This window comes from Benincasa hispida, chromosome 9 (genome assembly GCF_009727055.1).
Source record: "Benincasa hispida cultivar B227 chromosome 9, ASM972705v1, whole genome shotgun sequence".
Lineage (NCBI taxonomy): Eukaryota > Viridiplantae > Streptophyta > Magnoliopsida > Cucurbitales > Cucurbitaceae > Benincasa > Benincasa hispida.
Window position 1 is genome coordinate 77,293,775 of NC_052357.1, and position 60,948 is coordinate 77,354,722.

General features: G+C 31.1%; 3 protein-coding genes across 5 annotated transcripts; 2 read left to right on the plus strand and 1 right to left on the minus strand.

Moving 5' to 3' along the window:
* The first annotated feature begins 14,513 nt into the window (after positions 1–14,513).
* LOC120086829 (ethylene-responsive transcription factor ERF003-like) lies at positions 14,514–15,591 on the plus strand. Its single transcript, XM_039043635.1, has 2 exons — positions 14,514–14,918; positions 14,999–15,591. The coding sequence occupies exons 1-2, from the start codon at positions 14,713–14,715 to the stop codon at positions 15,465–15,467; spliced, it is 675 nt and encodes a 224-aa protein (XP_038899563.1). The 5' UTR covers positions 14,514–14,712; the 3' UTR covers positions 15,468–15,591.
* Positions 15,592–47,885: 32,294 nt separating this feature from the next.
* Positions 47,886–49,531, plus strand: LOC120085067. Its single transcript, XM_039040914.1, has one exon. It carries the CDS (start codon positions 48,012–48,014, stop codon positions 49,074–49,076), a length of 1,065 nt encoding a protein of 354 aa, XP_038896842.1. The 5' UTR covers positions 47,886–48,011; the 3' UTR covers positions 49,077–49,531.
* A 3,069-nt stretch (positions 49,532–52,600) lies between these two features.
* LOC120084712 (deSI-like protein At4g17486) lies at positions 52,601–55,527 on the minus strand. 3 transcript variants are annotated; one of them, XM_039040525.1, is made up of 5 exons: positions 55,252–55,527; positions 54,943–55,149; positions 54,048–54,335; positions 53,382–53,652; positions 52,601–53,078 (listed from the first exon to the last, which is right to left on the minus strand). In XM_039040525.1, exons 2-5 carry the CDS (start codon positions 55,079–55,081, stop codon positions 52,880–52,882), a joined length of 897 nt encoding a protein of 298 aa, XP_038896453.1. In that variant the 5' UTR covers positions 55,082–55,149; positions 55,252–55,527; the 3' UTR covers positions 52,601–52,879. The 3 variants fall into 3 exon arrangements, with proteins under 3 accessions (XP_038896453.1, XP_038896452.1, XP_038896454.1); XM_039040524.1 differs by having other exon boundaries at positions 55,262–55,525; XM_039040526.1 differs by lacking the exon at positions 52,601–53,078 and having other exon boundaries at positions 53,136–53,652; positions 55,262–55,516.
* Between the last annotated feature and the right edge of the window lie 5,421 nt (positions 55,528–60,948).

The window sequence follows — 60,948 nt, forward strand, 5'->3', positions numbered from 1 at the left end:
GAGTACAATACCTTTGAAGAACCATTTCTTCACGTATTTCCTCAATCAACTCGAACACATTGAATAACACGAACGCAACGAGCAAACTCAGCAAATAGCACAAATTGGAAAAACCTCGATCACAACCGAGTAAAACTCGATCCACGACCCTCGAATAAAACTGATACACCACTCGATTACCTTGATATTTTCAGTGTGAGAATCTAGGAGTTGTAGGCTCTATATGGATTTGGATGAAGGGATGGAGGAACTAGACGATCGAGTATGTATCGTATAGACTTGGTACTCGATCGTGTTGTAAGCGAGTAACTATCGTATAGTAAACTCGATGACTTTCGTTTCTCTCTCGAATATGAAAACGATCACTCGATGCGTATGTCGTATGGTTATGAAAAATAAAAACTCTTTTCATCTTTATCCATCAGTTAGCCATAAACCGTGTAGAACCACCCACTAAGTTTGTTATTTGAGAGAAACGAATTATCAATTATGTCATAATTAATATTATAAATAAATACAATAACTAACTTATCATATTATATTTATAACCTATAGTTTTAATATTGCATCATATGAAACATATAAACCATAGTTCTTTTTCTCTTTTATGGCATTTAATATAAATCATATTTATATTAATTCCTCCAATCAAATAATGTATCAAATACATCAAATCAATTATATCATATATAATTGAACTAATTTAATTATATCATATATAATCAAATTCCCTCTTGTTAATTTGAACATTTCAAACTAACCCAAAAATTGATTCTTAACATGAATCCATTGAGCTACCAAGGGGAACTTATGAACCTGTAGCTTGAAGCTCTAACGGTACGTGAATAACTGACTAAATTCTTTACGAAATCCACCATCCATTAACTGTCAAGCACTCCACTAAAGATCGACAGCTGCACTCTTCACACTACAAATATATTTCTGTGTCCATTGGATATAACCAATCAACAGTACGATGATCCTTCACAAATCGCTCGTAAGTACAGTTGGGCCAAATTTCCGTTTTGCCCTTGTAGTTACATCTAACTTCTTAAGTACCATTGATTCCTTTAATGAATAATATATCATAGTCTGACTATGATTAAACCCTTCTCGGGTCAAGAGAAGGTGTGGCGCCACATTGTTCAAGCCCAAAATCAGCCATTAAAGGAGCAATTTATCTACTTACGCCTTCTTGGGGGAAGGAGTGAATTTTGTTTTGTATAGCTGAGTTCCTAGCTCCCCAATCAGAAGAATCCCCAAAGTGGTAGGTTTGAGTCGGTGATCTGACCACTCGCACTCATGCAAATCAAAGGACTGCCCTCATAGGCAGAAGTTCAATACTCACTCAGAATTAAGGTCATGTTACCTATGGTCATCCTAATGAAATGAAAGTCTTTGTCATAAACGGTGTTATATAACGAGACTAAACATTTCGTGGTCTGGTCTTATACAAACTCCTATGTATAGAGCATCCCTCTCACATGTCTAATACATGAATGGTCAGGATCAGACCATTTGTAGCACTTTATAACATTTGTAACACCTACAAAGCGGGTTACACTTATAGTGTCACCAGAATAAGGTATCCTTCATTTATCCATATACTACAGACTATTTAGGTTATTACTTAAAGCACGATCTACTTGTATGTCTCCACATACATGCTTAAGTTACAACGACAACCAGGGATCTTAGTTTATTGGTTTGTGGTTAATGCAACTAAAATATCTCATATTTCATAGACTGGAGTGAATAAAATATCTCATATTATATATTACAAAGAGTTTGCATACAAGTATTTACAAACAATAGGACCCTACGAGATTTAGGGCATCAACCCCAAAAGGCCTGACATCCTCAGGCCTTAAGAAAAAGTTTCTGTATCGGAAGAACAATAGGAGATCATCCAATCAGGAAAATTTGATTACCATGTAAAGGCAACTCTAGAAGAACCATGTTTAACAAGTATGTGAGCAACACTATTCCAGTTTTGATGGATAAAACGAAAAGACATTGTAACAAAAGAAGCTGTCAAATGCCAGATTTCCAATATCAGATCTTGAACCACCAGACCTAGCTCCTGAAAGCGATTAATTGTGTTGATTAACACTTGACAATAAGAAAAAAAAAATGGTACAAGTAGCAAGTCCATTCTGTTGAGACAAACAAAACCTTCACAAATTGTCATTGCCTCCACACAAAGAGGTGTATAGTTGGAAATGTGAATCATACGATGCATAAGAAATATGTGCAAAAGCATCCAGAAGCACATAACCATAACCTGTAACCTTTTCTCCTTCTTTACATGAAGCATCAACAAACAGAACAGAATAGTTTAAGACTCTCCCAGGCTTCCATCCATGTGAGCGCACACAAGGCTATAGAAGGTTTTCAAATAATCCTTAATCCAGTCATAGCGGAAAGAAACAGACGGAATTGATTCCTTATGAACGATCTTTTTTGGTCATTCCATATAGACCAAGCTCCAACACATGTCAAAGTAAAGTTGCTTGAATTTGAAGGACCAATCTGGTGGGTTCACATCCATTCAAATAAATCTTCATCCAATTGAGACCATGCACGAATAAGAGTCCTCCACATAAAGGTTGGCAATGAGGCCGGGGCAGGACGAGATAGGGGAAAGTTCTTTGTCCCCGACCCCGTGGGGCGAATTCACTCACATCTCTCTCCCTATCCCTACCTAAAAATGGCGGGGATAGGGACGAAGATTCTACGTCAGGGAAATGGTCCCGTTGGGGAGTCCCCTGTTCATTCCCAGCTTGAACGAATGTGAACATGTTGAACAAACAAAACTGGCTTGAACAGATGTCGACGTGACTTGAATAGCTTGAATGGAGTCAACAAACAACAGATTGGGTTGAGCATGAATAACTTGAGAGGAAATGGGGAACGATCGGCTGGAGATTTGAAGAAGAAAAAAAGCAGATTAGGCCTGAGACTGCGAGGCTAGACGTGAACAACGTTATGACTTGAGAGGATCAGGCGTGACGTGAAAGACCCGTTGAAGAGGCAGACCACGCAAAGTTGCGAACTGATTGCAAAGGCTGACTTGCTAAGAGTAAAACTGAGAGGTAGAGGGTATCGCGTGTGAAGTAAAGTTAAGCTTATGCTTTGCTGAAAATCTGGGGAAAAAAAAGTGTTAGGTTATGGTTTTTAGGTTTAAAGCTTGGGAGTTAGGCTTAGATTTTGGGCTTTTGGGTACAATTATTAATTTGGAGTTGGATTTTGGATTTTGGACTTTGGGCTTTTGGCTTTTGGGCAATATTATATATTTCTAAATATATATTTAAAAAACTAAAAAATAATTAATTGAGGTCGGGGTTTAATTGGGGTCGGGGTCGGGTCGGTGTCGAGACGGGATACTGTCCCCATCCCCGGATGGAGACCCAAATAAAATCCCTGGTTTGACCACATCTCTCGGTCAAACAGAGGATTCCCTGATTCCATAGGTTGTTTTTGCCAAACTTACTCCACATTTGAAGGGCCCGAACACAGGTAATAATTGTAACTGTGAATTAATAATTGTATGAATTTAAAATACAAACTTTTGTAAGTGTATCAATTTACACTCTCATTTATATTTCATTTGAAAAATATAATGTAAGACTTATAATTTTTTCAATTGAACTCTTAAATTATAATGAATCAATTTATATCAATTATCAAGATTACTTTTAAAAATTGTAAAAAAACTATTATATATGTAAACTTCATCAAATATTGGATGAAGAAATTGGAAAATTAAAATTGATGCATAAATGATTTTCAAAAAAAATCTTAATTTGTGAGTCTAAGGTGACTAACATATTAAATTTTGGAGATTTATTTGATAAAATTTTAAGTCGGATGCTTGATATATATCCGAACAGAACATAATTGACAATATAAATTGATATTTTTTTAAAAAAAATAGGATGTTAATTGATACCGTTAATAGTTATAGTTTTAATGGATATAATCTCAAAGTTTAACGACATAAATTGGTTTTTTTTATATAATTTATTTTGAACATCGAATTTAAATTTTCTTTTGTCGTGTTTGTTAGGGCAAAATACCAACTTGGGTTTGAATCCAGTTCCTTCTAATATGTTCTTTGAGTATGAATAAGAATACAATGTTTTCCGTTTAGCATGTGACACGAAACATCTTTCTACAGCATAAATTCATAATTAATATTTCATATCATATATTTTAAATTAATTCACACACATATTTTTTTAATATAACTTTTAATTATTCAGTTGAGACTATCACGTGACATGCGTGGGACCCATATTGAAAAACTTTCCAGTAAAATGTGAACTAAAAAGGAAAGTACTATTCTTGTATTTTTCGTCTCAAAAATTGTCCTATCAATTTATTTTTAAAAATATTTTAATTATATTTTGACATGAGTGATGAAAGAGGGAATCATAGAGATGGTACATCTTCGAATGCACATAAGTATTACTAAACTAAAAATACCATTTCATATTTGTATTTTGATTCTTAATTTTAATTTAATCTATTTATTTCAGTGGTGATCTTTAAAAATTAATCCTTTGTAGTAATTCTTCTTCTTCTTTTAAACATCCAACATAGACATATCTCCTTAATAAGTTGAAGGAGATCATCCCCCAACACTGCTCAACATTGCTCACTCAAGCATGAAGAGCTTTCGACGCTAAAGCATCTGTCACCAAATTTTGCTCTCGATGAATACATTGGAGAGATACTGGCTGCCACTCTAGTTGTCAATCTCAAAACCTTTGTAAAAGTAAAAGCTATCTTAGTGATATGAATCTCTTCGCAATTCAAAATTTCAATGGCACGAAAAAAATATGATTCTACACGCAAAATCGAAAACTCAGAAACCATATATAGACACAAATCTATAAACTTCTATTTATGTATGAATTTCAACATAAAGTTCTAGATACGCCACTAATTGTTGGAGTCCCTTAACAATTGGCTAGCAACTCTAAAATGGAAATGAAGAAAGAACCTGATATTAGAAGGTTTTGACCAATTGGCATCACAAGATACACCAGTAAATCCTCTATCAACTGAACCCAACTTTGTAAGCTCTTTCATATCTTATGGTGGGTACAAGTTGGCTCAAGCTCTGTGTTTGGAAGCTTCTTCTTCTTTTAGCCAAGTCACGAAAAATATTTGGAAATCATTGTAGGCTCATCTCAAAGCCAATTGGCAATGAGAGGAGTAACCCATCTGTCCTATAAAGAGTATGAGAGATGGCGCCTCTTTTGGGTTCACCAATCTTGATCGGATCACAATTTCTTCTTATTGAATCGACTTCACCCGTGCTCTGATACCATGTTAGAGAGTATAGGGCTCCATCTTAAAACCAATTGGTAATGAGAGGAGTAACCCATCTATCCTATAAAGAGTGTGAGTCCCATTGATTTTTCCAATGTGGGATTCTCAACAATGGTGCGTCGACTAATCAGTCCAACATTGCTAGTGGGAATTGTCCTTTATGTCATTGGGCTTCTGAGTTTAATATCCATGCTAAATGGTATTGCAAGGGAAGTAAACACATTTGGACTCGCTGGTTTCCCAGTCTTTCTCTTTTGATATACACTATTATGATGTATTTTCTCTCTTTTATAGGGCCTTTGAAATCTTGGTCTAGTGAATATCATGATCTTCTATCTCATTGCTTCTGCAATATGGCACCATCGCAACCTTCTTGTTTTTTTTATCAACACATCCCTTCTATGGATGCTCTACTTAATGGGCTCTGAACTTAATTGAATCTCTTGACTGCCAGAGTGTTCCTCCACAATTTTCGGGTCATCTGAATCTCTTGACTGCCAAAGTGCTCCTCCACAATTTTCGGGTCATCCCAAGATTTTTAGTTGTCCCTCCCCACGGTTCTTTCATGGTAAATTTCGATGTAGCTTTCCTTAATGATGAGGTGGGGATTAGAGTAATTGTTTGTGAATCAAAAGGGGAGGTTATGCTGGCCATGGAAAGACATTTTACTCTGTCGGGGTCTATTGAGCTTGCAGAGGCCATTGCTATGTTTGAAAGTCTTTCTAAAGCTCTTGAAGCTGACATTTCCCCTTTATGGACTGAAATTGATTCACATATCGTTTGGAACATTTTCGTTGAGAAATTTTGATATGAGAATGAGGTTTAAGTGTTCATTGATTCTATTTGTGATCTTCATCTCTGTGGTTCTATTCTTGGATTTCTAATGGTTAATCGCAAGAGTAACTCTATTGCCCATAATTTAGCTGTCCATGCTCGAAGGTATGGTTATTCGACGGTTGGCTTAAAGACATTCCTTCTTGGGGGAATTCTATTATTTGTTCTGATTTGTAATTTTATCTTTAGTTTTGTTTTGGTTGCTTTGTTTCTCTGTGTACTAAAAAAATAATAGTTTAATAGAAATGAGTAATTTTTTTTAAAAGAAATTTTATTAAAATAGTGTAAAGAGGTTTAATTGAAAATTTTGGCATAAATTTAAACACTTTAAAGATTAAATAACAATTTGAGAATTTATAATTAAAGAGAGATTTGGTCTAAAGTGTAATTCTCTATCAATTATTGTACTAAAAAATATCTATCATTTATTATTATTTTACTTTAGTGGAAATATCAATTTATATTCTTAAATTTAAGTTTTTTTTTTAGATACGAGGGCGTATAGACGAGACAATCATGGCATGACATCCTCATGCCTTAGGAAAATGTTCCTAGTATCGGAAGAACAATAGGAGATCATCCAATCAGGAAAATTTGATTGCTATGTAAAGGCAACTCTAGAAGAACCACGTTTAATAAGTATGTGAGCAACACTATTCTAGTTTCGTTAGAGAAAATGAAAAGACATTGTAGCAAAAGTAGCTGTCAAATGCCAGATTTCCAATATCATATCTCGAACCACCGAAGATATCTCCTAAAAGCGATTAATTGTGTTGATTAACACTTGACAATAAGAAAAAATGGTACAAGTAGCAAGTCCATTCTGTTGAGCCAAACACAAACCTTCACAAATTGCCATTGCCTCCACACAAAGAGGTGTATAGTTGGAATTTTTGAATTCATACGACACATAAGAAATATGTGCAAAAGCATCCAGAAGCATACAACCATAACCTGTAACATTTTCTCCTTCTTTACATGAAGCATCAACAAACAAAACAGAAGAGTTTAAGACTCTCACAGGCTTCCATCCATGTGAGTGCACACAAGGCTGGAGAAGGTTTTCAAATAATCCTTAATCCAATCATAGCAGAAAGAAACAGACGAAATTGATTCCTTATGAACGATCTTTTTTGGTCATTCCATATAGACCAAGCTCTAACACATGCCAAAGTAAAGTTGCTTGAATTTAAAGAACCAATCTGGTGGGTCCACATTCGGTTTTCAAATAAATCTCCATCCAATTGAGACCATGCACGAATAAGAGTCCTCCACATTAGGGTTGGCAACGGGGCCGGGGCAGGGCGAGGTAGGAGAAAGTCCCCTGTCCCCTGCCCCGTGGGGGAAATTCACTCCTATCCCCGCCCCCGTTCCCGCCTTCAAATGGCAGAGACGGGGGTAGGGATTCCTCATTAGGGAAATAGGGTCCCTGCGGGGACCCATTCCTTGGTTCCCGTCGGGGATTCCCCTGTTCATTCCTAGCTTGAACAGATTGAACAGGTTGAACAGGCAAAATCAACTTGAACAGATGTCGATGTGACGTGAATAGCTTGAATGGAGTCAACAAACAACAGATCGGGTCAGACATGAACGACTTGAGAGGAAATAGGGAACGATCGACTGAAGATTCGAAGAAGAAAAAATGCAGATCGGGCCTGAGACTGAGAGGCTCGACGTGAACGACGTTACGACTTGAGAGGATCAGGTGTGATGTGAACGACCGGTTGAAGAGGCAGACCACGCAAAGTTACGAACTGATTGCAAAGGCTAACTGGCTGAGGGTGAGACTGTGAGGTAGAGGGCATCGCGTGTGAAGTAAAGTTGAGCTGATGCTTTGCTGAAAATCTGGAAAAAAAAAAAAAAAAGTGTTAGGTTATGGTTTAGGTTTAAAGCTTGGGAGTTGGGCTTAGATTTTGGGCTTTTTGGTAGAATTATTAATTAGGAGTTGGATTTTGGATTTTGGACTTTGGGCTTTTGGCTTTTGGACAATATTATATATTTCTAAATATATATTTTAAAAAATCTAAAAATAATTAATTGAGGTTAGGGTTTAATTGGGATCGGGGTCGGGTCGGGGATGCCGTCCCCGTCCCTGGATGGGGACCCAAATAAAATCCTCGGTTTAACCCCATCCCTCGATCAAACAGAGGATTCCTCGATCCCGTGGGTTTTTTTGCCAACCCTACTCCACATTTGAAGGACCCAAACACAGGTAATAATTGTAACTGTGAATTAATAATTGTATTAATTTAAATTACAAACTTTTGTAAGTGTATCAATTTACACTCTCATTTAAATTTCATTTGAAAAATATAATGTAAGACTTATAATTTTTTCCATTGAACTCTTAAATTATATGAATCAATTTATATCCCTTATTAAGATTACTTTTGAAAATCGTAAAAAATCTATTACATATATAAACTTCATCAAATATTGGATGAAGAAATTGGAAGATTAAAATTGATGCATAAATGATTTTCCAAAAAAAAAATCTTAATTTGTGAGTCTAAGTTGATTAACAAATTAAATTTTGGAGATTTATTTGATAAAATTTTAAGTCGGATGTTTGATGTATATCCGAGCAAAACATAATTGATAATATAAATAGATACTTTTACGAAAATTTAGGATGTAAATTGATAATGTTAATAGTTATAGATTTAATGGATATAATCTCAAAATTTAACGGCATAAATTGATTTTTTTATGTAATTTATTTTGAACATTGAATTTAAATTTTCTTTTGTCGTGTTTGTTAGGGCAAAATACCAACTTGGGTTTGAATCCAGTTCCTTCTAATATGTTCGAGTATGAATAAAAATACAATGTTTTCCGTTTTGCACGTGACACGAAACAACATCTTTCTACATCATAAATTCATAAATTAATATTTCATATCATATATTTTAAATTAATTCAAACACATATATATTTTTTAAATATAACTTTAATCATTCAATTGAGACTATCACGTGACATGCGTGGGACCCATATCGAAAACTTTCCAATAAAATGTGAACTACTAAAAAGAAAAATACTATACACCAATCTTTTGCATATCACTAAATTGTTCTATCATAATTTGACATATGATAACTTATTCTTATTTATTTTTTAAAATATTTTTATTATATTTTGACGTGAATGATGAAAGAGGGAAGTATAGAGATTGGTGCATCTTGTAATGTACCTAAGTATTATTCAACTAAAAATATCATTTCATATCTGTATTTTGATTTTTAATTTCAATTTATTTTATTTATTTCATTAGGGATCTTTAAATACCAATCCTTTGTAGTGGTTGTTCTTCTTTTGAACATTCAACATAGACATCTCTCCTTAATAAGTTGAAGGAGATCATCCCCCAACACTGTTCACTCAAGCATGAAGAGCTTTTGACGCTAAAGCATTCATCACCAAATTTTTCTCCCAATAAATATAATGGAGAGACACCGACTGCCACTCTAGTTGTCAATCTCAAAACCTTTGTAAAAGTAAAAGCTATTTTAGTAATATGAATCTCTTTGCAATTCAAAATTCCAACGGCACGAAGAGAATATGATTCTACATGCAAAATCGAAAACTCAGGAACTATATATAGACACAAATCTATAAACTTCTATTTGTATATGAATTTGAACATAAAGTTCTAGATATGCCACTAATTGTTGGAGTCTCTTAGCAATTGACTAACAACTCTAAAATGGAAACGAAGAAAGAACCCGATTTTAGCCAAAACCTAGCACAACAAATTCGCCTAGAACCATCACGAAACATCCACCCAATCTCACCTTTACCTTACCACACAAGGTTCTGACCAACTGGTATCATAAGATACACCATTAAATCCTCTATCAACTGAACCATACCAATTTTGTAACGATTCTCATCGAAATTAAATGAACCATCCCACTTTTAATTTCATTGAATTAGACCTCAATGAATATTAGCACTTGTTATTTTCCTTTAAAGTTATATATTACAAATGTCAATAATTGATATATATATATATGAGTCCGAAAATAATATTGTTTTTAAATCCATTACATAAAAAATTATTTAATATAAATCGGTGGATTCTACCATTTTATGCAAGTTGAATCTCTTGAAAATATAACTTTTGGCAAGACATATGACATCGTGAAAATAGTGAATTTCTTATCATCTAGATTATTGGTATTTATTAAAGACAAACCTTTATTCATTAAAATAATTACTCATCAATATTATGCCACGTCATCCAAAATTTTCTATATTCAGAAAGGGTGAGGAAAAGACGTGTTTACCCTCACATGGTATTTGAATGTCAAACTTTTTATTTGTTAGGATTTGTATTTACGAAAAGATGATATATATTCATTGAATGTTCCTTCAAAATTAAATCATTCAAATCCCAAATTATTTGATGGAAAAACCAAACGAAAAAAATGTGAATATATTTAGTATTAATGGAAAAACTTTGTATCAAGTGGTTCAATTACTCTTCCAATAAACATAGATAGATTTCCTATAAAAAGAACAAAAAAAGAAAGAAAACAAAAAACCTAGAGATATATATAAAATGGAAAATTTGTACCAACAGACCTTTTTAGGCTTATTCAAAATCTGGTTCAACATAGTGGTTTTTTGCTTACGTCAGTCGCATGTGAAAGTACTGTTTAACCTCCAAAACGCACGTGAGGGCCAGATATGCTCGTTCGGACTCATCTCTCCCGCTCTTTCATCTCGTTCTGCATCAAACACAAATCGACCGTGTTAAAATAAGTCTGACGTAGAACAATATGGTTGAGCGAGATGAATGAACCTGGAGCAAGAAATCTGAGTTGCGTTTGATCTCATGCGCACGTTTGGGATTAAAATGGTAGTTTCACATGCAGTTGACATAAGTAGAAGACCAAGTTTCGAGTCGGACCTTAAAAGGGGTCCATCCATACAAATTTCCCATACAAAATGAGATTGGACATGTTTAGCAGTACCAACAAAAATATTTTGTCCAAATCCACTAATTTTTCTTTTTAAGGGAAAAGATTGATTTAACACATATACAATGTGTTGGATTTTATGTCCTAAAACTTGTGGTATGTAAATAATGGAACTTATTATGATAATTCAATAAAGGTGTTATTGAATAGACCTATTGCTTGAATAGAAATCCAATAAACCTAAAAGTCCCTTGACTATTGGATGAGTACTGAACTTTATGTGGAGACATAAAGGTGGATTAGGTTCGAGTTCGAGTAAATAGTCAAAATGATCTATAGTACATGAATAAGGTTGGGTACCTTATTCTAGTAACACTATTGGATATGACCTACTCTGTAGTTGTTACAAGGAGTTGTAAAGTGCTACAAACGAAGTGATCCTAATTCGTTCATGTTGGACATGAGGAGTAGGGTGTCCTTGTGCAAAAGAGTTTGTACAAGATCGGACCACGAAATGAGTCACTCTTACTTTATAACGTTGTTTACTATTTAAGACTGATTATTTCAAGGCGATGACCTAGGTAACTTCACCTTAATCCTGAGCTAACTATGAACTCTTGTTTATTCGGGATTGCCCTTAGATTTGCATAGGTAAGGGTTGGCTCAATAGCGCCGACCCAATATGACTGCCATTTCATAGGTAAGACTGGATAGATAGCTGGGAACATAGGGTGCAATAGGGAATTCACTCATACCCGCTTTAGGGATAGTAGAGAGTTTGTTCCCTTAAATGCTGATTTTGGGGCTTGAACAAGAGATCCCGCCCTCTCATTTGGCATGAGAGGGACTCGGTTTTGTGATTGGATCACAAAACAATTGTTCATTAGGGGATCAGTGGGAACTTAAAGAACAAGAGGTAATTTTAGGGGTAAAACAGAGATTTGACCAACCATTATTGCGAACAACCTGTGAAGGGTTAACTTACTAATCATGATTATATCGAGTGGACGTAATATATCTACAGTGAGGGGAGTTCAACTATGGGCTTTAGTGGAGTGACCCATTAGTTAACGGGGTTAGATCGGTCTAATAAGTTTAGCCGATTAATCTCGGATCGTTGGAGTCCATGATCTGTAGATCCATGAGGTCCCCCTACTAGCTCGGAAATGGAATAGCTCTAGAGTAGTGTGATAAGTTAATTTGAAACGTTCGAATTAGAATCAAACGAAATTGGAGAAAATATATTTAAACATGATTTAAATATATGAAGATGAATTTGTGTAAAGATTAATTTAATATTAAATATTAAATTAATTAAAATGATTTAAATTGTTTAAATAATTATTTATTAATTTTATTAGAAAATTAATTTTTGAAATTAATTTGTAAAATTAATAAATTTTTTATTTTAGAAATAAAATATTATTTTTAAATCAATTTTAGATTTTTGGAAATGGAAAAATTACATAAACTTGAAAAAATGGATTTTTCGTCTTCAACTAGCTTACTTGGAACCCATCTTCTCCTTTGCTTTACTCCAACCATGAGCTGCATCCCATGCAACACATCTCTTTGCATAATAGTCTGCAATATTTTGAAGAGATTGGAGTGAAGAAAGGCATGAGAACCGACTGAATTTTTGCTGAAAAATTCGGATGAAGAAAGTGTTCTTCACTAGGTTCTGTTCACTGAGCTTTCTCTATATTCCCTTTGATTCCAACTTATTTTGAGTCTCACAACTCAATCTAGAGCACCAAGAGGATAGTATGGAAGATCTTGTGGTGGTTTACACAAGAATTTAGAGGATCTTGCAGCTGAAAATTAAGATTTCATTAGTTCGGCCAAGGTATGTTCATGAAACCCATTATACTCTGTTTTTAGCAAGTTTCTTTTCAACCAAAATTAATGAATTAGAATGCTTATGAATCTTGATTTCTTCCGCTGCGTGATGGTATCCATCCAACACAATGTACCTGAGTTAAGTTAATAAGGTAAGAACTTTTGAAACCATATTTGAAAATGTAATTACAGAGACACTCTAATCAATCCAAAATAAGTTAGAATCTTTCACGTAAAAAATAAGGATATGAAATGATGGCTCAACACCCATGCATTATAATACTTATATTGTAAAGTAATTAAAATATGAAAATGATTAAAATCATCGCCAAACATTTCAATAAAAGAAATTTGAGTATGTGTGATTAATGAAAAGTAATTGATTAGGTAAAAGATTTTATCAAAAGATTTGGATGGTTGGATTGATGAATTATTAGACTTCAAAGAGGTTGAACTTTTAATGATTTGTATGAAAGAAAAGGGATATATTCACACAATCATATTGGCACAAAAAAGTACTCACATTTTCTTAAGCTTGACACTCAAAATCACATACAAATATGTTTAAAAAAATACAAATAAATAAACTATTCAACCAAATTGATGAAAGAAATATATATTTATTACAAATTCAAGACATGTGAACTGATTTTTTTTTTTTTTTTGGTCAGTTTCAAACTTCAACTTTACCTCTTTTTTCCAGTTCTCACCACTGTCAAATGCTCAACAACCATTTGGTTGGGTTCAACTATTGGAGAAAGATAAATATTTAGGTCTATTTGAGCTGTACTTATCTTTTCACGGTGCATTTAATTGTCTAACTATAGTTGTTTTAGGTAAGAGTATAAAAAAAACCTCAAAACTAAGTCCATCCATCGGTTTAGTTGGGATTTTTATTATAAATTTGGACATCCTAATTTATGTTTGGAGAAAATCGAATATTATTGATTTAAATCGATTTTTGATGGAAAAAAATTCCGCAAGTATGGAACCAAATAAGGATATGTATACCCTTAAAAATAAACTCTAACCTTAGATCATTTTTAGTATTTTAATTATTATGATGCACATATATTTTTTGTTTAGAAAAAAAAATAATATTATAGTGAGATAGTATTAAATTTCTGTCAACATGTTGATATTTCCACATTTCCGTGGATTGACATCGGTATGAGAGGTGAATTAATATTTACATTATATGGTAAAAAAGATTCACAAAACACAAAAAAGTAAGCATCAAAGTACCACAAATATAAATATAATATAAATAATAGACATGTTAATTTGTTTTAACTTAAAAAAAACGTTTATTTACTAATTTATTTTTTTAATTTTTTTTAATTCTTAAAATTTTTCTAGAAATATTTATTGAAATCAACATTTTATCGATATTTTTATCCAAATTTTCGTAAGATTTCGATATTTCCATCACTATTGATATTTAAACCTTAGGTATGTGTATGTTTATTATTTAAAAAAATGATGACGAAAAAAAATAATTACAATCAAAAAAGAAAATAGACCCATTTTTAATATGAAAAAAAAAAAGATGAATTAAAAACAATACAAGTGTATCTGATGATTATTAGAAACACACAAATTATTAGGTTCACAATTAGTAGATATCAATTGTGATTGCCTTAGTTTAGTTGAAATTATTTTTCCCAAAAAAAAAGGTTAATTCAGACACATTCGTGAGACCCCACTAGATATCAAATTGCTTGCCAGAAAGGCTTCACAAAACTGGCTCCGCGATTGTCGTCTTTGTCAGTAAATGACCAAATATAAAAACACCTATTTTTCCCCTGCTGTGAACTACCATTCTTGTGCTCTGTTTTGTTCTTTCGGCCATTTTCACAAACACCTTCTGGGTTGCAGAAAGCTATGCCATATTGCCATGGCCAGGCCGCAAAAGCGCTACCGTGGTGTAAGACAAAGGCATTGGGGCTCTTGGGTTTCTGAAATTCGTCATCCTTTATTGTGCGTCTCTCGTTTTTATGCATTTCTCGATCTTCTTCAAAGCTTTTTCTTTAAACTCAAAATATACTCTGTTTTTACAGGAAAACAAGAATTTGGCTGGGGACATTTGAAACCGCGGAGGATGCAGCGAGAGCTTATGATGAAGCTGCAAGATTAATGTGTGGCCCAAAAGCAAGAACGAATTTCCCCTTCAATCCAAATGCAATTCAGTCGTCGAGTTCGAGGATTTTATCGGCTAATTTGACTGCCAAATTGCATAGGTGTTATATGGCTTCTTTGCAGATTAGTAACCAAGTTTCAGGGGAGTTTAAAAGAGACGTTACGGCGCCGTTTCCGGAACCGGCGCCGCTGCCTTGTGGCGGAGTGGCGAGTTCGGTGGTGGAGGAGATTGGGACGTTGGTGGAGCAAGGGCCGTGTGCGGCGGATTGGATGGTGAGAAGCGTGAAAATAGAAAGTGAATTTGGGGAATTGAAATTGTTGGAAGATGATCACATTGAACAAATGATTGAGGAGCTTCGTTATTACGGATCCATGGAGTTTTGTTTGTGATCCAATTGAGATTTATAAATTGTAAATTATAGGTTTTAAATCGTTTTTTCTCTTAAGCTATCAAACAATTTTGTCATACAATGTTTATTTTCTTTGGAACCAATGCATCTATCTTTAATTTGTTACGTACTATTTTTTTTTTTTTTTTTTTTTGTTTGTGAGTGATTCAAGTGGGATGTACCGAATATTATTATTTTTCACGAGTATTTTATGTTGGTTATTTTTAAATATAGAAAAATAAATCAAAATATTTAAAATATATAATAAAATTTTAGAACTATCAATGATAGACTAGTTATAGACTCAGGAGTGTTTGATAAATGGGTATAAGTTGTTGGGTTGGTTATTACCCATGTTTGTTAAGTCCATAAAAAAAATGGTGGGTTATTAAAACCACTTTTTTTTTTAACTCTAAAAACTAGTGATATTTTCATTTATTCTCTCTTCCCTCGTTTTCGCCATTTGGATTCTCCTCCAAATCTGATTTTTTTTTTTATAGTCAAACCTTTGGAACGTCACTTTACAAAAATTTGATAAGATGATTTGGTTAAGTATGGAAAAGAACATATATTTTGTGATTTTTTTTTGAAACGGCCACATGTTCGATCGTTTCATATTATTTTTGTGATTATGAAAAATGTTAATGTACTACATCACATTTTCACCATCATAATCAAATGAAAGGTAATGATCCTATGTACAATTTCAATTCAAAATATACTATCCATATTATATAAAAATAAACTGTATAGTAGGTGAAATAATAATGTTAAGTTAGCAAGATTCAATATATATACATACAATATACCAATTAGTAATTGGGATCATTACCTTCAATATATATACATACAATATAGAATATATCAATTAATTGAGCAGCAATATGAAACATATTTGGTTGGTATGTTTTACAAATTGAAGAGAATTAGAATTATTACCGTTTTTTAAAAGAATATATGAAAAATAATCTATTATGTTCTACAAATTGAGGGGAAAAAATGAGATTGTCCAGTTTATGTCATAAATGATTTGAGAAAATACGTGTATATTTGAAAATTAATCAACAATAGAAAAGCATAAAACTAAAAAAGAATAAAAGAATGAAATAAAAAACAAACAAAAAAATAGAACTAATCTCATTAAAAAAACTACATCAGATCCCAATTCAACTCAACTCTGTAAACAAACACAGACAATTTAATTCCCTAGATAATTTAACTCTCCAGATAATAATTATCAACTCAACTCAACTCTACTTTTATCACGCATCAAACATACCCTAAGTGTCTATCAACGTCCATCAATGATAGTTCTAAAATTTTGTTATATTTTGTAAATATTTTCAACCGTTTTACCTTTTGAAATAATTTCCCTTTATGTTTATTTTTTTTTTTTTTTTTAAAAAAAAGGATTACTAATTTGATTTTTTGGTTTAGTTTGCTGGTAAACAATTAGATAACGTTGCTTCCTATATGTATAATTTATTGATAAACATAATGAAATCCTTTGAATTAAATTTCATTGGTGGAGAAATATGAGTTAGCAAAAAAAAAAAAAATTAGAGAGTAGTACTGTGGTGATTCTAGATGCACCCAATTAAGGATGTTCGTAGATTAAGTTGAATTGAATTGAAGTACTTTTTAAATTCAATTCAATCGTTTGGATTGTAAATTTCTTTAACCCAAAGAGTTTTTAATATTAACAAATTAATTTTAATTATATTATGAAAAACTTATTTTCATGATTATTTTTTTTAAATAATTGGTTGATAATAAATAATCTATAAAAAATCATGAAATTAAGCAAACTGAAATAAATATATGTATATATAATTGTATTGGAAAGTAAAAAAAAAAAACATATTTTTTAATATTAGTAATAAGTTTGGGTTGGCTCGCGTTATTTTTTGTCAACCCATGAATCAACCAAAACCATAAAGTTTTTATTTATTTGAACCCAACTCAACCTAAACATATTAATAACTCAGCCCAAACGGTTGATCAGTTTTTTTGGATCATCAGATTTTTTGAACACCACTAACACCCATCTTAATATGGCTCACTCTTATTACATAAAATAAAATATATTTAAAAAAAAAAAAAAAGAATTTTGTCATGTGTCAAATTATGATTGTCCAATTTTGAGGAATGCACAAAGATAGGTAAAATCCAAGATGTCTCGTGTTTTTTTTTTTTTTTTTTTAAGAAAATAGCAAAATAAGTATTTTCTTTAAAATACCAAGGATAAAATTGAAACAAAACTCAAATATCAAAGACAAAATTATAAAAATTAAGGTTAAAGATGTAAATTTAGAAACTTAATGACTATAAAATAAAATAAAACTCAAATATCACGATTAAAATTGTAATATTTTGAAACTAGGTTCTAAAAATCAAATAGACACTAGACCCGAATTTTAAGACAAAAATATATTTTCCAAATTAAAGAAAGAGAGTAAACAATCAATAAAATAACAAAAAAGAATTCTGTTTAAAAGATCAATAATCATAACAAAGAGAGTATAATAGACTTTAGGTAAAATTACACTTTATTCCTGGAAAAGCATGGACTTTCAATTGGGTCTAAATCTACTGTACACTTTCAATTCTAATTTAAATAATTTTCTCAAATACTCCAAGATTTAGTCCTTATACTTTAGAATTGTATCAATTAAAATTTTTAACTAGTAATTATATCCATTATAATCATAAATTTTTGTAACTGTCGATTTATGTATTAAATTTTAAACATATATTTCTTAAATAGAAAATTGAAAGTTGGAAGATCGATTAAAAACGTATTAACGTTCAATAACTTATTATACACAAACATACAAATTGTTAGACTAAATTTGCAGTTTAAACAATATTCTAAACTTTAGAAAAACATAATTTCTTAAATTATTTGTTTATTTATTGAAATTAATCATAATATTAAAACCCAAAATTTTGGTGGGCTTTAGTGCCTTGGAAGTTCAACCTCCAAGTTTTGGTGAGTTTGGCGGAATATGTATCATATGTTTATTGATTTATGTTTATGTTGACATTTGTTTGATTTATTTACGTTATTAATATTTTCGAGTTAGGTAAAAAAATTTATAAAAAAATGTTTAAAAAGAAAGAAAGAAAGTAAAAATAAAAAACAATTATTGTTCATCTCTTACAATAAACTGAATTAGTCACATCTAAATTTATAATTTCATCATATTTTAATCTCAATTTTTTAATTAGCGAAAACACGAATATAGCTTAATCGGACTAAAAAGTATATACCTTCAATAAAAAAGAAAATAAGAAGTTCAAATCTCTCACTTAATTTATGATTGAACTATATTATATATCGAATTTAAATTAGTTGTGAATTTTTTTTTTAACTTTGTAATTCATTTGTCCAAAAAAATTTTAAAAAAAATTCCACAAATATTTTTCATCTATAACTTAACCTCTCATTATTTATTATTATTATTATTTGGTTGGTATATGACCAAAGGGTTTAAAATATATTTCAAATCCTGAAAAGAAGAGGAGCTTATGATTGAGAAAATATATGTTGGGTTCTTGTGTGGGCTGGGGAGAAACAAAATTGAATGAATTTTAATGATTATATATAATTCATTATGTTCCCTCACAAGGCCACAACCATATGAAATTTCATGTTATGTTCTTTATTCACACTCATGTCATTATATACTTAATAATTCTACTATGCTCCTCATCAATGGTTGGATAAATCATGAGTTTACAATCAATAATAGTTTGAATTATAATATGAACAAACATGATACCTTTTTAGCTTGCATTAATCATTTAATCATTCCCATTATTGTTATACGCATGATCCATAAATATTTGTAAGTTTTTATTTTGATAGTATTGAAGAATATATTTGATAGACTAGTAACGAATGGTTCAATTTTTCTCTATCCAATCTATTTCATATATAATAATATCCTCATCTTCGATTACAATCTGCCTAACATCCTCTTTTTAGTTGGATTGTTTATTATTTCTCAACCAGACTTTGTACCTTGTTGATTGACTTGTAGTTTTTTTGTGATGGAGAGTTTCTTTCCGTTGTCGTTATTTCATGTCTTTATTATTGAAGTTGGTGCCCTAAATCTATCTTATGGGTCTCGTAGTTTGTAAATTTTTATTTGATATTTAGTTTGCATTAACCTAATCCAATAAACAAAGATATGAGGTTATTTTATGTAACTTAAACATGTATGTGACTACATACAAGTGGATCATATGTAAGTAATAACCTAAATGGTCTACAGTATATGGATAAAGTTGAAGCTACCTTATCCTGGTGACAACACTACAGATACGACCCATTTTGTAATTATTACAATAGTTGTAAATGTTACAAACGATGTGATCCTAATTGAAAGATTAACATTTCAATAGGATGACCATAGGTGACTCGATCTTAATCCTGAGTGAGTTGTGAACTCTTGTCTATGAGGGTAATCTTTTGATCAATATGGATGAAAATGGCCAGATTCGATGATTAAATAAGCTTACCATTTTTTGGATTTATCCAAGTAGGAAGTTGAGGACACAACTACACAAGATAGAATTCACTCATTCCCGTCTTTAGGGAAAACAGATGAATTACTCCCTCAATAGCTGATCTTGGGTCTTGACAATGAGGTCTCACCCTCTCATTGCCCCGAAAGGGATTACTTTATAGTTGGACTATAAATAATCTATTCATTAGAGAGATTAGTGATACTTAAAGAGTTGTAGATGTAACTACAAGGGTAAAATAGAATTATGGGTCTTTAGTGGAGTGACCTACCGTTAATGAAATTTGATTAATTTAATTAAAAAGTTTAATTAATTAATTTTGTATCATTGGAGCTTCTACTATATAGTCTAAGGTTCTTTCTCATTAAGGATAAAAGATAAGAATAAATTAATTTTGGATTAATTTGAATTGTTTAAATTATATAAGAGATTTTATTGTATAAGATACAATCAACATAGTGTATAAAGATTTATTATAATATAAAGTTAATTTTGAATAAGATTAAAAAAATTATTATATTTTATAACACGTAAGAGATAAATATTGAACTAAGATTCAAATATTAGTTATATGAATGAGATTCATTGTAACATCCCGAGCTGTAGGAAGTTTTAAGTTAGTTATCGCAAATTATTGAGCTTTAGTTTCCCTAATATTTGGGATTTGGAATCAAATTGTTATAGTTAAAGAAGTTATATTGGTTAATGTGGATTCATTGAGTAGAGTTTAAACTAATTGGAAGGGAATTGAATGATAATAAATTTTGAGTTTTTGTGAAATTTGAAAGGGAAAAGGGGAAATTATAGGTTTAAAATTGTTGGATTTTATGTCATAAAACTCGTAGTTTGTAATATCATATTCTTGTTCAATAAAGCTGTTATTAAAAATCTTTAATAAATTTAAATTCTATATTCATGAATCCAATAAACTAAGGATTCGAGACTATTAAGTTTAAGTTTGAACTTTATGTAGTAACATAAATGTGGATCAAGTTCAGATATATAACCAAAATGGTCTATAGTATATGAATAAGGTTGGGCACCTTATTCTGGGGACACTATGGATGCGGCCCATTTTGTAGTTAGTACAAACGATGTGATCCTAAACCGTTCATGTGGGTGGAGACATGAAAATGGGGGCATCCTATGTAAAGAGTTTACATAAGACTGAACCATAAAATAGTCACTTTTTACGTTGTAAATGTCGTTTAATGTATAAAACTGACTATTTCTTTAATTGTTGACCTAGGTAACTTAATCTTAATCATGAGCTAACTATGAACTCCTATTCACTCGGAATTATCCTTAGATCTGCATAGGTGAGGGCAACTCATTATCGCTGGCTCAATAAGCCTCCCATTTCAGGGGTAAGATCAGGTGGATAGTTGGGAACATAGGGTGCAAGACGGAACTCACTTCTACCTGTTATAGGGATAATAGATAGGTTGTTCCCTTTAGTACTGAATCCAGGTCTTGAACAAGAGGCCCCACCCTCTCATTGGCCCAAGAGGGGTTCGGTTTATAGGTTGGACCTTAAACCAATTATTCATTAGAGGATCAGTGAAAATTAAGGAATAAGATATAGTCTCAAAGATAAAACGGTTTCATGACCCAGTAGAGATTACGAACAACCTGTGAAGGATTAGCTTACTAATCATGGTTATATCATATGGACACAAATATATCTATAGTGAGGGGAGTGCAACTACGGAACTATAGTGGAAATGATGATTAGCTCCATCTAAAGAGTTTAACCGTGAGTTAACGAATGTTGATTAGCTCCATCTAAAGAGTTTAGCCAGCTAATCTCGGATCGTTGGAGCCCATGATCTATAGGTCTATTAGGTTCCCCTACTAGCTCATATGGAATAAACTTAGAACGGTATGATAGAAGAATTCGAATTGTTCGAATTAGGTGAAGAGAGAGAAACCGACAAGTATATGTGATATAGTGGTCGGTTTTTCAGTTTAGAGAAACAACTTTAAATATTTAAATGTGATTTAAATATAAAAAATATGAATACGTTCATATTCGGAAGCTCGGAAATAATATAAATTGTCAGAGATGTAAAAAATCAAAGAGTTGACTTTTGACTTTGAAAAGTCAAACTTTGACCGACCTTCTATTCAGATGTGATTTGAATTTCGAGAAAATGAATGCAGATTCATGCTCGGGAGGTCAAAGTTAGTCAACACAGAAAAATCATAAAAAATCAAAATGTTGACTTTTTTTTGTCAAAGTTGACTTTGGCCAAATGACTATTTTGCCCTTTGACTAAAGTTAATGGAAAAATCCAAACTTTCGTTGGATAATTCTAATAACAAAATAGTGGGCTAGGTGTTGAATTATAGTGGAGATATTAAGCTCACTTAGATAGTAGGTTCTAGGTGTTAGATTTGTATGAAGTTGTTTCATGCAATTTTGCATGACCCTTTTCTATAAATATGGGTTTGTCATTTTGGATTAAAGACTTACATTTGGCAAAAATTAGTTTTTAAAAATTGGGCTGAAAAAACCTAAACCCAACCCAAAATTCACTCTACTATTTCCATCTCCTTCTCTCTCTGAGGTTCTTCATCCATCAGGTCCCATAACCCAGTTATGTGTCCAGAGGATAGTAGGTCAACTCTAGTGGTTATCCGATTCTTGTTCGAGCGGAGATAGACGAGTTTCGGGAGCTTCAAAGGTATTGTTTCTAAAAAAACCCTAATTAATTATTTTAGGGTTGTATGTTTAATTTATGCAATTAGAGTAAAATTGTTCCTCTTTTTCGCTACGCATGCCTACTTTTCCATAAAAAATTTTACCCCTTTAATTTTAGAATTTGGATCCAAAATTTAAGTAAAGAATTAGGAGAAGATAATCGGCTTATTTGGAAGTTATTAAATCAAGTATCTAAAAAGATTTGTAAATTTGGGTTTATGTTAATTTGGAAAGTTGGAATTTAATTTTGGGATTTGAGATTTTTGTAAAGTAGTGATTTAAAGTTGGATGATTTATTTTGAGGTTTATTTAATTAATTGGAGGAGAGGTGAAAGATTTTAGTTTGATGTGGTATATTTATTAAGGAAAGGAAAAAGAATATATATATGGGTTCTGGAATTTAAGAAAAGGAAAGGGAAGAATATATTTTAGATATACATATTATTTATATATTTGCGTGGTAGAGATTTAAAAAGAAAAAAAAAAGAAATTTAGAATTTTTTTATTAAGTTTATAAAAGAATTGAAATTTGAATGAGAAGATTTAATTGAAAATTTACCATTACTATGGGCCTACATATATAGAAAAGAAAAGAAAGATAAGTTTTATTTTCTTTTATTTAGAAGCTCATGAAGACGGCCAACCACCCAACTCTCTCTCTAAACCCTCCCAAGCAAAGTCCCCATCCCAATTTTTCTCCATTTCACGCAACTCCACATCATCTCTCTAAGCCGCACATCCATCATCTGGGGGTTTTACTACTTGTCTCCAATTGCCATCCACAATGTGTAACGCCCCAGACCCAGGATTCGAAATTCGGATTCGGCCCGATGGCCCCGACATTTCTCTGCGTCCTCTGCGACTTGGCTACGTCATCCTCACTTGCCTTGAATGCTTTTAGAAGTAAAAGTTTTCGCTGAAAAATCGAATTGTTTTCTCCCCCGTTTTTTTCCCCTCTTTTTACTCTCATTTAATTTCGAAAAAATTAACTTTTTTATTTTTTTTTTCAAAATTTTAAAAGATAAATAAAATATTTTATCACAACATCTCCAAAATCTCCATAGATTCTATTAAATTTATAAATCAATTAATTTTTCATAGGCTTCAAAAACCATAATTAAAGGGCATAAAATCCATCAATTTGATACAAATTAAATTATTCCAAATATTTAAACAATTAAACCACATGAAATTAAGTATCTCTTTATTTTTTTTTTTTAAGTTGACCCTAAAATCCAAAATCAAAAGGAAACAAAATTCAATATTTTCAAGATAACCCGTTCGAATATCTAATCAATTAAATTCAATTTAATCAATAAAAGTTTTTCAATTATTTCAATTTAACCCCAATTTTCCAAATGAAAGAGAAATTTAAACTCAATAATTTTAGATAATTAACTTAAATTTTTCTGAAATTCGGGATGTTACACAATGACTCTCTATCCCCCTTGCAACCATCTATTGTCGATATTTAACCAAACACACCTAGCCATCTCACGCTGCTTAAAGCCGCCACGTTAGTTTCTTCTTCACGTCCTCCATTCGGTCATTACTCAAGTGTCGTCCACTTTTTCCGTCACCGGATATATCTATTTGGGTAAGATTTCTATCGTTTGGGTTGTTTTTAGTTGATTCTTGAATGCCCATTTACTTTTGACATCAATCGGTTAATGCCCATTGTGTTTCAACTTTGAATTCAAGTTTTTGAAGGTATGGAGGCGTTGTTCAGTGAAGTTGAAGTTTTTTTTAGTGAGTTTTGGTAAGTTTTATGTTTTGATGACCCTCTTGTGGATTAATTTTGGTTATTGAGAAATTTTGGTAAAGTATTTTGGAAGTGATTTTTTTTTTTTACAAAGGAAAATTTATTTGAGACATTGGTAGTAAAGTATGTGTATGATTCAGGCTTTAATTATGTAAGCCTAATTTCAAATTATGATTAGGGGGGTTGATTCAAGAATTTCATTCAAGATGAAAAACAGTTTGATTTGCTAATTATTTGGGCTTAAAATTGTCGGTTTGGAAGGTGAATTCGAATTGGACCACACCTAGGTAAGATTATCTAGAAATATTTTGTAATATTTGGGTGTTTGGAATTGGCCTTAGTTATTAATTTTAAAGTTGGTTTATGTTTAGGCTTGATTAAGGATTCAAAATTTCACAAATATTCAATTGTTTTTTTGTTCGATCTAATATCAAGGTTAGTAATCTTACTACTGGAATCGCCTTTGTATCGGGCGATAAATTTAAGATTTATTTTGAGGATTTTAAGACTGTTTATAAGGATAATTTTGATTGTTCTGAGTTTGAATGGACTGTTTAGAAAAGATATATGAGTATGTGATAATATGTCTAAAGCATGTTAATGTATGAGCATGATTTAGAATTTTATGAGACATATTAAAAGGACGATTGAGCATGACCCTAAATTATGAGCTAAGCGACACTACTACTAGAATATCTTAAAGCTAGGTGAAAGTTGAAGCATTTTTTGATGTACATATTTATGTGATTTATTATGAAAGTATGTATGCTATATGATGTATTATGAAATTCTGAACGTGTGATTGTTTACATGATTTAGTGCATGAGAGTGATGTGCTACAGTTGATCCATTTAAAACTAGATTAAATATGTATATTGAGGTTAATTAACATGAGGTTGATAAGGAGATTTTAGAGGACTCGAGATTAAGTGATTTTGTATGTAATATGAAGTTAGATACAATATCCTTTCCTTTCCAAACTATGTGACCGCATGAAAGTGATGCATGCCCGAGGGCGCTAGTACATGAAAGAGATGTACTAGGACTGGTGTGTATAAAAGTGATACATATCTAAAGAGGATCTGGGGTGTACGAAAGAGGTACACATTCAGTGGATTATGTGTATACGAAAGAGGTGTATACATAACCATGTGTACGAAAGAGGTACACACTCAATGGATTATGTGTATACGAAAGAGGTGTATACATAATCATATGTACGAAAAAGGCACGCATTAAGTGGGTTATGTGTATACAAAAGAGGTGTACACATAACCATGCTTTTTTATATTCATAGAGAGGATATGTGGTGTACGAAAGAGGTACACACTCAGTGGGTTATGTGAATACGAAAGAGGTGTATACATAACCATGTGTAGAAAAGAGGTACACACCAGTAGGTTATGTGTATACGAAAGAGGTGTATACATAACCATGTGTACGAAAGAGGTACACATTAAGTGGGTTATGTGTATCGAAAGAGGTGTATGCATAACCATGTGTACATAAGAGGTACACATTCAGTGGGTTATGTGTATACGAAAGAGGTGTATGCATAACCATATGTACGAAAGAGATACACGACCTTACGATCATAGAAAGGACCTGGGGTGTTCGTAAGAGGTCCCACTAGTAGAAAGTTTCAATTCATATTGTATTTATTGGACATAAATGCTTAGCCTGACCCCGGTAGTGGGGTTACTTACTGAGTATTTTATACTCACCATTTCTCATGTCTATGTTTTAGGTAAGAGTAGGGACGTGCCGGCGAATGATGAGTGGAATCCTTGATCGAGCCACTAGGACTAGTTTTATGCTTCCACTCATGATGTTTAGATTTCTTTCATGTTTTTCCACTTTTAGTCTTCATGTTTGGAACTTACGGATTAGTATTCGTTTCTAAATTTTTACAGTTTTCTAGACTCATTGAATTTCTAATTATGATTTATGGGTACCTTGTTATTTGACTTTTATTTAGTTTTAATAAAAAATCTTTATTTGACTTTATTTATTTAGCATTTATTTTGTTATGAAAATATATCATTTAAATTCTATGCATGCATGTGTATAGTAACGGCCTAGCTCGAGTCCTAGGGAGTCGGGTCGTTACATTCATATTAAAACTATAAGTTATGTGAGATGTTATTTGAATATGATTCAAATTAAAGTAATATATGTTATTTAATTAATTTATTAATTGATTGTTAATTAATTAACATTAATCTAATTATAATTTAAATTAAATTCATAAATATGAATTTGAAAAACAACTCCCTTCAGAGTTATTATTCTGCGTTAAGTGAAGGAGAGTTGTAACTCCCCTTCTAACCTTCCTCTCATGTGAAAAGGGTCTTTGAGAGACAAAGGAAGAAGTTCTAATCTCTGAAGAATTTCTCTCTCACAAAAGTCACTCTTCCTTTACCAAGATCAAGGAGCTCACACATCCTTGGTTCTTATTATAGAGAATGGTAAGGTAACCATAGGTAGTGTCCTGTTCTTCTTCTTGTTGTTTGTTTGGTTTGAGGAAGAAGTTCGTGCAGAGAAGTTCCATCGTTTGTGATCTCTATAGAGGCAATACGTTGACACACTTCTGCAAAGGAATTCAATTCCTTCATCCACTTGTTTTCCTTTGTATAATTGTTTTTTTTTTCTCACCCATGTTTCAATTGTTTTAGCGCACTCTTCGTCCATTTTATAGCCAAATTCAACAATCTATACAAGAATCAATAAATCCAGATTGAGAGAGAAACAATGTATTTCAAATAACTAGTGAAAAATATTTTATAAAAGACGATCAGTTTTTCTATAAATAACTATGAAAAAGTAATAATTTAAAGCGGATTTATTTAAGGAAAATGAGAGGAAATAGTAAAATTGGGGGTGTCTTTTGATTTTTATCAAAAAAATGAACATAATAAGATTTATGGTAAAAGAGTGTCGCGCACATGACATATATTTTTAATCACCAAGTTGTCCCTGTGTAATTGCTAGACCGTGTATAAATTTTCAATAGAAATATAGCGTAAATGGAATGAGACCGTGTATCAATTATTAAATTTCAACCTAACGGATTCAAGAGATAAAATGTGTCTATTTTTTTTCATTTTAAAATTTGAATTAGCAGTTCATATATATTTTGATTTGATTTAACCACTTTTAAAAAATATTCAGAATTAATCAATCTTTAATTTATTTATCACCATTTTCATTGTAATTTATAATATATCTTTAGATTTTACAATATTTTAGGGGACTTTTTAAATATAAAAAAATATTTAAAAATATTTAAACTTTTTAGCAAAAAAACTTTTTGCTAGTAAATATTTTGGGGATTTTTCTATTTATAAGGATTTTCCTTATTTTAGTCGTTCTTTATTATTTTAAATTCAGATTAAATTTGTTTATCCTAATTAGGATTTTACTTGATATTTTATTTATATTATCATCTAACAAACTGTATATTTCATTTATATTTTATCATTTTTTGTATTTTTTTAATCATAGTTTATTCTTTATCATCTTATTATATTATCATACCATTAATTATTTCTTAGGTTTTTTTGGTTGATGGAGTTATAAATACAGTATAATTATTGAAACTTAAATGAAAATTGAATTTTAAATACAATGTAATTGTAAACTAACAAGTTCTCTTCTTGATTTTTCTCTTCCGAATTATATTTAAATTTATATTTTATTATCAAATTAGATTTTATCTAACTATTTATAGAATTAATCACAATAAAAAAAAACTTAATGATTTTTCTCTCCGATTTATATTTGAAATTATCTTTTATTATCAAATTTGATTTTATCTAACTGACTTTCGATTTGTTTAAATGTTGGTTATAAATTCAATTATATTCAAATATTTTTTCATTATTTTATACATACGGTTATCAAATTAATTTATTTTTTTTAAATATATTTTCAACGTTTTCAATTTTTCCATGTAGAAACACATAAAAATGGCTTGTTGTACTTAAAAAGAAATATATAAATTGGAGTTAAACTTTAAATGTTTGGAACATGTGCGTATATATTTCTCCTTATCGATCTCATGTCTACGATCGTTGGTTCAACAACCCTTTTTTGAATTCCATCGTCTTTGCTAGCTTTTGATGATCACCCTCGCCAGATTGTCAACCTTTTTCTCTCGCACACATGTTTTATACTTTTGTTTCTACTTTGAACATCGTTTTCAACAATGATGTTTTGAGATTGATAGTGTTCAAAGCTAGCTTCCAAGATCCTATGAGTAAAATGGTCACATAGAATGAAGACGATAAAACTCCCTACAACTAGTTTGGTGTTAAATGCAATTGTATAATCAACTTTGTTCAAATACTCACTTTCTAACAACAACTTCACTAGTATAATCAACTTTGTTATTTCTCATTTTGGAGGAAGTCCATCGTTGTTGACATCCATAAGTTTCTAATGACCTCCCCACCATCGGGTCATCATCTTCTCTCGGATACAGTCGTTCTATAGGCAGCTGGAAGCATTAAAGACCATATTTGATGATTTTTAATTTTTGTTTCCGTAATGTTTAGATACTGTATGTATTTGTGATTCTAGAATATTTAGGTAGAGTGTATTTGTGGTATTCGAGTTGTTTTCGAAACAGTGTATCTTTGCATTTTTGTTTCTACTTAATTTTGTTGTTTTATGATGGTTTTATCATTTACTGATTAATATTTTCTATTATATAAATTCGTTTTGTTATTTTTATAATCTTGAAATCTTTTTGTCATTTTTCAAATAAAACTTTAATATTTGCGGTTCTAATGAATATAAAAGTACTTTAATCTTGAAATCTAAACGGATGATTTCATTTTAGATGATCAAAAGTGTTTTGTTAGAAAAATCCTAATAAATATAAAAGTACTTTAAAAAACTGCGGTCCTAATGAATGTAAACGTACTCTAAAAAAACTTATATTAGTTTAACGGAGTTTTTTCAAAAATAGCCTTTAAATTATCCAAGTTTTTCAAAGTACTTTTTATTCAATTTTTTTCCTGAAAAAAAAAAAAGAAAAAGAAAAAAGCCTTTCAATGGTCTAAAATCATGCTTTTAATTGCATAGAAAAATTAACACTCAATTTGGTTACTATTTAGGGTTTGTTTCATAATATTCTCGTTTATCGTTTCTGGTTTTTGTTTCTCAATTTTTAAGAAACGGATTTATTTGATAACCGTTCTTGTTTTTTATTTCTGAAATTTGGGAAACATTCCTAAAAATGATAAATTTTGATAAACTACAAAAAGTAGTTTCTCCCTATTCCGTTTGTTTCTTTTATTTAATAAAATGTATCCTTGGTGTATTGATAATTTTGTATGTCCACAATTTTCTTCCATCTCTTGGTTGTGTATTCAAGTCCTAAGATGGACACTTTTTTTTTCTTTTCTTTTATATTTTTTCAATCTTTCATATTTTATTTATTAATTTTATGTTAAAAAAAACTGCTATTTTATATTTTATTTTAATTTTAAATTTTAAAATACTCCAATATTTAGATTTATATATTATTTTAATCTTCAAGATGCATGTTAATTTTTTTATATTTCAAATTTCAACTGCACTTTTATTTATTTTTTGTTTTTTAATATTTATTTCTTTCTATCTTTTATATTTTGTTTATTTTCTTCATTAATTTTGTTATTTACAAAAATAATTTTGTTATATTTATATTCAAATTTAATTTTGTATTTTAAAATTTTACAATATTTAGATTTATATATGTATACTAATTTATTTTTTTTATATATTTCAACTTTTGATTATTAAATTTTGCAATATGCATGTTTATATATTATCTTAATTATAATATTTTAGTATGTCTGGAATTGAGTAGATTTTTATCATATATATAAATTTTACCGATTAAGACATTCATTTACCTTAACTTTAATATTTTACAACTACGATATTTACATAATAATATAATTAAGTTGAATTTGATTTGACATTATTTAAGACAAATGACTCGAGTTAGATATGACAGTACAATTCAAATTTGGACAACATATAAAGAATAACATACAATTTGTCATTATATTTAGTTTTCATCGAGACTTACTTATATTAGATGACATAAACTTTTGATAATATATTTTTTTTATGTTTAATGTATGACATATCTTCTCTTTTTATATCATATGGTTAAAAAAAAAAAAAACAATATACTTAGATATGCAAATCATTATTAAAAAAAAAAAAAAAGACAATTTTTTAAAAAGAAAAATAAAATAGTTACTAAACGTTTTAATAGCCACTCGTCAAAAATGTTCTTTATCGAAAATAAAACCGTCTTTTACAAGTTATTGCAAAAACAATCTAAATCGTTTTAGTTAAATATTTTATTGTATTTTTTTTCGAGGCAATAATGTATTTTATTTTATTCGTATGTTTTTTTTAAAAATTTTATTATTTCTATAATATTTAATTCTCAATATGTTATACTAAATATACCGTTTTTGTTTTTGTTTTTTGTTTTCTAATGTAGATGGGTATAATAGCCGGGCCATTAACATCAATATCCAGTAACATAATCGGCCCAGCCCAACTACCGATTTTCCTGTTATATATATATATATTTTTATTAATCTTTCATATTCTGTAATTTACCGTTTGCCGTAAACGTGAAACCGATTTTCGATAGTTTTTTTCTTTTGAAAAGAAAAAATAAGTTAGACTTTTAAAATTTTATGGGTTTATATGAATTAAAACACTACTAACTATATTAATTTTAGATTTAAATGTTAAAAAAGAAAAAATTTATTTCACTTGAAATAAATGATTATTTTCCCTTGAGCTATCAAGAAGCTTTTTCATCATGTAATTATTTCAAAATAGTTAGAAAGAAATAAAGAAAGAATATTCCTGAGAAAAGAAAAATAGTAGGAATAAAAGATAACAGAAAATCAACCACATCAACGAAGTGACACAATATGGTTTAGGAATGTTCATTGTAGATGGTGGAAGGACTAAAAAGGACTCCTTTGATGCATCGACGCATAAGTTAAGTTGTGTTCGTATACAGAACCTAATGGTAGATGATTTGACTCGATGGGTGGCAAACGAGTCTCATTATTTCTGGCACCATAATTTTTCTATTTGGTTTTGCTTGTTAGTTGAGGTTGATATATATGACTTGTTGGCTTTGCAATACCTATTGTTGAATGCTTTGTTTTTTCCTAAAAAAAAAAAGTTAGTAAAAAATACGAAAAAGTCTAGGTTACATTTGGAAAGAAGTAGATCACAAAGTTTGTGACATAAAATTTTAAGTTCATGTCTCATAGTTAATTAACTAAAATTAAAATTAGAGTATAAATATGGAAGAAGAAAACGACTGTCAAAGAAATTAAAGACAACATAAACTCGGTATAATTCTTATATATGACAATGAAAATGGCTTTCTTTACCTTCACCTTCTTCTTTTTAACCTTCTAAAAACTAATGCTTTCAATCGACTTCCCTCGTTCAATTTTTTTCGAAGTTTGATTTTTCATAGTCAAATAAAGTTGTTTTTTTTTTTTTTTTTTAAGAGTGTGGTTTCCCACTATTTTAACTCAAACTCAATTTTCTAAATCTAATTTTTCCTTTAATATATTTTAAATTAGATTAAAAATTTTAAAATAAAAATATAATTCACGAATGAAGTACATCCATATAAAATCTTCATTGTTCAACTAAATGACACATCATATTTTTAATTTTATTTTTATAAAAACAATAATGAAATGATGGTTTTAAAACAATCTAAAAATTTAGGGTTAAAATGAAACTTTTGATACGATTAATCACAATATTGAAGTCCAGCATAAAGGTCATAACACAATTAAAATTTACCAAAACGTTTGTGTAATGCGTACCACTATTTTAGAAGTAATTATCACGTCTTTTTTCGTTTTCATTTTAACATAAAAATTGATGGAAGAGTTAATTTGATACAAGAATCTGAACTACTTGAATTTCTTTTTTAAATAAATAGAAAAGTAAACTTAATTTATTTAATTATTTATTGAAGTCAAAGACATTTTTGGTTGGAGTCAACTTTGGGTACCAAAAACCAAAACATGCAACTATATTTGTCCTATTGCTTGCATTTATTGGTGACCCAAGTTTAATAACATCTAATTCTTTGCTTCCTAATTAAAAAAAAAAAACTTCCTACCTATAATTAAGTCGATGTGACTTTATATTTATACCTACTTTGAATTTTTCCTCCTTTTTAATAGCCATAAAACTTCACAACAATTTATTACCATGATTTTATATGAAACATATTTACACTTGGTAAGAATATGATATGACATATATGTCAATATCGAGAGTTAAAGAATCTCTTAGTATTCTTTAAATTTGTCGGTGCGTCAATATTGTATGGCCTTTTGTGAAGAATCATCTCTTTAATATTCTAAATATATATCAAGTCCTCTTTTGAAAATTTGACATGGATTCTTTTGGTTATATTATAAACTTAAGTTCATCAATTTTGAATATTATAAACCTAAACTTGTATCTATTACGTCATTGAACATTAAACTATACTTTTAGTCTAATCTTTTAGTTAATACTATTAGCCTAATGTTATAAATTTTGACATAGTTGGTATGACATAACAAATCATTGATTAAACTGAAGCTAAATTCATCTTAAAATAAAAACTAATGTTTAAGGTAGGGATGCCAAAATTCTTCGCAGATCACCGACCTGATCGGAACGAGGAATCCCGATTTGACCTAATATAGAGGACAAATCACAGATTTAAATCGAGTCCCTGGTCGAGGATGGGGCGGAGAAAGGGAGGGGATCCCCTTCTTGTCCCCAACCCAAACCAGATCTCCGTCTCATCCCGATTTTTTTAATTATATATACCGTTTTTTTATTATTTTAATTTTCTAATATAATAAATTTAATTTGTATGATTTATAATAATAAAAAAATAATATATTTTTTAATTGTTTATTTAAACAAATATATATAATAATAATACTATTTTTTTATAAAATTTACAATTTCAATGTAAATACTAAATTTAGTTAATTTTGAATGATAAAAATAATAAAATAATAAAAAAAAAGTGGAGATTTTTTTCCAGAAGGGACTCGAATCTCCGAACGAAGATTCCCCAATTCCAACCTTGACTCCCCAAAATGGAGAATAGGGTGGGAACGAAAATTAAAATCCCCACGGTGACGGGAATGCGGAGTGCATCCCCACCCCACTCTACCCCATTGTCATCCCTAATTTAATGTGCTTTTAGAGCATGATACGAACTCTTCTTGACTCCTTTTGTTTTACACCTATAAAATTCCATTCATTTCCCATCAAATCATTAAGCCAACCAAACAAAATTTGTCTACATACACTTAAAAATAATAAAAGTTACCCAACAAAAATTTTACCTTCTTTAAATTTGATTAATAAACATGCAAAAAGTTCGATTTAATTTGTCTCATTTCAAGATTGTTTGTCAATTCATACATATAACATGACGGTATTTTATATATTGACCAAGTTTATTAGCTTGCTATTTTAGAATTTAAGATGAAATTAAAAAAAAAAAAATGAAAAGAAAAATCTAAGTGCATAAGAAACTGTTTGTGAACAATACGTGAGATTTAACTAACAAAGAATATTAAATTAAAATTTTCAATGTAATATATACTATACATTGAAACTAAACCAATAAATTTGCAAATTAGTTAACTGTTAAATACATTATCCTTTATTTGATTGGTCACAAATTTAAATCTCTACTAGCATATGACTCCCGTGTTTTTTTTAACTCAAGAAAACCTTATTGAAATTAACTCAAAAAGACTAAGCGACTCGTTTGGGCCAGATTGGAGTTAGGGGAAGTGGGCTAGCCCACTCCATATTTAGGGCTCCAATTACTTTTAGTTGAGGCTCCAAATATTATAACCCTAACTAGCAAACAATAAATACTGTTTTCCACCCCAAGTTTGCTACAATGATTTCTCTCATTCGTCTCTCTCTCGTCACTTTCTTCCTGCTCTTTCATTCATCGGTTCTACTCCTCATCTCCGTCATCTCCGTTGATTCCATATCTTAGATTAGGTTTTTGGTTCCTTTCATCTTTCTCATTTCTATCAATTCTTGGCCTCGTTCTTTCGTCTCACTCTTTCGGTAGGGTGTTTCAGAGGACTTCATCTTCTTCGAGGTTTTGTCCTCTCCTTTTCTCCTAAAGAGTCTGATTTTGGGTCGGTTTGATGAAACCCTACTTTATTTCGTATAACTCTTCACAGATCTATAGATATATGTTTGTTTGGTACTCCATGTCAGGGTTGATGCTCTAAATCTTAGTGGGTTATGTAGTTTGTAATTGTAATGTACAAACAGTTTATTTATTTAATAAAATCTTAGGTATTTTATTTGACATTTAGTAGCATTAACCCATAAAACCAATAAACTAAGATCCAAGGTTGTCTTCTGTAACTTGAGCATGTATATGGTGACATACAGGTGGATCATATTCAAGCGATAACCTAAACGGTTTGTAGTATATGGATAAGGCTAGGTACCTTATCCTGGTGACACTACTGTTGAGTTTTATGGCCTAAAACTCATATATAGTAAATGTTATTAATTGACCGTCATCAATAAAGAGTTGTCGATGTTGATTCAATAAATTTTATTGATTGTGTTGTATTCTATTTTGTCTCAATAACCCTAAATCCAATAAACTAACATCCAAGACTACCTTATGAGTTTTGAACTGTATGTGGATACATATAGGGATCAATGTATAAGATACAACCTAAATAGTCTATAGTATAGGGATAAGACTGGGTACCTTATCATGGTGACACTATGAATACGACCCACTTCATGTTTGATACAAATACAATGATCCAACGCATTCGTGTAGGTAACACGCGAGTGGGGGTATCCTATGCAATAAGTTTGTATAAGACCGGACCACAAAATAGTAACCACTATATGTAAAACCGTTAATAAGTTAGGTTCCTATTTCAATTCAATGACCTAGGCAATTTAGTCTTAATCCTGAGTGTATTATGAACTTCTGTTCACGAGGGATTGACCTTTTATTGGTATGGGTGAGAGTGGTCAGTTCGTCGACTCAACATGCCTACCATTTTAAGGACAAGACCGATGGGGAGCTAGGAACATAATAATATAAGATATATTTGGTCAAAATTGCATTAAAAGTCAAATTGTTGACTAGGTCAAATATACAATGGAAGTCAAATTATTGATTTTTTATTTTTGAAAGTCAAAAAGTCAAATTTACTGACTTTGGACTTTGAGAGTCAAACTTTGACCAAGTTTAAGATCATCGTAGTTTGTAAACTTTGTACACATTGTTATTAATAAAAGAAGCATTATTTTATTTGCATTTACTCATATCCAATAAACAAAGATCCATGGTTATTTTATGTAAACTTAAGCATGTATATAAGATATACAAGTAGATCATGCTTTAAGTAATAACCTAAAAGGTTTGTAATATAAGGATTAATGAGGATACCTTATCTTGGTGACACTACGGATACGACCCGCTTTATAGAGGTTTACAAGTGTTGTGACTACTACAGATGGTTTGATCCTGACCATTCATGTGAAGACATGCAAGCGGGGGTGTCCTATACAAAGAGTTTGTATAAGATCGGACCACGAGATGATTAGTCTCTTTATATAACGTCATTGATACTTGAGACTTACATCTCACTTAAACAACCATAGGTAACATGACCTTAATCCTGAGTGTTTTGGGAACTCCTGCCTTTGAGAGCAGTCCTTTGATTAGTATGGGTGAGAGTGGCCAGATTGCCAACTCCACAAGCCTACCTTTTTGGGGATTTGTCTGATTGGAGAGCTGGGAACTTAGTTAAACAAGACAAAATGCACTTCTTTCCCGAATCAGAGGTAAGTAGATAGATTGCTCCCTTAAAGGCTGATTCCGAGTCTTGAACATAGTGGCCACATCTACTCTTTGGAAGAGAGGACCCAATCATAGTAGGATTATGATTTATTGTTCATTAGAGGAATCGATGGTCTTAAGGAGTTAGATGTAACTATAGGGGCAAAACGGTAAATTGGCCCAGCTGCATTTACAAGTAATCTGTGAAGGGTTATCGCACCATTGATTGGTTGATATGGACATAGAAATATATCTGTAGTGAAGAGACTGCAGCTGTCGATCATTAGTGGAGTGCCTGACAATTAACGGATGGTGGATCTCGTGACTAAAGAGTTTAGTTAGTTATTCATGTACGGTTGGAGCTTTAAACTACAGGTCCATAAGGTCCCATTGGTAGCTTAATGGATTCAAGTTGAGAATCAGTTCTTGGGGTTAGTTTGAAGTGTTCAAATTAATAAGTGGAAATTCAATTATATATGATATAATTGGTGTGATATATGAGATACATCAAGTAGAGGATTAACGTAAATATGATTTACATTAAGTACCATAAAATAGAAAAAGAACTATGGTTTATATGTTTCATGAGATGAAATATTAAAACTATAGGTTATAATTATAATATGGTAAGTTGGTTATCATATTTATTTATAATATATTAATTATATGATAATTAATTACTTTTTCTCTAATAACTGATTGAGTGGGAGGTTATTGGTGGTTTTATGGTAACCGTGAGATAAAAGAAATTTTTTTTCCCTAAAATTAGAGTTACTACATTCAGAAAGCATTCACGGATAAGCTTAAAGGAAATCGGACATAAAGATTTCTATGAGCAACGAAATGAACGTTCTAAATTTCATTCATATATGAATATAAACAATTACAACACACAAACGGAAACATACAGGCTATGCAACATACGAAATTACAACATGCTTTTACAAGAGATCAAGGAAAATAATTCATATACCTTTGAAGACTTATCTTCAACACCCTTGATCACGAACGCTCGAACAATTAGCAATACTGCAAACCCGAATGCTTGAACACTACGACCGCAACACAACACGATCACAACAATCGCAAACACAACGAACGGCCTCCAAAAACCTCGATTATCTCGAGTTAAGTACGACACCACCACAATGGCTACCTTGGTATTCTCGATGTAAGAATCCAGAAGTGTGGGCTCTGTGTGGACTTGGTTAGAGGAAGAGATTGGATGAACAATCGTGTAAACGATTGAGCAAGTGAGAGATGACAATGTCTATCGTATAGACGATGTTGAATCATTTAACAGAAGCTATGAAATCGTTTAGCAAAAGCTCCTCGATCGTTTAGCTAATCGGCCAGCAGAGTGACTATCGTGTAAAGTCACTATACGACCATCTAGTATCTCTTCGACTATCGTTTAGTGAATCCCATACTCAATCATCAACTACTAAATTTAGGAAAACATTTTTCCTATTATCTCACGGTTACCATGAAACCACCAATAACCTCTTACTCAATTGGTTATTAGAAAAAAAGATAATTATCCAATAATTAATATTATTATAAATATATATGATAACCAACTTACCATACTATATTTATAACATATAGTTTTAATATTTCATCTCATGAAACATAGAAACCATAGCTCTTTTTCTATTTCACGGTCCTTAATGTAAATCTCATTTACATTAATCCTCCATTTGATGTATCTCATACATCATATCGATCATATCATATATAATCGAATCACCTCTTGCCAATTTGAACATTTTAAATCAACACCAAGAACTGATCCTTAACTTGAATCCATTGAGTTACCAAGTGGACCTTATGGATCTGTAGCTCGAAACTCCAACGGTACGTGAATAACTAACTAAACTCTTTAGTCACGGGATCCACCATCTGTTAACTGCCAGGCACTCCACTAAAGACCGACAATTGAACTCTCCTTACTACAGATATATTATGTGTCCATATCAACCGATCAACAGTGGGATAACCCTTCACAGATCGCTCGTAAGTATAACTGGGCCAATAACCATTATGCCCCTGTAGTTACATCTAACTCCTTAAGTACCACTTATCCTTCTAATGAACATAAGTCATAGTACTACTATAATTGAGCCTTCTCTTCCAAAGAGAAGTTGTGGCCACTATGTTTCAAGCCCCGAAATCAGCCCTTAAGGAAGCAATCTATCTACTTACCCCTGTTTCGAGGAAGGAGTGAATTTCATCTTGTGTAACTGAGTTCCCAACTCCCAAACCAGACAAGTCCCCAAAAAGGTTGGCATGTTGAGTTGGCAATCTGGCCACCGTCACCCATACTAAACAAAGGACCGCCCGCAAAGGTAGGAGTTCCCAAAACACTCAGGATTGAGGTCATGTCAACTATGGTCGTTTAGGTGAGATGTAAGTCTCCAGTATCAACGACGTTATATACAGAGACGAATCATCTCGTGGTCCGGTCTTATACAAACTCTTTGCATAGGACAACCCCGCTCGCATATCTCCACATGAATGGTCAGGATCTACCATCTGTAGTAGTTCACAACACTTACAAACCTCTATAAAACGAGCCGTATTCGTAGTGTCACCATGATCAGGTATCCTTTCTTAATTCTTATACTACAGACCTATTTAGGTTATCACTTAAGGCATGATCCACTTATATATCTCATATACATGTTTAAGTTTACATATGATAACCATAGAGTTTTGTTTATTGGATATGAGTAAATGCTAGACAAAATAACTGTTATTTTGTTCATAACATTGAGTATATATTACAAACTACGAGACTCCGGGAGAATTAGAACACCAATCCCAATAAAGCTATCAAGTGAAAGTGTTTCACTAAGCGATAGTGTTCAGAGACTAAATGATCGTGTAGCTTTGACCATACGATAGTCTTTCAACTGATCGTAGATAAACGATCGAGTGGCATAGTCTATACGATAGGCTGCCATTTACTAAACGATCAAGCATATCGTTTATACAATAGATAACTGCTTATCTCCTACTTGCTCGATCGTCTACTCGATCGTTGTCCTCCAGTCCCTTTCTCAAGCCAAGATCACACAGAGCCCACAACTTCTGGATTCTCACACCGAGAAAACCAAGGTAACCATTGTGGTGGTGTCCTCACTCACTTCGTGGATCGAGTTAGACTCGATTGATTCGTGGAGGCTACGTTTATTGTGTTCGTGTTGTACCGATCGTTGTGTTCGAGCATTGCTATTCTTGGACGCTTGAAGATTGATCAAGGGTTTCGTGAAGAATATTTCTTCAAAGGTATGCATACTCTATCCCTTGATTCTATTGAAGCATGCTGTAATTTTTTGTTGTGCATGACCTGTTAGTTTTCGTTCTTAGACTGTAATTGATTGTGTTCACTCGAATGAAATTTGGAATGATCTCTTTCCTGCTCATGGAAATCCCCATGCTTGGTTTCCTTCAGATCCAACATTTGTGAGTAGAAAATACCAATTTTTGCATGGCTAAGTGTTGTCCTCATTTGAAGCACTTGTCCCACTAAATCCCACTTTTTGAGTTAGTGGATTTTTTAGTTTCAAATTCTCATCAAGCTCAAATTTTCATGTTTTCATGTAATGATCGTTAAAAGGAGTGTTTAATGCTTTTAAAGATCTCTTGGCCGTAGTGGGTTTAGATGAGATTATGTGATAATTTCATCCATTTTCCTCTCAAAGCTTTAGCTTTTTCCTCTCCAAATTATCACCGGATTCCACCATCCCATTCTAAGGTCAGAGAATAGTCAGGAAGACTCTCGTGGTGGTCTACGAACCGTTCGTGAGGAGATTGGAGCTGATTCAGAGAAGATTCAAATACTACAAATGTTGTATTCTTTTCCTCTTTTACTTGTTTGATTACTTGCATGCTTATCTATATAATTAATCTAATTAGAGTACTTTAGATCCATTTTTCTTCTGCTGTGCATGTGTTCGTTCCATCAATAGGATCGTTCTAGGAGCTCAAGAATCTTTAAAGGTAAGAATGGTTCTTCCTTCTTATTTCCCGTCATCAAAAGCATGCCTATAATGTGTTTATTTTTTTACATTTTGTTTTAGAACACTGTTTTTGTTTCTTGAAAAATCGGTTAGTGAGATGCAAGATGTAGTTGTTAATTGTTGTATAGTGCTACAAATGATTTGATCTTGATCATTCATGTGGAAAGATGTGAGCGGGAATGTTCTATACAAAGAGTTTGTATAAGACCAGACCACGAAATGAATAGTCTCACTATATAACACCGTTGATAAAAGAGACTTACATTTCAATAGGATGATCATAAGTGACTTGACTTAAATCCTGAGTGAGTTATGAACTCTTACCTATGAAAGCGGTCCTTTAATTTTCATGGGTAAGAGTGGCCAATTTACTGGCTCAATATGCCTACCATTTTGGAGATTTGTCTAATTGAGGAGTTGGGAACGCAACTACACAAGAAGAAATTCACTCTTTCTCTATAGATAGAGTAAGTAGAGAAATTTCTCCCTTAAAGGTTGATTTCGAGGTTTGAACAATGTGACACCACACCATCTCCTAGCCTGAGAGGGTTTTGGTCATAGTTGGATTATAACTTATTATTCATTAGAGGGATCAATGGTACTTGAGGAGTTAGATGTAATTACAGGGGCAAAATGATAATTTTGGCCCACCTGTACTTACGAGCAATTTGTGAAGAATCAACGCACCGTTGATTGGTTATATCCAATGTACACGAAAATATATCTGTAGTGCAAAGAATGCAATTGTCGGTCTTTAATGGAGTGATTGACAGTTAATAGAAATTGGTTAATTAATTAAAGAGTTAAATTAACTAAGTACCATTGGAGCTTCAATCTATAGGTTCATAAGGTCCTTTTGATAGCTCAACTGGGATTGATGAGAATTGAATTAATTTTGGATTAATTTATGATATAATTAATATAATGTATTTGATACATTATAGTATAAAGTTTTATTTGAGAGGAAATAATTATTTGAATATGATTCTAATATTTAATTATATGAATGTGATTCATATAAATACTATAAGTTAAATTTAATATGAATTTGATTCATATTAAATACTATAGGTTAAGTGAGAAAATAATAATCTATAGGTTATATCATATATGATATGATATAAACTATAGATTATGTGTTATATTTGAAATAATATAAGATTTTGTTATATATATTAATGTAGTTAATCTATACATATATATATTAATATATATATATATATATATATATATATATAATATATATTCATATATTAAATTTATTTTTGAATTTAATATTAAATAATGGGGAAGGAGTTATAACTCCATCAACCCACTTCTCTCGTTTAAACGTGTTACAGGCAGAGAGATTTATTTCATTCATTTTCTTCTTCACATAAGTGGTTCTCCTTAAATTTTTTACATAGAAAGAACTCTCTGCAAACTCTCATCTCAAGGAACCAAAAATCCCTCTCTTCCAAATTAAAGCGAAGCCCACCCCTCTCATTGATTCTCATCCTCCAAGAATACAGAGGTAACCCGTTAGTGGTGTCTTGTTGCATAGTACGTGGTCTTCAAGGAAGAATACTGTTTGTTGTGTTCGTGTAGTGTGTAGGGGTGAAATCGTGAAGATTTTTAGTCTTCGAGAGTAAGTAAAAGACTCTCCCTTTGTTTCTCTCTTTGTACTGTGTAAATGCATGCTGTTGGATAATGTTTATCGCACATAAGTTTCCGTGATTTGTCATTGTTCTATAAAATTAAATTAAGAGACAAGATACATATCACGTTTCCGCACGGTTTTCCGAATCTTCACTCCAAATGCACGCTTTCCTCAAGATCTGAACCCGTCTAGTCTGACTTCCTCTTTCTCCTTGTCGTTCCAAATGCTTCCTTTCCTTTTTCCTCTTACCGCTTCAAATGAAAGATCCTCTTGCCGCTCCAAATGAAGGATCCCCTTTATTGCTTTGTTCGGTCTTGCATGGTGGGGGTTGAAGGTTCTCTTTTGGAGTTTGGTAGGGGTTAAAGGATGCATACTGGAGTTTGGTAGGGGGATAAGGTAAAAAATTTGTTTTTCTTCCTTTCGCAGCAAATGATGAGGATTTTTTTTTTTTGTAAGCATTAGATTAAACTTTTTTACATGTTTTGAATTTGAATGCAACATATTTGCTCTTGTATGTTCACTCTCGACTTCTGCTTCTCATTTTACGTTCTTTGTTTCACATTACTATGACGTTTTGTGCATCTTTTGGTTTCTGAAACAACATTACTGGGCTCTGTATGAATGCTGGTTGGTCTCTAATTTCCAGTTCATATGCTTCACTTCATATTACCATGAAGTTTTGTGTATCTTTTGATTTATAATACACATTATTGGTCCATGTGTGTCAATTGTAGGTCTCTATTTTCAGTTTATTAGTCCATATATGTCAATTGTAAGTCTCTGATTTTCGGTTTATGTGCTTCATTTCACATTAGCATAAACTTTTGTGCATCTTTCGATTTCTAATGCACATTATTAGTCTTTGTATTTCTATTGTTGGTGTCTGATTTTCAATTCATTTACTTCATTGCACATTGCCTTGAGTGAAATGATATCTTTTGGTTTCTGATTTTACATTATTGATTTTTGTATATGCATTATTGTTTTCTGATTTACTAGTATTCACGATATATTCTGAAATTCGAATTTCAATGAATGAATTTCATATCTTTGAGGTTGAATCCTATTCCTATTTACTGTTTTTTTTTTAAAAAGTAGATTCATTCACAATGATTGGTCAATCCTCTGTTTTGTAGGCCTAATTTTTTCATTGTACATTGATTGATAATAGTACTTTTATACTATTTATTTAGTTGATTGGGTTTTCATATTTAGGAATATCTTCGTCAAGGATAAAGCTACAGGAGCACGGTTAGAGACCTATCCAGACGTTGGGACTAATGTGTTGGGATTAGTGTCCTAAATCTCTCTTGTATTCTTGTAGTTTGTAAAATCTATATAAACAAATTGTTATCATCAAAATAATTGTTATTTTATGAGCATACACTCAATCCAATAAATAAAGATCCTAGGTTATTTTATGTAATTTAAACATGTATGTAAAAACATACAGGTGGATCATGTTTAAATGATAATCTAAATGGTCTGTAGTTGTTGGATAAGCATGGGTACCTTATTCTGGTGACACTACGGATAAAACCTGTTTTGTAGATATTACAAGTATTGTAAAGTGCTACAAATGATCTGACACTGATCATTCATGTGGAGACATGTGAGCAAGGGTATCGTATACAAAGAGTTTGTATAAGATCGAGCCACAAAATGACTAGTCTCATTATATAACGTTGTTAATAATAGAGACTTACATTTCACTAGGATGACCATAGGTGACATGACTTGAATCTTGATGAGTTGTGAACTCCTGCTTATGAAGGCGGTTATTGGATTTGCATAGACGAGAGTGGCCAGATGACTGACTCAATATGCCTACCATTTTGGGGATTCATCTGATAGGGGAGTTAGGAACACAATTACACAAGACGGAATTCACTTCTTCCCTGATGTCGGGGTAAGTAGATAAATTGCTCCCTTAAGGGTTGATTTCGAGGCTTGAAAATGTGGCGTCACACTTTCTCTTTGCCCGAGAAGGATTTGGTCATAGTTGGACAATGACTTTGTTCATTAGAAGGATCAATGGAACTTAAGGAGTTAGATGTAACTAGGGGCAAAATGGTAATTTTGGCTCAACTGTACTTACAAGAAATTTGTGAAGGATCATAACACTGTTGACTGGTTATATCCAATTGACACAGAAATATATTTGTAGTGCGAAGAGTGCAGCTGACGATTTTTAATGGAGTGACCGACAGTTAATGAATGTTGAATAATTTAATTAAAGGAGTTTAATTAATTGTTCAAGTACCATTGAAGCTTCAATTTACAGGTTCATAAGGTCCCATCTGTAGCTCAACAAGGATTATTGATAATTAATTTTGGATTAATTTGAATTATTCAAATTAACTGAAAGAATTAATTATATATGATATAATTAATTTAATTAATTATATGTGATAGAATTAATATAATGTATTCAATACATTATAACATAAAGTTGAATTTGAGAGGAATTAAATATATGAATATGATTCAAATATTAATTATATAGATGAAAGATTAATATAATTAAATTTAGTGTAAATGTGATTTATACTAAATACCATGAATGATTGAGAGAAATAAAAACTATAGGTTATATTGTATTTGATGCAAAATAAAACTATTGGTTATATGTTATATTTGATTTAACATATAGTTATATATAAATATGATAAGTTAGTTATTATATATATGTATTTATATATTTATATTTAATTTAATTTTCAATTAAATTAATTGAGGGAGTTATGAAAATAAGTCTCCCCCTATTTTTCTATCTAACAATCGTGTGGCAAAAGTGGATGGGAGTGATTTTTTATTTTTTTTCTTTGTCTTCTTCACAGGAGAGAGTGTCTCTCTGTGAGTTTCTTTGAAATAACTCCTAAGTACACAGAGAGGAAAAAAAAAAATTCTTCTTCATCTCTCAAATTCCTCCTCCCTCTTCCAAAAAGAAGTAGAGCTCACACCTCCTGCCAGTTCTCTATACAAAAAAGAATACAGAAGGCTCCGCTTGGTGGTGGCCATTTAGGTTTTTGGAGATCAAAGTGTTCGTGACAGATCGAGGAGGGATTTCGTGAAGAATTTGTTCTTCAAGGGTAAGTGGTATTTCTTCCCTAATTCCCTCTTTCTCAAAAGCATGTTGTAAAATTTATGGCTTTGCATAATTGTAGGTTCCGTAAATTTTCATTATGTGAAAATCGAAATTGGGACAATCCTGCTTCCATTCGAACTTCACAGTTCCTCATAATGTGCCAAACCATATGAATGATGGTGTCCCCATTGGTGTATCACAGGATTTGAACATCCCCATGATGTCTAATTAGGGAATGGACATGTCCCAGGATGGGATGCGTGAAACGCATACTGGTCGAAGAACTAAAAAAGGAAATGATTTGAGATGAAGTAAGAGGAAGCGAAGTTGATATCAATCTTAAACGTCAGAGATTGTTAGGAATGTAATGGACTTTGCAAATAACCAGTTGAAGGCGATTGTAGAATGGCTAAAAAAGATGTTGCAACAGAGGTCGAACTGCGTGCAGAAGTCATGAGCCAACTCCAAGATATTTCTGAATTGTATAACCGACAGAGGGTGAACCTTATGCAAATCATATTCTGCAATGTGCAAGATACAGACAGCTTTTTATATGTTCCCACAGTCCTGAAGTTGGATTATTGTAACCTCTTCCTTCAAGAGAATGTTTGATCAACCTGAGTTTTGGGCTACTTTTTGATAATGAGCATTATTTTGTTTCAATTATGCATTTAAGTTTGTAGTAGATTTGGTATGTAATCTTGGTGGCCAATATTTTAATCATGCAATCACGAGTTAGATATTTTGTTTTAGATTTTTTTTGTACCTCCAAAAAAATAGAGCTTTACATATGTAACACATGAATTGCATCCTGAAATAATGTACTTTTTTTTTAAAAAAAAAAATATTTTGTCCATGTTAACTAAGATAACTCCCAAAATGACAAAAAAAAATGTTAGCTTTTAACATGCATTAAAATCCAATTAATTTTGTATTAATTGATGGAACATATAGTTTTAATTATATTTTCAAAATATGATAGTTCATGTGCATAATTATTTGTATTATAAAAAATAATAGTTTAAAAAATTACACACAATCTAAAATAACCTACATTGAAATTAATAATTTAGACTATAATAACCTAACTTGCACTCCAAACACAACTAAAATACTATGTACCCCAAACACAGACTATTATAAATCAGACTATAATAATCTATATCCCAACACAAACTATAATAACACAAAGTTTATTATAACCCACATACTATAATAATCTATTATATGCCCCAAACGCCTTCAAAGTGAAACTTTTAAGACGACAACACAATAAATATATTGAAAACATTACATCAAATTTTCAATGACATTTCTATATATTCATGAGTTCCATGTTGATATGAGGCTGAATTTACATTTCCATTATGCCACAAAAAGTATATAGAAAAACAAAAAAATGCCACTAACGTGAATATAAAATAATAATAAACATTTTAACTTATTAAAAAAAACATAAAAGGCTTATTTATTAATTTACATAATTTATTTGAATTATTTGTTTTTTTAATAGTTTAGAAATATTCATTAATGTTAAAATTTTGTCAATATTTTTATCAACATTTTTAATTTCGACATTGTCATTTAGTTGACATTTTAAACCTTGATTATAAGTGGGACTAATGATGAGATGCAACCTAAGTTTCATCTTTACACAGTAAAAATAAAATAAGAAATAATTTGATTTTCTTTTACAAAAATTGGCACATGACAATAATTGAACAATTTGGCTGCCCAAATTATAAATAAGCACAATTTATGAACTATGAGTATAATTATAATGGAACAATTTGACGGTCCAAATTGCACCCAAATATAATATAAATAACTTTAAAAATGAGTAAATAATAAAATAACTAAGTTTTAAAAGTCTGAAACCATAAACACCACTTCTATAAATATTTTTGTGATAGGTAATAATTAGGTGCATACCAGATATCATCTATCTCTATGCATCTCACTCACATTATACACAAAAAAAAAAATAATTAAAATATTTTTGTAAGCAAAAATGGCCGATAAATTTTTGTTGAATAATTTAGTGGGATACATAGATGTTGATCAAGATGTACCTAAATAGGGGTGTTCAAAAAACCCAATGACCTGAAAAAACCGATCAACTCAATCCAACCCGTGTGGTTTGGGTTGGGTTATCACGGGTTGGGTTGGGTTCAAATAAATGAAAATTTTATGGGTTGGGTTGGGTTGGTTCATNCTAATATAATTCAAACCAACCCGAATCAATCCAAATTTATTATTAACTTTAAAATATATTTTTTTATTACTCATAACACAATTATTTATACATATATTGATTTTAATTTTATTTAATTTCAATATTTTTTTAAAATAATTTATTCTTCAACAACTCTCAAAATTAGTTTTTTTGCATTTTAAAAAGAAAATTTTCACTATATAAATTGAAATTGAGTTGTTAATCTTAATTCAATGTATGAAAATAATTAAATAATATTTTTACATATTTACGTTTTGCTTATTTTTAGAATAAAATTTTAAATAAATTACCCGATTAACCCAAACCAATCCAACCCAAATATTTCATAGTTGGGTTGGATTCATTTTTTAATTAGGTTTATTTGGGTTAAAAAATTTACAATCAGGTTGGATCCGAAAAGTTTTCCTTCCAACCCAGCCCAACGAACACCTCTATACCTAGATATCTTTTTTTCATATATAAAATAAATAATAATAAAAATAATTGTGGTAAACAAATAATAAAATAACTAAGTTTAAAAAGTCCCATCCAAGGGATTGGTCTAATAATAGTAAGGCGAGTGATATTGGCAGCGGCAGCCGCAGGGGACTGCCTTCCTTCATTTCCAAATCTCTGCAAATTTCACTTCTCAAATTTCCCCTCCAATGTCGGCCGCCTTCTCTTCCTGCTTCCGCCCATCCTCCGGCCACCACCGCCATCGTCGCCGTTGCCGCTCTTCCTCCTCAATTTCCGGCTGCCCTAATCTCACCACCTGCATTTACCACACCAATTTCGCTCTCTTTTCCCTCTCTTGGTCTCAATCCCTCTTCTCTCACTCCCTTCTCCTTCACTTCCATCAAAACCCTAATCCATTTGATTCACCTCTAAATCTTTCTTCTTCTTCTTCTTCTTCTTCTTCTTCAATCTCTTTTCGCCTCCTTATCAGACCTCTAATTCCACGGAACAAGCACGGCTCTGAGAAGCTTTCTGACAGCATCCATGTCTTCTGGGACCTTCGCCGAGCCCGTTTCTCATCCTCGCCCGAACCCGATTCTGGATTCTTCATCGCCGTCGTCGTTGACGGTGAAATGACGCTTCTCGTCGGCGATATGATCAACGAAGCCTCCACGAAGATCAGAGCGGCTAAACCGCCCCGAATTCCCCAAACCCTAATTCTCAAAAGGGAACATGTAATCGCCCACAAAATCTACACCACGAAGGCAAAATTCGCCGGTCAAATCCGAGAAATCGAAATCGATTGCGGCTTCTCCAACTACAACGACGACGAATTGGGACTCTCGTTCAGTGTTGATGGAAAAAAGGTTCTAGAAATCAAGCGGCTGAAATGGAAGTTTAGGGGAAATGAAAGAATCGAAGTCGCCGGAGTTCCAATGGATGTGTATTGGGATGTCTATAATTGGGTTTTCGAATTGGAGAAAGAAAACAGAGGAAATGCAGTGTTTATGTTCAGATTCGAAGAGGAAGACAAAGAACAGAGCAATCCAGTGGGGCGACAGCAGAATTGGAATCTAGGATTGAACGAATTGGAGTGGAGAAGGATGAGAAGTAGCTTATCCTCATCATCGGTTTCAGTCTCGATGTCGACGTCGTCCGTCGGATCGTCCGCCGGAGCTAGTTCCTCAGTTATGGAGTGGGCTAACAGTGAAGATAGCGATCAAATTGGAGCACCATTGGGATTTTCTCTACTAATATACGCTTGGAGAAGGTGAAATTAACAGATCATAGGTACAAATTACAAGAAATCTTTAATTATCATTACAGTTGATTCATTGTTTTCCCAAAATTCTTCTGTTTAATCTGTTACATAAAGAGTATGAATGAAAGTTTTAGTGGTGATTCCGTTTGGAAGTTTAGCTTTGGATTCTGTTTGAGGGAATTTGGAAGTTTAGAGAGAGGACAAAAAAGGCAATGAGTCTGTGTCGTCTTCCTGTTTGAATGGGGACAAGTAAAATGTATAATGAAACTGAATCTGAAAGTGGGAGATGAAGATGATGGATTCCATTCAAGTTAGTTCCGTTGGGAACAGTGAAGATGAAGATGAAGATGGGGAAACTGAGGAAAGTTTGATGAAATAAAACCACAGAAAAAGTCGGGAGAAACAAATTGTTTTAGGTGTAAATTATAACGTTACAAATTATATATTCATATTTTTAAAAATATAAAAGTTTCAAAAATTATTTATCCAAAATAACAAAATTTTAATTTTTTTTATTGAGTTAATGATAGAAACTAAGTTCATTAGTTTGACATTTTTTTATGATTATCATTTTTAAAAAAAAGATTTTTTTTTTTTTTTTAAAAAAAAAAAAAAAAATTGAATAGATGCATGTGTAGGCCTAACAACTATTGTTAAATTATAATTCCCCCAACTTTTCTTTTATTTCATTCTGGTTTGTGTTAGTTACCTATATCTGTAATTATCAGAATATAAAATTTTTAAATAGAAAATATCAATTTATACATCTAGATGGAAAGGAGTTGGATGAATTAGAAATTTGAACTAATAAGTGTATTAATGTAAGGTTCCGTTTGAGGCTGCATTTTAAAATAACGGGGCTTTTAGAAAAATCAAATAGGAAAATAAGTAAATTAGTATTTGGTAAATTTCAGCTAAAATTTGAAAAAATATGTTAGAGGGTTTGGTAAATAAATATAAAAACGTCTTATTTTAAATATAATAATTAAAATAGATTTATAATAATTTTTTTTTTAAGAAAATGTAATTTAAAATTGTAAATAATTGTTTGTTATAGATTAAATTTTAAATATTGAAGAAAATAGGTTTATTTAAAAAAAATTAATATGGTATTTTTTTAAAAAAAATGATGCATTTAACTCATGAAAAATAGAAAATAGATATGATCAGGTGTGAACAACATAAATATATAAAATAAAAATTCTTTTTAAAGTATAAAATTAAAAATTAAATATTAATTAAAAATTCTATATGATTGAGAATCTAAAAGCTAAAAGGACACTGCTCTGAACTTGAAATTATCATATTTTTAAAAGTGATTTTAACGGCTAAAGCAATGTCAAATTTAGCCTAAATCATTAAGTTTAGTAGGTATATCCTTGTGTACCTTTTGTTATATTTCGTTTGAACTCTAATGTGAGACTTATAATTTTAACGATTAAACCTCTAAACTTTGATGAACAAATAAATCTAGACTCTTAATTAGGATTATTTTTTAAAACCATTCATGTACCAATTATGATTGTCTATTCTATAAATTTTGTCTTTGAAGAAACCCACATATTTTAAAAATTGATGCATTGACGATTTTTAAATATAAATTTAATAAAAGATATTGATTAAGATTTATGAGTTTGATTGAAATAATTATAAGTTATCTTTTTTTTAATGAAAGTTAAAAGAATGTGTAGATGGATATTCTTACAAAAATTTAAATTTAAATTTACACACTTATTAATTCATGACATTCCTAAATTATGTGGTATTAAAAATGGATAATTTTCATGATCTTTTACTCTCAAAATTTATTCTGAAATGAAAATCAAAGGAAAATCATTAAATAAAGATGCCAATCACATTATTGGATAATTCCTAGAGAATTGAGATTTGAGAAGTCTTTTTACTTTTAAAGTCTTAGATTGATTTAAGAAAAAAATATTTTTTTTCCTCTAATGACTTAATTTTTAAATTAAACATTTGAAATAGAAAAAGATGGAGATATAGTCAATTTTGTGAACAACTACACATATTTTTCTCTGCTGCTTATAATTTTGTCAAAAAAGTATAAAAAAATTTTATCCCCACCTCTTCTAAAAGCATATGCTGGAAGCCTCCACGAATAAGGAATACGAGTGCCCATGTGTCTTTTCAGGGAAAAAAATCTCAATTGTATTTTAACTTTTTCTTTCCTTTAAAAAAAATGATTTTTTTTTGCAAAAATTAGAATTTAATTCTTATAATTTAATAAAATCTCATAAATACTTCCTAGGAGACTATTTAAAGGTTTTTTAATCAAATAATATGACTAAATTCTAAACTTTTTTTTTCCCAAACTATAGGGACTAAATTTACAATTTAACTTAAAAAAATTTACATTTATTGTTTTCATTCATTTATATAGATCAAAGTAGATTTATTGTTTTAATTATTTTCATACTAATATGAAGTTATAATTTAATACAATATAATTATTTTTTAAAAAAATTATGAATTAAATTAAATCTAATAATTTAAATTATTTGATAAAAGTCAATAAAAAACATTTTTATGAAAAATTGAATTTATCGAAAAAAGTATATTAATATAAAATAAATTTAAGACTGAGAAATAATTAGAAAAAGTGACAGATTTTTAAAGAAGCTAAATCTAAGAGGGAGTATCTATGGACTTTTGCCGTTAGAGTGAATTAAAAAAGTTTTCTTTAAATATCAAACCAATAAATGAGTTACAAAACCATGTTGGCCAAATTTGACCCAAAACCAACCTAAAGAAAATCCTATTTATAACCTTAAAAATTTAATTTAAAAATAATTGAAAATGTTGGTTTAAGAATATCGTCCAATTCTCAATCATACAAACACAATTTCTCAATTCGTTGACGTCAAAATATATAATTAAAAACAGCTTTCAAATTAATATATAATATATATATAATATAATATATATATATTGAAAGTCCCAAATTGTCTGTATCCTAAACAAATTGATGTACTAATTAAGAACTAGATACGCTTCACATACTTATGGACCCACTAATAATCAAAGAAAGGCTACCAATATTTGACTCTAATATATAAATATATATAAATATTTTCTTCTACTTCTACACTTACCTAACATCATATAATAATACCTTGATGACAATTTGCGACTCTTAGTTAAGTTAGATTTGAATAATCAAATGTTAAAGGAAGTTCAAATACAATATTATTCTTCTACTTCTAATCTTGCCTAATCTCGTACACTTAGGAACGACCACAACCACAACTTTTCGCTAGTTATACTATAATTAAATTTGTAGAACTTATTTTTTTACTTCTATTCTTACCTAATGTACCATTACATACTTCATTACAACTCATAGTTAGGTTAACTGAAATAACCAATGGCTAAATCGAGAGAAAACAAATCTACTTATACCTTATGAGCATTACCATTGACATTGACATTTAAATAATGTATATAGTTGAAGTTTCATCAAATAATTCAAACAAGTTTAACTAATTGACATTTCTACAAAATCTGAACTCATCGCCATTTCGAACCTTGTAAATATATAAATTTACTAATCTCGTCAAACAACCGACTCATGGAACACATTATACACCTATACAAACTACACAAATCCAAGTTTCTATATAATCAATACTTCTACACAAATCAAATATTGGTTACACACCTGCAAACTTTCAAGGCCTTTCATTGGAGCCAAATCTTATCAGAGAAAGGGAGTTTCTACCCCATTGAAAGGAGGAAGAAAAGAAGGCTGTCATTTCAGTATATTTTTGACCATCAACGTTGAAAGATAATATATATTCAGAGAAGACTTTGGGTCCATAAAGAAACAATCAATGGTAAATGAAAGTGAATGGAAAGAGGACGGAGCCTCCACCAACCAGTCCCCACCATACCCACTTCCATTAATGCCATCTCCACTTGAGTTGACATATTTTCATACAAATCCTTCTTCTTCTTTCTTCTTTCTTCTTCTTCTTCTTCTTCATTCCATCCTTTTCTAGCTCCCCCCCCCCCCAAAAAAAAATAAATAAATAAATAAAATAAAAAAGCACTATTTTTCTCATCTATACACCATTTCAAATTTTGATAAATATCACAATCAAAATCATAGTTTGGTAAAATGATTCATTCAGCTGCACAACACAATTTTCATTGCTCCATCACAATTTTCTTTTCTTTCTTTCTTTTGGGATTAGTAGTAGAAAGGCAAAATGGAAAATTATGCTATTTTGCCTATCTTCTTCTTTTGTTAATTAAACTCTTAAATATTCTATAAACAGAAACAACCAATTGCTCTTACAGCTTTAGAGTCAGAGTTGTGGATGCTGAAGAATGAATCACCGATGATGATGATGGGATACATCGTTTTTGTCTACTTACTTTGACGGTTGAAGTTGGAGGATTGGAAGGCAAAGGTGGTGGTGGGGGCTTAGAAGAAGATGTATCATTATACCTACTTGGTTGGCTTTTCAATTTCTTCTTTACACCTTCATTAAGCTTATCTCCTGATCTTACTTGTCGAACTTTTGCTTCATTCAAACTCGCTGGAAGAACGCAGTTGCAGAAAAGACCTGAAAACCGAAAACATATCAAATTAAGATCACAAATTGTCGTAAGTTTCAATCTCACAGATGTGCAGAAGGTAGTAGAGGGAATAAACGAAGCACTTGCAACGTTATCACTTAGATAATTAACGTCTCGATGCCACAACATTCTCATGAGTCATGTCATGTTATAAACTTAATTATGCAGGGGAAGCTATAGAAACACAGTGGTTATGTTATGATGGGCAGTTTGTTTGTAAACTGGTGATGCTTCATTCAGTGAAAACTTTCACTTCTAAGTTTTCTATGACACAGCAAATACAAGCAGGATGCTTGGTGATCAATATTTGAGAATAGAACAGAACAGAATATGATTATGGAAAAGAGAACAGTTATACTAGGATTATAATCGGTGATCTTACCAAGTCGAGCAAGTCGGTTAACCCAGCTAGGGATTGGTTTCCCTGTCAATCTTACACATACATCATTGCAGAAGTGGTTGCAATTCCTAGTTATAAGATGATAAGTGTTCCCAGAGTACTCTTCGGCTAGTTTCTCCATGAACGATCGAACATCTTTTGGACCTAGATTCGTTCTTCCAATGCAAATTGATTTCCGAAATGTAAAACCAGGACATTGTCTTGGTTCCACCTCAAATATACCTGAAGTTGCATGTTCATGTGCTCCAAATGCATATTCAACTCCATGAACTGCAAAAAACATCTTACTCAGTAAGATATTTGAACTTTGAACACCCTGTACTACTTGATAATATAATTTAAACAAGCTGGATAGATTGGAGATTTCTTTTGGATTTTAATCACAGAAAAACATTGACTGCTTAAGTCATCAATCAAAAAACTCTTATAAAGGTCAAACACAAACTATATAGATTAAGGTCAACAGAAAATCATATAAACAAACAATTAGAAGCAAAAAGTATGCAGGACCTTAAAATTTTTCAATACATCATTCATCAAAATCTCAGCCAAATCAAGCTAGCCATTATATAATCATCTTTCACAGAGATAAATACACGATCAAAACCAGAAAACTTCACAACACAGCCATAAAAACCCCCCTTTATTCCTCCTATTTCTCAAGTATCACAACTTTCAGCCAAAAACAGAACGAATTCGACCTCAGATCTGAAGAAAAACCCAATGGAGAACAAGAAAATTTATTCAAAAAAAAAAAAAAAAAAAAACCTTGGTCCATTTACAAGAAACCAAACCCTCATAATCTCTGTTAACAACATCCCAAAAAGGGAAGAACAGAAACACAGAAGGAAAAAAAAAACGCCATAAATTGTCTAACCTTGCACACCGGAATGGTAAACCCCAAGACCGAGCCAATACGCATAGCCATTGATCGGCGTTAAATCATATACATTCAAATAAACCGGCACTGTTCCACTCTTCTTCTTCTTCGACATCAAAGCAATTCTGCACAACATTTTCCCCAAACCCACCACTTCTCTTCTTCTTCTTCTTCTTCTTCTTCTCCTTCTCCTTCTCTGTCTCTCTGAAATCAGAATCATACAACACATAAGATTCAATCCGAAGGAATTTGGTTAAAGAGAAAGAAGATTGAGAAACCCAAAAGCGAGAATTAGAAGGAGCGCACAATTCATTACCAACAAAATGGGAAATCAATCGTCAGGGAATTGAGAAAATTGAGAGAATTTTTTAAGGAAAAACCAAAAGGGTTTGTTAGTTGGGGTTTGAAATGAAGAATTATCGAGCAACGGGCCGTGGATTTTATCGGCGGCCGAAACAATTTTCTCACGCCGATCTCTCCATAATCCTCGTTCTTCTCCAATTCTTTTCTCCCTTTTTTTATAACACATTCATGTTAATGAAATTTAATTTATTATTTTTTTTTCTTTTTAATTTTTTTCTTTTTTTTTTGGGAATTGTGAGGAGGATGGATAGATAACTAAAAAATAACTGAAAAGATAATAACTCCAAAAATCTCAATTTCACCTGTCAATTAATTGGAAAGCTAATTATTACAATTTTAAGATAATTACACTTTCATTTTTTTATTTTCGAAAAAAAAAAAATAAAAACTTTGGGAACATTTTTTCCATAAATTTTCAATCATTATAATTGGAATGATGAACATTTTCATTTTATGTTTACATGTATTTTTTTTTTGGTAGTTAATTATTATTATTCTTTTGTCCTATTTATATATTTTTCTTATTTTTTTTAAACTATCATGTCACTATATCAAAATTCTAATAAACAGGCTAATTTTTTAATTAAAAAAGTGTAACAATGATTTAACTTAGTATGCAATTTGGACCAGCTAAAGAAATATAAAGCTTTTTTTCTTTATATAGTTAGTTTTCAGTGACACATAATATATTCTTTTTGTTATTAGTGCCTATTGGAATCCAAATTTTGTGATGAGAATAAAGTGAACAAGAAAGTGTGGGAATTGAGCTACCAAAAGTTGCACTACTCTAATCTACTTTATTTATTAATTTTATAAGATTCAAACTTTCGAGTTATAAATTGACGTGAGCACAGTTGAACAATAATTGAGATTAGATATTTAAATCTTCTTAACTGTTCATGAAGATGATTGATACTTTAACAATTAAAGTATAGTTGAGATAACATTTTACCCACTAAAATTAACCTATAAAAGGAAATACGGTAAAAAAATTGATATATTCGAAAGGAAAAGGAAAAGGTCAATCTAGTTGAGTTGACTATAAATTTGTTATAGTTTAGTTGGGTTGAAAATTTTAATTAAACCTTACGAGTTGGAGTTGTTCACAGATTAGTTAGAATTGAGAACAAATACGAGCCCAATATTGGTAAATAAAATTAAAAAAAAAAAAAAGCCTCCATTTCAAGTATAAAATAAATTTATGTATACATAACTTTATTTTCACTAACCCTCTCTTTGGATTCAAGAAAGTTTAAGAAACGATTTTAAATCGTCTGATTTGAAATCCGATAAATGATTTTAAATTAATTACTTTGTTTGAAATAAAAAAAAATTAAAATAAATATATTTAAAATTTCGTGTTTGGATGCTAACCGGAAAAGAAAAGAAAATTAAGAATTTACTAATATTGGCTTTTGACTATGATGTATTAATTGAAAATTAGAATTTGACGAGATTAATTAAGTAATTTGTTTTCAAAGCTTATGAAATCCTGCAAAACTAGAACATTTTAAGTAAAATGAGATTTGAAATCACCTTGAATTTTAAAATCATTTCATTTCCTGCAATGCATAACAAATCATGAACTGAAATTCCTCAAAATCATGAGGATTCAAACGGGTCATAAGTTTTTTTCACTTCAACAAATTCTAGAAGTATACTTTTTGTTTTCATTGACATCAAACCGTTAATTTCAGTTTAATTCTTTGAAAATAAGTAAACAAATATTCAAATGATCTAAATTAACTCAAACTTAATTAGACTAATTCAAACGAGTCAATTATTTGATTATAATCATCTAATGAACTAAACAAATTTACAACTCTGTTGAATAAAATGAAGAAAAGAAAAAGAAGAAAGGGATTTTTTTTTTTTTTTTTTAATTAAATGTCCTAAGAGAGAAAGGCATCAAATGGAAAGTGTCTTCATACATAAGTTTCAATAAGAAAAAAACAGTCCTTTTATTATTATCATATTTATTTTTTCCCCCAAATATTGCAAAAAAAGGTAGGGGCCAGTTAGCAAATGGCCTTTTCTTGCGGTGTGTGGCCGTTTCATGCCCTTCACTTCCCATTTTGCCCCCCCCCCCCCTTTTTTTTTAATTTGTTGCCTCTCTTTCTCGTTTTCTTCTCATTAACAACCCAACAAAAGTATTAAATTACAAATTTAATCTTTTAACTTTCTTCCCTTTTTTTTTTATTAGAGAGATCTTTTAATCTTACACAATTTACAAAGTTTTAATTTGGGTTAACATTTTCTGATGGGTGTCTAATAAATTTATGACCTTAAAATGTATTAGGTAGAAAGTAGAATTTTTAAGTCGGATTCATAATAATGTATTGACTATCAAATATGTAATGTATTGATAGGTGTCTACCACCATACTTTAGGGAGAGTTTTCATCAAGATATATAATGTATTGACTATCAAATTACGTCATCTCTTTAAAGTATATCTAATAAGGCATCATCACATTAACATACTATTGGTGTTAATAGTGTTGCACGAAAAACTCGTATGTGTTTTCATTGTCGCGACCTCTGGTGAGCTTGACTTCCAACCTGATTTTTCATGGTATGATTGTAATTTGTTCATATTAATAAGTCGTGAGACTTACAATGAGTTTAAGACCTTCTTGAATCCCACTCGACTATTCTCGTTAGACATCTTTTGTTTTTAGTAGATTTTTCATGGTATGATTGCAGTTTGTTCATATTAATAAGTCGTGAGACTTACAATGAGTTTAAGACTTTCTTGAATCCAACTCAACTATTCTCGTTAGACATCTTTTGTTTTTAGTAGATTTTCAGATTTTCAATTTTGTATATAATAGATTTAAGATTTAAGGGACATATTCAATAAAAAATTGAAAGTTTAAAAGCTTATTAGATGCAAAATCTAAAATTTGATGACGTTTTAAATATTCAATTGAAAGTTTAAAGAGCCGAAATTAAAAGTTGAGGACTAAAATTATAATTTAATAGATAACCCTATCTATATTTTTCTATAACTGAGCCCATATGATTTTGAGTCTCGTAACCGCTTCCATACCATATTATTTGTTTGTTTTTTTTCCTATTCCTTTCTTTGTGGTGGTTTGATATGAAAGTAATATCGGATCATGTGTGTTCGAGTATTCATTTGTTTTTGTGAGAAAATTTTGGATCAAGTGTTTTGAATGGTTAGAAAATTCTCAAGGCTAGTGGATGGAATGACTTGGATGCCCATGAGATGACGCGAGTTTTGAGGTCCTTGTCTCATGAGAATTGTCTTTTTCTTTTTTACTTCATCATAGATTTGGTTTTGCGCTTTCGGCATAATATTTATTTAGTCCTAATTTTATATACATGTATAAAAAAAAAAACAAAAAAAAAACAAAAGGAATTAAAGAAGGAAAGAAAAGAAGAGAAAATTAGGAGTAGTTGCAAATAGGAGTGTGCAAAGGTCGGTCAAAGTTACTTTTTCGATCAAATTGTTAGCGAACCGATTATGATGGGTTTGGTAAATATTTAAACCGACTCCGATCATCGAGGAGTGCATCTATCCGTCGATTTAATTCTTTCATTTTTTCAAAAAAATGTCGGTTTGGATTTTTTCCTAACTGACGCCGACCAAGTCCCTTCTCTTCTTCGAACGACTGCCTTCGATTCGATCGATTTTGGTCGTCGGTTTGGTTTTTCAGTCTATCATACTCACCCCTAGTTGCAGATATACAATCATTGATAGATTTTGTTATATTTGCAATTCTTTAAAAATGTTGTTATACACTTAATTATTAACCTTGAAAGTGCTACCCATTGCAATTATCAAAAAATTATGATAGTTTTTAGAGTTTGATTAGACTTATCTTTAATTCTTATTGTTGGTTGAGAGTTGTCCTAGGCAAGACCCAAGTCTATGAATGGGTCCAACTTCAAAGAAAAATGGAAGGTAGCATGGAGAAATGCACTTCCCAAAAAGGTAAAGTCAGAGTTGTGCTCGGTTTGGCACCATGCAATCTCGAGCACCACAAACTACCTTGACATCGATAAAGTTACACGTAACTACAGACAACTATTAGAGGAAAAGCACTAGAGCCTCATTCCACAACTCCAAAAGAAAAGGATAAATAATTTCCAAAAGAAGAACTTTGACCTTACTTTTGTGCTTAGCTGAACTATACACTCCATGTATCTTAGCCATCAAAGTATTGTAAGCTTAGCACTACACCAATGCAAGGAAGTTTCACGCATCTTAACTCGAAAAGGTGAGACCAAACTATGAAAAGCGAGTCATAGGTCAAGTCCACAAGGAGCCGCGACAATGATGAATGCATATGAGTTCCCCACGTCAACACTATTTACACCAATGATAGTATATTAACCTAATGTCTTGTTAGATATACTTTAGATAGATGACTTAATTTGATAGTCAATATATTATCTATATTAATGAAAACCCAGCAAGGTCATTATTTTTGCACTCACAATGTGCTAAACTCATGGGGAGACAACCAAACAATGTGGGATAAAAATTTAAAGTTAGACAAATGTAATTTTGATATTTTAAAGTTAAAAAGGAATAAACACAATAATTAAAACTAATGACTAATTGTATGACCTAAGTATCTTGACCATTAACATTCTTATTCTCATATAAATGTTACTTTTATCATAGTCTTTAGTATATCATGATATTTTTATGTCTCTTCAATGATATTATGAAAATATTAATCCATCATTCTTATTGATGTTTGACTTTTTCTAGTGTCTAGCACATATGTGTATACATGTCGGGATTGTGAAATTAAATGCGAACGCAACATATCACATGGCATGAATGTTGCTATGACTATACATCTATATTTTCATACTTGGTCTTTATGTTTGGTTGTTGGGTAGCATCCTCTATTCATTTCCTCACACTTAGAAAAATTTTCACTACAAACAAAATATTCTCCTTTTCCAAATTCACCACTTCTCCTCCTTTCACTCCTTATTTTTCTTGCTTATCCATCCCCATTTTCTGTTGTCTTTTTTATTTCCCCACTCTATATTAATGAAAACAGAATGATAGGAACCAAAGCAACTATTTATTGAAATTAAAAAAGAATAATTTAATGCTTCTAATGAGCTTATTGGGCTGGCCCAAACTCAAAACCAAATTTAGGGCTAGTTGTGTGTACTAAAGGCCCAGGGTCACAGTTTAGATTTGGGCCGTGAATTAAAGAGATTGCATCCAAACCAAAGTAGGAGTATTTTAGTCTACTAAAACAATTGGGGTAATTTTTAAATTCAATAAATTGATATTTTTATCAATGAAAATAATGGTTTACATTATGAATATTATAGTAATAAATAGATGTGCACTTAGTGTCCCAAAAACCGCCATGTGTCACCCTTCATATCGTCCATGTGCCTTGTAATTAATTATTCATGCTTGGTGTTCATGTAAGTTTATATCCTACTTGTCACTTTTGTCTATAAATGGTGAACTATACATTTATGAGAATTCCACTTCAAAATTCCACTAATTTTCATATTATCAAATGTTATAATTTTAGTTATTTTATTTTATAGTATATTTTTTATATTTAATATTATTATATTATATTTTCTCTATATCCGTGTTCCCGTTGTGCTCCTCAAATTCACAATACGT

Excerpts from the sequence above, each read along its gene's own strand:
- LOC120086829 (XM_039043635.1), top strand. The coding sequence starts at position 14,713 with ATGACCAAATATAAAAACACCTATTTTTCCCCTGCTGTGAACTACCAT. Across the intron at positions 14,919-14,998 it reads GAAATTCGTCATCCTTTATT|GAAAACAAGAATTTGGCTGG; the intron begins GTGCGTCTCTCG and ends CTGTTTTTACAG.
- LOC120085067 (XM_039040914.1), top strand. The coding sequence starts at position 48,012 with ATGTCGGCCGCCTTCTCTTCCTGCTTCCGCCCATCCTCCGGCCACCAC.
- LOC120084712 (XM_039040525.1), bottom strand. The coding sequence starts at position 55,081 with ATGTTGTGCAGAATTGCTTTGATGTCGAAGAAGAAGAAGAGTGGAACA. Across the intron at positions 54,336-54,942 it reads TTACCATTCCGGTGTGCAAG|TTCATGGAGTTGAATATGCA; the intron begins GTTAGACAATTT and ends TGTTTTTTGCAG. Across the intron at positions 53,653-54,047 it reads TAACCGACTTGCTCGACTTG|GTCTTTTCTGCAACTGCGTT; the intron begins GTAAGATCACCG and ends TTCGGTTTTCAG.